This window comes from Ornithodoros turicata, chromosome 1 (genome assembly GCF_037126465.1).
Source record: "Ornithodoros turicata isolate Travis chromosome 1, ASM3712646v1, whole genome shotgun sequence".
NCBI classification, from domain to species: domain Eukaryota; kingdom Metazoa; phylum Arthropoda; class Arachnida; order Ixodida; family Argasidae; genus Ornithodoros; species Ornithodoros turicata.
Genome location: NC_088201.1, coordinates 157,749,124 through 157,819,637, shown reverse-complemented (window position 1 = coordinate 157,819,637; position 70,514 = coordinate 157,749,124). Strand labels below are relative to the sequence as shown.

Below are 70,514 nucleotides of genomic sequence, written 5' to 3'. Positions count from 1 at the left end.
ATATACAATTGAGACATGAGTATAACCTAGAAATACATCTACGCCCACAGGTTACTTAACCCTCCAGGAACAAACTAGTAATTATAATATGCTGTGACAGCAAAGAAAAAGGAATGAGAAAAACTTGCAGCAAGCACGAAATGAAAATATGCTGACATCAACATTTCTACAAGTCTGCTAACTGATGGGAAAGCATCCCTAATTGCATGCATGACGCAGATCGAGAACCAGTGGAGTACTTTCTATTGTATTTTCTCGGAGCACCCCATATCCTTCTTGTGAATGGAAGACCTCCTCCAACCAGGTGGTATAACGGAATTTCCTGTAGAAATAAGGGTTTTCCGTCCAGTTTGCTGTTCAAGCAGCGCGTAAAGACCACACGGCGCTGCCGTGTATATTGCCATGCTCTTCGGTTTCTCGGATGTATGTAAAAGACACTTGCAGTACTTCGGTGTCAAGGCACAGTATTTCGAAATATTCGTTAGTTCTGATACAATTATCTGTCTGCCTTCCATACGCATTCTCTACCTATCAGCAGCAAAAACCGTAGTATCCATTCGTAGTATCCGTCGGTTTGCATTTCACACATGAACACCTGCACGACGAAAAAACAGCGCTTGTTTCGGCTTACACAAGTGCTTCTCCCTGATACATGGAAATTTCACAAATCAGTCCACGTTCACGGCACGGTGAGCTACTGCTGAGGACGAGTGTGACTCCGACTAATCTCTGGACGAGGAATCTTCTGCTGCGAAGAACACACTTTCCACCACCCTAACGCATGAACAACAGTTCTGTGTGAGCGACAGTTCTCGAATGCGGAATTCCAGCGCACTCATGTTCAAGAGGCTCGACATTCTCGACGTAGAAAGTGGTCACAAATGCCCACTGCCATTTTCGTTTTCGCCGGATTAGCGCCCGGAAGTGCGCGTGTTACATGCGTCCTCGACAGATGGCGCGGGGTCATGCAATTGTTGACGGACTGCTCGGTTTCCTACTAGGTCCCTGGACATGCAATTATGGAAAATTCGATTACAGAAAAACTACAGCGATTTCAGCGGAGTTCTTTGATATCTGAACTTTTGAAAGTTCAAGCTTTTCGCTGAACATAAAGTTTCGATAGGTTTATATTCACTTTTCGGTCCCTTTAATACACTTGTCTGCGACATAGACACGATTAGGTCTGCCGTGTTTACGGCGTTCAACAATAAGTCGAAAAAGTGATACTTTATTGAATCTATTTATTGTAGCACCATAAGGACCCAGTGTTAATACATGGCGGAGTGAAGTTTTGCAAAACGTGAAGAACAACGAAATGCAAGGAACACTGAGGAAATGGAGACATATACGAATGATATGAACACATCAGGAAATACAAGAAACGCGTATTTCTTGAAAGGCTACGCCGTAATAGAAATGAGCCGTGCCGGCATTTTTGCTGATCATTGCTAACTAATGATAGTGAGGTCACTAGGTGTTCTGCAATATAACGATACGCAGGGAGAATGCATCGACATGTGAGCTGAATTATTTCAGCGTTTATTAACGAATTACGCGGCGTTTAAACAAAGTGTGGAATTGATGTTCCTACGGGCCATGACAGATGGCGACAGCGGCGCGAAATCCGCAAGTCTGTTCCAAATCTCCACCGATAAGGCGTCTATCTAGCTGTCCACTCAGACAGCTTCTCCTGCGCCGAGTATTGAAACACAGCCCATAACAACGCCGTGGAGAGCCGCCACCGAGAGCGTATGTCCTGTCGCTCGCAGCGCCACCACAGCCTCGCACAAGGGGGCGCTCTATTTCGCATCGCCATCCAATACCTCCCGCTATCTCTCACCATGCTCCCCGAAGGAGCAATGACGTCATCCGCGGAATGCGACAGCAGCGGCCCCTAGTGGTGAGGCGTCGCTCGTAGCGCCCTCTAGTGGTGTACCCTACACAATGGCTAATCCTTCTATTCATCGGAGATAATCCGTCTATTGGGGGCTGCATTGGAAACAACACCCGAACTGTGCACGTTTATGCTTTCGACACTGGCAACATTTTCAAATTATAGGTGATTCATTTTTCAGGTGTCTTTGTCACATGATGAAAGATGAAAGTCACTGAAAAGGTTAGCCAGCTGTAGGGATCGAACCCACATCTTCTGGATTGCCGGTCCAGGGCTCTACCATCGTTGATTTCTTAGGCAATTTGAGGCTTTGTTTGTACCTGTCCCTTCTATGTTGTTCCAGCCTCAGAACATCAGTTTATCTCTTATGTCTTTGTCACAGTTTATTAGCGTGTGCGTCGTTATTTTATATATTTTTTTCTCTTATAGCTATGCGAGCAAAAGTGCGTGTAATTTTTCGCTGCTCTTTCTCTACTTTTACGCAGAAGAAAGCCTCCTGGTAAAGGCTGATGAGTGTTCTATCAGTGGAAGTGGGGTTGTTTGTTTGATTTTGTTGGGTGCTCGATATCTTGATGAAGCAAGCAGTGCTTAATTTTGCAGGTTTTTGAGTAGAAATGCTGCTATCTGAGCACGGAGTAGAAATTTCTATATTTCTCTGCTCCGTAAGAAAATTTGTACGTCGTTTTCCAAGCAGACCGCGTTTAGTTTACGCGAAGTAGAAAAATTAAGTTGTGTATGCTCTATGATAATCCGCCACGGGCTTAGGCCTTTTCCCCGATGAGCAGTGTTTTGTATGTGATGTCGCATGTCTGGACTTGTTCATTAGTGTTGCAATCTTTACCCTTCGCTAATATCTTGTTGCTGCCGTCTTGTGTTAGACGTTGAGCTTCGTAGCGATGTGCCGTAACGCTACGATTATTCCTGAGCGCTCCGTGTGTTTAATGCGTTGTCCTCTGTGCGTGCATGCGTGTGCTTTTTTTCCTGATTTGTGACGTCATCGTGGTATGTCTGGACTTGTTTAGCAGTGTTGCAGTTCTTCCCGCTGCTAGTATGTTGTTGGTGTCATGTTGTGCTAGCCGCGTCTCGATGTGTGGTGACCTGAGGTCTTAAGCCTTTTCCCTGCGCACCTAAGGAAATCTGTGTATCCCTGTCCTGTGCTTTCTTTACGCAAGGGCAATGCGTCTGTGTATGTGGCACTATCAGATATCAGACATGAGTGTCTTTTTCTTGGTTTATTGGCATATGCTTCAGGTTTTTTAAGTCAAGCAAAAGTGCGTGTAATATTTCGCTGCTCTTTTCTTATTTTCTCTAATTTTCATGTAGAAGAAAGCCTCCTGCGTAAAAGCTAAATAGTGTTCTACCAGTGGGACTGGGGTTGTTTGTTTGATTTTGTTGGGTGTTCGATATCTTGACGAAGTAAGCAGTGCTTAATTTTGCAGGTTTTTGAGCAGAAATGCTGGTATCTGAGCACGGAGTAGAAATTTCTATATTTCTCTGCTCCTTAAGAAAATTTGTACGTCGTTTTCCAAGCAGACCGCGTTTAGTTTACGCGAAGTAGAAAAATGAAGTTGTGTATGCTCTATGATGATCCGCCGCGGGCTTAGGCCTTTTCCCAGATGAGCAGTGTTTTGTATGCGATGTCGCATGTCTGGACTTGTTCAGTAGTGTTGCAATTTTTACCCTTCGCTAATATCTTGTTGCGCCGTCTTGTGTTAGACGTTGAGCTTCGTAGCGATGTGCGGTAACGCTACGATTATTCCTGAGCGCTCCGTGTGTTTAATGCGTTGTCCTCTGTGCGTGCATGCGTGTGCATTTTTTCCTGATTTGTGACGTCATCGTGGCATGTCTGGACTTGTTTAGCAGTGTTGCAGTTCTTCCCGCTGCTAGTATGTTGTTGGTGTCATGTTGTGCTAGCCGCGTGGGGATGTGTGGTGACCTGAGGTCTTAAGCCTTTTCCCTGCTCACCTAAGGAAATTTGTGTATCCCTGTCCTGTGCTTTCTTTACGCAAGGGCAATGCGTCTGTGTACGTGGCACTATCAGATACCAGACATGAGTGTCTTTTTCTTGGTTTATTGGCATATGCTTCAGGTTTTTTAAGTCAAGCACAAGTGCGCGCAATTTTTCGCTGCTCTCTTCCTCAGATCACCGATTTTACGAAGAAGACAGTCGCATGGTACAGCTGAGAAGAGGGTTTCTCTGATTGTTTGTTAGATGTTGTTAGGAGCTCGGTATGTTGAGGAAGTCAGCTGTTAAAGGCATCCGTGAAGAAATGCTTGCATCTGAGCGCAGGATAGGAATTCCTGATGCACGGCACCCTCAGTGTAAATTAATTATTTTGGATGTGAGTCTGCTTCCCTGCATGACAAGGCTGAAATGGGAAGAGAGAAAAAATTGGAGCGCTTCATTAATAGCGATCCAAGTAATAGGGCAATTATAGTTTCCATAGAAAGTAGAATTTTAATGGGCTCCTAAAATTATAGTTTTGTAGTAGTTTTTCTAAACTGCAATGCAATAATCATTAATATAGTATACGAATGCCATCGTGTTCCCGTAAAGGCGTTCTGTCTTGTGCTTTGGCGTGCGCGAATGGAACTTTGCTCCCGGCTTTCGCGCCTTTTTGCTCGCAATGCGCGAATGGAACTTTGCCCCCCGGCTTCCGCGTCTTTTTGTTCGCAGGTGTAGCCTCAGTCAACGAATGTATGAGCATAGAAAGGGTCATGTATTATATAAGCCTCGAGGTGATGTTGAGTGGTCTCACTTATTATTTTAAAAGAGCAGTGGTAGTTTACTGTAATTCTAATGACCATGATGAGCCTTTGGGGTGAAAATCGTTAATATGCGGGGTGCTTTTTTGTTGAATTTTAATGAGAGAATCAATGTCATTAAGAGTAGGACAAAGGAAATAATCTTGCGATTCAATGAATGATAGGAGTCTTTGCCGCTGTCTTCTTCTTCAGACAGGATGTGATGACGTCACGCAGTCTGTAGCAATGCATTGACCGTCACTGGAAAAAAGTGTAGCAATAGAAAGATGGTGTGTATTGCCCTGGACGGATTTATGATGATCACTATTTTTGAATAAGAGGAGTGCGTGTGCTTAGAAATAGTTTGATGCTGGTTTCCCTCTTTGTTTCTTTTCGCTTTTTCCCCCTTGTTGTCTGACAAACATGCGCTGTCTTGCCTTGGCTTGTTCTGGCATGCTTTTCTTCTACATGTAGCTTTTTTCTTTTTGTACAAGAAATATTCTTGACGATAGTGCTGCCTTGAATGGGAGTAGAACTATTCTTAATAATTTTGCGATTCATTTAGTTCAGAGAGTAACCGCGAGGGGGACAGGTGTGTGACTTTATTCAGAAGGAACAAAGTGTCATTATTCACTTAGCTGCATGGCTCTCGGCTCGGATGGACATGTCTTTCTGAACCATTATTTTTTCCCTGTACAGTAAGACTTTGGGAATGAAATGCTACAATCTCCTCTTGTCTATGGTGCTCTTCTGCAATAGTTCCCTATGCAATCATTACAGTAGAATAAAGGAAATAATCTTGGGATAGTGATTCAATAAATAATAGGTCCCCTGTCTAGAGCGTACGCGTCCTTGAGCCACGCACCTGCATGATGACGTCATACCGCGAGACCATTGTTTCAGGTTGACCTTGTCTAGAGGAGCATTAGTGGAAAAAAACAGTGTAGCCCTGAAACAATAGGATGATGTCACAACCAATGACAACGACCTGCAGGGGGCGCAAGGATTCACATCTCTCTTGGACACGCAAGTTCTGCTCCTGGTAATTGCGTTGACCGTCAGTGGAAGAGCATAGCTTCGGTGGGGTTCTGTCTGCCTCTGATGGGGTGCGGATGTGTGGTTCGTCACTGGTGAATGGTGTTCGACGATGCAGGTGGATTTTGTGACGAGCGGATTTACAATGAGGGAATGCTGTGACCGGGAAAAATGATGGTGAGTGTCTTTTGCACTCTGTTCAAGTGTTTGTTTGTTTTCCTCTGTTACCCAGCAGTCGTACGATTTGTCCTGACATGTCCTGACGTGACCCGATATGCATGCTTTCCTTTGTTGACGCTTTGTATTTTTTCTCTTTTGACAAGGAACATTGTTGTCTTGACGATAGTGCTGCCCTGAGTTCTGCGCTCCTGGTTACCCGTACTCTGTGTTGATTTGTTGAGTGCCTAGTCCTCTTATTTGCCGTTGATGGAGTTACGTGTTAGGATATTTTTGTTCTTTTGCAAGTCTCATTTAGTAAGACTTTGGAATTCCTACGATCAGCTTCCATGCATGGTGCTCTTCTGCAATAGTTTCCTATTCAATCGTTATAGAAGAATAAAGGAAATAATCATGGGATAGTGATTCAATAAATAATAGGTCCCCTGTCTAGAGCGTACGCGTCCTTGACCCACGCAGCTGCATGATGACGTCATACCGTGGCTTCATTGCAGATTGACCTTGTCTAGAGGAGCATTAGTGGAAAAAAACAGGGTAGCCGTGAGACAATAGGATGACGTCACGACCAATGAGAACGGCCAGCAGGGGGCGCAGGAATGCTCTTCACTCTTAGCCTCTCGGAGGTGGTCGCCCCAGAGGGTGCTAGGAGCGCGTATGCGTAGCGGCCGCGGAGCGGCGTCCCAGTCAGTTTCTCGCTGTCTGTCTCGGAGAGCAGTCGCATCGGTCTGCGCTCCTGCTGTGGTGAGCTGATTTGTTGTGTAACTAATGCTTTCGCCAACTTTCTTCCCGCTTTGTTTGCGATTTTCATGCCAGTGCACGTCGGGTGCTGGTTGCTGTTGTCCGGGCATCCCTGCCTTGGGAACGGCAGTAGCGCTGGCGTGATTCTTAATAATTTTGTTGTGAGATTAGTTGAGAAACTAACCTCTAGGGGGTGCAGCTGTGGGGCTTTATACAGGAGAAAAAAAACATTACGAGTCAGTTCTCTGCCTGGCTGTCGAATAGAGCAGTCGCATCGTTCTGCACTCCTGTTGTGGTGGGATCATTTGTTGTGTAACTAATTCTATTTTCTTGTTAGCTATTGATGGTTTGCATATTTACTCTTGTTTTCCCAGCCTCTGTATTACGAGTGTTTTTCTCCTTGCATGTCCAGAGCTGTCCTAACTTGCCCAGACATGCCATGATGACGTCACAGCTGACGTCACAGGATGTCCGGAATTGGTGGTCATAGCTGTGATGCTTTGCAACCTGCCTCTGTGCTCCGTCGCCCAGCGACGGTCACCGGCCGTTCCGGACCGCCTTCTTCAAGATGGCGTCGTTGATCTTCAACTAAACTCCTTCTCTCCACTCTATTTCTATCTATTTTTTATTTTTTATGGACTCTCGTAGTGCGCAACGCTCAGGGTGGTCTGGACACGAGTTAGACGTTCCCCAATTAGTGGGGTGGCTCACTGGAGGGTGCTGATTAATGTGGGGTGTCCCAATTAGCTCTAATTGCTAATTAATGGCGTCCAGAAGCCTTGTAGCATTGTGCACTATGAGAGTCCAGTCATTACTACTAATAAGGTGGTCAAAAACGGGACACTACAGAGAAGCATGGCGCTCTTTGATCAGAGAAAAGCCTTTGACCAGGTTTCGCACCCGTTTCTATACAGTGCAATAAGTTAAGTGGGAATAGAAGATGGCATCTACAGAACGCTCACGACATTGTATGACCAGTTATCGTTAATGGAGCGCCGATGGGACGATTTCGTATTGGTGGGGCGCAAGACACGGCTGCCCACTGTCACCGCTTTACTGCCAGACAGAAACGTCCAACAACACATGTGGGCTCTCAGAGACGTATTAAGGTGGTCTGAAGACGGGACAGTAAAGATAATCATGGCGTCCTTTTATCAGTGAAAAGCCTTTGACCATGTTTCGCACCTGTTTCTATTCAGTGCAATAAGTGAAGCGGGAACAGAAGCTGGCATCTTGGGACCGCCGATGGGACCATTTCATATTGGTAGGGCGCAATACAAGGCTGCCCACTGTCACCCTACCTCTATGCCATAGCTTTCGCTCGACGCCTGCGTCACCAAATGTAGAGATTTTCCCCCTACCGCACACCGGAAATCGAAATTTTCGAATCGAAATAGAAAATTTTCGCATAGGCGGGTTACTTAACAGTAACAGCGCCAAGCGAGAAATCAGTGAAGGCAGTTCTGGAGGAAATGGTAAAATGTCGAAAGGAAACTGATGCATAACTTAATAAAACAAAAAGTGCAATGATGTTAAATCAGTACAAAATCTTGGAATTCCAGTCGTGAACAAAATGAAGGTTCTAGGAATAGCAAAAACAACAACAATCAATGATGACGACGAGATGGGGTGCAGGAATAGAATTCGGCTAACAGAGATAGGACGATTAGGATCATAAAATAAAATATCTGCACGAAAACTATATTCTGCATTCAGCAAAGGTACAGCAGCACAAACATTCCTGTAGAATCAGATATGGTGTTTTTGCACACGTACGCCCCCTCTTAAAAATGATTAAAACCTTAGAAAATATCATTTTGAGTTTCTGTAGGAAGGGAAGTATAATTGGGTGGCGAGAAAAAGAAATTAAACCCACACGGGAACAGGGAGGGTGGGGTATTCCGGATATAGCAGATAAATGCGCAACACTTTATGTAAACCATCTATTTAAAATCATAAACGGGGGAGGGGGTGCATAGCAGCAAATTTGGTTGTTTTCTGGTTGGGGCTTTCATCAAGTTTCGTAATAGAGAGAAATGAGTTCCTGAGCGGTCCCTTATCGGCGGTTTTGCCTGTACCTTACTGGGTAGCAAAAGAGACTATACTCACGCTCAGGAAAGAGGATGCCACAGTGGACATTAATGGATCGAGTGTTAGGGAGTTGTATGGGGCACTAAGAGAAATCGAATTTAAGAAAGAAAAACGGATGTAGCAGTACCAACCAGAGGTTGTATAGAATGTACTGTGGTATAGAATGGGCGGTTGGGGGAATGGGAGCTTATCGAGCATGCATTAATTGAATGCAAGGTTCCCCTGAAATAAATTTAAAGTAATTTTTAAAATAAAAAATATTAATGTGGAGCTAGCAATACGATTAAGGAAGCCTTCGGTACAAAAAAGAGCCTCGTTCTCTCTTGTGGCAGCGGAGGTATTACATCTAGCATGGCACAACAGCTGTGGAAGGTGTAAATAAACCCAGAGGTGTACGCAAGGAAGCTTGGTTTCTGTATCAGGCTCTCGCTGCAGCAATCCAGAGTAAGGCCCGGGAAGGAAAATTTCCGTGAAAAGTGGCCGTCAAATCTCATTTACACAGGTAATGAAAAAGTGTATTTCCATCTATAACATGTATAGAAATGTGGTTACTACAGAGCTTTGCATGCATGTTGCATGTGTTAAGTTGCATGCAAAGACAGCAGAGGGCGTTTGCGGCACATCATGAAAAAAGGTGTCTCGCGTGCCAAGTGCAAGCGAAACGTGATGCACAAACGAAAAGGAAGTGCAGTTGTTTTCCGTGAAACTGTAAAACTGCCTTGGGCATGTGTTCAAGTCTATGGGTCAGAGTGGACGTTTTAAGTACGCAGGCACATTCTCATAGAAAGCAATACCAAGAAGTGACCTGGAAGTGAGGATTATACGTCAGCTGCAAGTAGTATCTCGCAAGTGTGAGTCAATAAAAATCGGTTGTCGCAGTCGCAAGTGTGCTTTACAAATGTTGATTTGTTTGTTGCTATGTAGGGTATGTCTGGAATAAAGAATAAAGAAAAATTAGAGTTGGGCTACAGGACGACGATATCTGAACAACGGCGAGCTGCAGAGACGAAGTCGTGAGTTTGGAGTTTTCTGTTATTTGTGTTAACTACCATCGTATTAGTTTTAGTTTAAGCATATGTCGTTCTTATCTGCATAGTTCCGCTTTTGTTGATAGTAGCTCAATTGTAGCGTTTTCGTTTGGTAAATGTTTCTTTCGTGTAGTAGTAAACGACCCGCTCGTACAGTTTCGATTTCGCCATGAAAGGCCGCTATGGCCAAATAAGTGGACAGGCCGCTGTCCTTTCTCCTAGTAACGCCACCTGGACATATGCATGTAGCGAAGGCGGCTGAAGAGATCGTTGGCAAAGATATGCCGGCGGTTGAAGCTGCAAATCCTGGCGAGTACATAGTTACTGCCAGGACCTCTGAAGATGCGAACAGGTTTCAGGTTTTATTTATTCTTTCTGAGTTTCAATGAGTTACAAATGGGACTGTGAGGGCGTGCCCTGTATAACAGTCCCAGGAGTAGGTACACAGACGTACGTGAATATGCCAAGCCTTGTGGGAAAGAAAAAAAGACACTGACAAACAATTGACAAAAATGCATTGAAAAGGAAAGTGAAACATTATGGTGCAACCTGTAGTAAGCAAAGAGCATTACCGACATAGAACAAGTTAGAGGATGTCCGCCACATCTGTTTGCCATGGGAGGAGTGTTCTCTTATGAACCTGGGGCCAAAGTAGACACGGTGCATCGGTGCCCAGCGAAGTTTTCTTAGAGTCAACTAAGGGCCCAATAAGGGAAGGCACTCGACATGAAAAGGGAAGTAAGTAATCAGGGGGATGTCGGGAGCAAGAAAGGTTATTCTTGAGTCTCCTCTCCCTAACTGATATGGGTGGAAATTAACTACCCTGGAATCAGTCGTCAGTTTGTCATCATATAGTGAGGGATTGAAAGGCGCAGAGACTTGGTCGCAGGGCCGGTGTTGAGGCATGACCACGAATGGAAGCGGTTGGGAAAAAGAGTTGAGGTGGGGATGAGTGGCCCCCACTGCAAGGCACTAATGGAGATGTGGAGGGTGAGGGTAAGGAAGGAGAAAGTCGGGAGGAACAGCCGGCTGAGACCGTCGCGGAACGGGGAAAAATGATGTAGCGGAAGAGGTCTCACGTGAGACAGTAGAGAGCGTTTGCCGTGAGACAGAAGGGGTTTCTCAAGAGACCCTCGAAGGCACCATAGTTGCAAGCGATTGGGTCCCGGAGGAGAGAGTTGCAGTATGCAGAGAAGCAGCACAAGAAGCACACCAAGACGACGACGAAGAAGAACGAGAAGCACACTATACGACGGCGAAGACGAAGAAGAAGCAAAAGAAGAAGCAGACGAAGATGACGAAGAAGTAGAAGAAGAAGTAGAAGAAAGAGAAGAAGATGAATGCGATCCCACGCTTCTTCGACAATCCCGGTTTGCATTTTGTGTCATTCTACTCGTTTTTTGTGATTCAGTAGTTCACCATTTCGAAGTAGGGAAGCCTCGAAATAGGAAATACGAGCATGGAGGTATAATTGCGTCTGGTGAACTCCATTTCTCCATTCATGCATTTCTTAAGCATATTCTCCATTATTTCTGAGATACCAGGCCCAGGGAGAAATAAACGGTTTAATGGGGCATGTGAGAGAGACCGTGGACAGCGAAGCTTCCCCGTCGAGGCCAACGATCGAAGACGAAGCTGATCCTACTAGCTGGTGCTGAAGAGCGCGAGAACAGCTGACGACGTTTCGTCTTCCTCTCGATCAGCTGTTTTCTTGCTCTCAGGCCACTACATCCCTCCCACCTTAGCTGTAGCCATAACGTTGGGGGCCTCTCCGGAGACGCGAAGGATAGCGCCTGGTGGCAGCATCTCCTGAGCCCATGACCTGTCCAGGCTCGTGATGACCAGGAGCAATAGCGTCATTGTTACCATGGGGTTCGTGGAAGTCGTTCTGGTTCCCCTCTTCTGGACGAGGATCTCGGCGGCAAGGAGGGGGAAGAGGAACCTCGTCTTTTCGGAATACCTCTGGAACTGAAGCTTGGTCAGGCCAGGAATCAACGGAGTGCCGGCACTTGAGGTGGTCCTTGTGTACGCGGTGTCGCCTCTGCTGCTCATCTTCGACGACGTAAATTGCCGACCCTTGTTTGGAGAGAACGACACCAACTTTCCAGTGGGATTTCTTGCCAGGGTCCAACATCCAGACCTTTTGGTTTATCCCAAAGCTCCTGTCTCGGCTGCACTTGTCATAGTTGCGTTTCTGACGTTCGCGCGACATGCGCACTGTACCGGAGATATCGGGCTGACCAGGACGAATAAAATCTAGGAAGTGTCGAAACTGACGTCCATTTAACATTGCACAGGGAGAGCGCCCTGTTGTGGCATGCGGGGTTATCCTGTACTTGAACAGGAAACTACGAACACTGTCCTTCGTCCCTTCCAGCGCTGCGCGGCGAAGGGCTGTTTTGAAGGTACGCACAAAGTTCTCCGCGAGACCATTCGATTGCGGATGGTATGGCGGCGTCAGAACGTGACGTATCCCGTTTGCCTGAAGAAAGTTCTTAAACTCCTTGCTGGTGAACGGTGGACCATTGTCGGTGACCAGAACCTCTGGCAAGCCATTTCGTGTGAACATGTCGGAAAAAGCAATAGCAGTCTTCTCAGCAGCTGTGCTTGTCAGTTGTTCTATTTCCGGCCATTTGCTGTAGGCGTCTATTACTATGAGGTAGTGCTTCCCATTCAGCTCAGCGAAATCGGCATGCAGACGTACCCAAGGTTTATCTGCGGGTTCCCATTGGTGAAGTTGCACCGGTACCTCGTGGGCAGCAACAGAGGCGCATGGCTCACAACTTCTCACTTCCCTTTCGATATCTCTGTCGAGGCCCGGCCACCACAAATAGGACCGAGCTAACATCTTCATCTTTGTTTGTCCAATATGGCCCTCATGAAGGAGACTTAGCAGAGGACTTCGGAATTTGGGTGGTATCACCGTTCGTATCCCCCAGAGCAGACATCCTTTGTAGATCGTTAGCTCCGTGCGGCGTTGAAAGAACGCTTCCAAACAGGGATCGACGTGCGTCGGCCAACCACCGGAAACGAATGCAGCCACCCTGGCCAGGTCCGGGTCCTGTGACGTGGCCACAGCAATATCCTCGACGGAAATGGGTAAGGTAGAGACCTGATGGTCCAACACTACGTTTACCTCTGTCAGGAAGACGTCGAAGATGCCCCGTTCCATCTCTCGGTCAAAGTCTCCATCTGGACCCTCAGGCAGACGAGAGAGGCCGTCGGCGTTTCCAAATTTCGCAGTTGGCGTATATTGAATGTCAAAGATGTAGTTCATTAAGATCAAAGCCCATCGTTGCAAGCGACTGGCGGTTGTCGCAGGAATTCCTTTCTTGGGACCAAAGATCGTGGTCAGGGGCTTATGGTCCGTGTACAGAACAAACCTCCGGCCCCAGAGATACTGATGAAACTTCCTGACGCCAAAAATGATGGCTAAGGCCTCCCTCTCTATCTGTGAGTAGTTCTTCTCCGGGGCAGTCAATGTCTTCGAAGCGTGTGCCATTGCCATGTCTTTGCCATCGACCTTGTGATAGATAACAGCTCCAAGACCTCTAGAAGATGCATCTGCGGCTAAGAAAATGGGTTTTGCAGGATCGAAATGCGTACGCGCGTCCACAGATACCAGCATCATCTTGACCTTTTCAAAAGCCTCCACACAACCCGAAGACCATTCCCACGGTACGGCTTTCTTCAGGAGGTCATTGAGGGGCGCAACGACATCAGCAAGCGATTTTAGGTATTTTCCGTAATGTTGTACCATACCAAGGAATGACCGCAGCTCGGAGACGTTCGTGGGTGCTGGCATATTGAGCACTGCGGACACCTTCTTGGGCGATGGCCGGAAACCCTGTGCGTTGACTACATGCCCCAAGTACTCCACTTCGGCCCGAAAAAAAGCACATTTCTCGCGCTTCAGTGTAAACCCAAACTCGCGTAGTCGGCTAAAGACCTGCTGGAGATTGTCCAAATGCTCATCATCGGATTTGCCTGTGACGATGATGTCATCTAAATAGCAGGCAACCGACGGTATGCCTGCGGTGACCTGCTCCATGATTCGTTGAAAAACTGCCGGTGCTGAGGCGATTCCAAAGGGCATTCGCGTAAATCGGAAGAGTCCTTTGTGCGTATTGATGACAAGGACCTTCTGTGCTTCGTCGTCGAGCTCCATCTGGAGATAAGCTTCCGACAAGTCTAACTTGGAAAACCGCTGTCCGCCATTGAGTACGGCTAACAGCTCTTCAGGCCTAGGGAGTGGGTACTGCGATACAGCCAACTGCGGGTTCACCGTCACACTGAAATCCCCGCAAACCCGAACAGCCCCATTCGGCTTAGGAACGACGACGATGGGGGTAGCCCACTCCGAAACGTCGACCGGCGTTAGCACTCCGTTCTTAACTTGTCTCTCGATGTCTGCTTCGACTGCTTGCCTCGTAGCAAATGGAATCGGACGCGGTTTAAAAAACTTTGGTTGAGCAGCCTCCTTGAAATGTAGATGCACCTTCGCCTTTGTGCACCTCCCCATTAAAAACGAACTACCACTCAAAGTATTCCAAAAAGCGCCTGCCTCGCCCACTTGGATAAAGGCTGCCAAGTACCTACAACAACAGGACGCCATATTTTTCGAAATTGATTTAAGTAAGCCCTCCTCCCCAGCATATTCTCCGTTACGTCTTATTAAAAACGAACTACAACTCAAGGTACAACAACAACAAGAGGAAGAAGCTGCACAAAATAAACACGAAGAAGAAGAGGAAGGACAAGAAGCACATGAAGACGACAAAGGAGACGAAGAAAAAGAAGACGGTGAAGAAGGAGAAGAGGAAGAAGCAGAAGAAGAAGAAGGAGGACGAAGAAGATGGATTGTTGATTGTGATTTGTGAAGTATGCGCATGGAGATATAATTGCGCCTGGTAAAATGCATTTCTACATCTTCAGCATATTCTCAGTTATTTCTTACTAAAAACGAACTACAACGCAAAATATTCTAAAAAGCGTCCGCGCCGTCAATTTGCCATAACGGCTACCAAGTACCGACAACAACAGGACGCCATATTTTTCAAATACATTGAAGTAAGTCCTCCCTCTCAGCGTATCCTCCGTTATGTCTTATGAAAAACGAACTACAACTCAAAATATTCGAAAAAGCGCGTGCGTCGCCCACTTGCCATGAAGGCTACCAAGTACCGACAACCACAGGACGCCATATTTTTTAAATTAATTTAAGTAAGTCCTCCTCCTCAGCATATTCTCCTTATACTTTGCATATTATCTTGCTTCTTATTAAAAGCGAACTACAACTCAAAGTACAAGAATAAGAACAAGAAGTAATGGAGGAAGCACAAGAAGCCCACGAAGACGATGAAGAACAAGATGAGCGAGAAGACGACGACGAAGAAGAAGTAAAAAGAGAAGAAGAAGAATGTGAACCCACGCTTCTTCGACAATCCCGTTTTGCATTTTGTGTCATTCTCCTCCTTGTTTTTGACGATTCAGTAGTTCACCATTTCGACGCACGGAACCCTCAAAATAGGAAATATAGGTATAATTGCTCCAGGTAAAATGCGTTTCTACATCTTCAGCACATTATCCGTTATTTCTTATTAAAAACGAATAACTACTCAAAATATTCCAAAAAGCGCCTGGGTCGCCCACTTGTCATAAAGACTACGAAGTAGTGACAACAACAGGACGCCATAGTTTTTTAAAATCAATTTAAGTAAGTCCTCCTCCTGACCATATTCGTCGTGATGTCTTTTTAAAAAGAAACTACAACTCAAAGTATTCCAAAAAGCGCCTGCGTCGCCCACGTGCCATCAAGGCTACCAAGTAGCGAACATAACAGGACGCTATAATTCTAAAAAAAATAATTGAAACAAGTCCTCCTCCTCAGCATATTCTCCGTTATTTCTTATTAAAAACGAAGTGCAACTCAAAGTACAACAACAACAGCAACAAAAAGGGGAAGAAGAAGCAGCACAAGAAGCACAAAAAGAAGAAGAAGGAGAAGCAAATGCCGAAGAGCCCGAAGAAGAAGGAGTAGAAGAGGAAGGAGAAGAAAAAGAAGAAGAGGAAGAAGAAGAATGCCAACCCACGCTTCTTCGACTATCCCGTTTTGCATTTTGTGTCATTCTTCTCCTTGTTTTTGGCGATTCAGTAGTTCACCATTTCGACGCACGGAAGCCTCAAAACAGGAAATACGAGTATGGAGGTATAATTGCTTCTGGTAAAATGCGTTTCTACATCTTCAGCATATTATCCGTTATTTCTTATTAAAAACGAACAACTACTCAAGATATCAAGCCCTTGCATCGCCCACTTGCCATAAAGACTACGAAGTACTGACAACAACAGGACGCCATTTTTTTTAATCAATTGAAGTAAGTCCTCGTCCTGACCATATTCGTCGTTATGTCTTTTTAAAAAGAAACTACAACTCAAAGTATTTCAAAAAGCGCCTGCGTCGCCGACTTGCCATTAAGGTCACCAAGTACCGACAATTACAGGACGCGATATTTCTAAAAAAATAATTGAAGTAAGTCCTCGTCCTCAGCATATTCTCCGTTATTTATTATTAAAAACGAACTACAACTGAAAGTACTCCAAAAAGCGCCTGCGTCGCCTACTTGCCATTAAGGCTACCAAGTACCGACAACTACAGGACGCTATATTTTTTTTCAAGTTAATTTAAGCCCTCCTCCTCAGCATATTTTCCGTTATTTCTTATTAAAAATGAACTACAACTTAAAATATCCAAAAAAGCGCCTGCGTCGCGTAAGCAGCCACTGTTAGAAATAAATCTCCCACAATATACGATTAAAAATCAACGCACAAAAATAATCGCTGAAATATCCCCGTGTAAATAAAAACGCTAAGGAATCCATGGTTAAGAATATATCATAAAAAATAAATTGTTCCACAATCCCTCATTTCTTACCTACCCGCTGCTACAATCATGTCGTATAGCCGCTTGTAAAATGGACAACCAGCTTAGAGAAATAGTCTCGTTTAGGCTTTAGTCTTAAAGATTTATTAGCGTAACTCTGTTATGCCTGCACTGCCCAAAGGAGCGCAAACAAGCGACTGCAAACAAGCGACTTAACTAACCGTACAAGGCCAAACTACCCTGAGCTATCCCAAACTAACCCCAACTTGAACAAGACTAACCTAACATAACCTTATCTAACCCGACGCAAAATGTAATCAATCCGCCTCAGTGCTGGATGATGAGGTGATTTTGAAACAGTTTATTTTTAATGGTGCATTCTTAAGCGGTGTTTAAGCAGTGCTAAGCGCTGTTTATTTTTGGAGATTTATTTTCAACCCAGTATTTTTTTAGCGGTTTACCGTTTTGTTTTGTTTTGCGTGTTAGTGCCGCGAAGCAACTGTGGCTATCAGCGGCGTACAGAAGTGGGCAGACGGAGAGAGGACAGCAGGAAGGAGTCAGGGACAGGGGGATTAGTATGCGTCCTGGGCCGACTTCAAGGGGAACTGTGCCGACATTCGTCTGGAAAGTGTTCGGAAAACCCAAGGAAAACCTCAGACAGCACAGCCGGTGGTAGGATTCGTACCCACCACCTCCCAGTCTACAGCACGACCTTGGTTACCACCAACGAGCGGACGCCTTAGCCCACTCGGCCATGCAGCTGGTAGCGGTTTATCTTGAATATTTTATTATTAAGCAGCTTATTCTTAATGTGGGATTTTGGGTACTCCCCGGCGTGAGCATGAGAGTTTTCCTAACTATAACATAGACATGCGAATGATGAGACAGTTAGGCATCGGAGCGAGTTGAACCCTCGATCTCCTGTTTACTCGACAGGTGCTTTAACCACCTAGGCCACGGCATCATGAAAGGCGAAATTCAATGCGATGTCGCTAACCTAAGGAAAAGTAGCAGGCCGTGAACATGACAGTCTTCGTAACTATAATATACACATGCGAATGGTGGGAAGCTAAGCACCCGAGGGAGTTGAAACCTCGATCTCCTGTTTACTAGACAGGCGCTTTTCAAAGGCGCCTTTCATAGGCGCTTTTCAAATGACGGTGGAGATAACGAAACGCGGGAACTTAGGCCATCCTTTATCTCTCTCCCTCCTCTCTGGGAGTTGTTAGGCATTTAGGAGGTATTAGGCTATTGTTAGGTATTTAGGAGATATTAGGAGGTATTTAGGAGGCTATGTGTCTGAGAACTCTTGTGCTTGCCTTCGTGTCCCGTGTCTCTCGGTTATTTGTTCCTTCAGCATCATGCACCAAGTAGTCTGCGCCCTATCCGTTTTATCGATCATCTTACCAAATCCAGGATTCAAGTCTGTTCCCGTGTGTGATATCTCTCCTGATCATGAACTGTTCCTGCGTCATATTGCTCTCATCAGCCGCTGCAAAATCGGCGCGTCCATTGCTACCTTGGAAGCGGATGTCTGTGTCCTAAAGTACGTACTTCGTCACAGGATTCTACCGCCCGTGCCTCAAAGGGGGTCTTCTTCAAGTATGTTGCCGTGGCGTCTCTCTCAGCGAATTTTTCGTGCTCATAAGTCATCTGTTATTTCCTAGATCATTTATACTGCATTTCAACCATCATATGGACTGAGCTTCTTGGTGACCGGTATCGGTCCAATATCTTCTTCCAACAGTGGGTCTTCTTAAAAAAAATCGTGTTCTTTGCGAAGGTGTGGTTTTCAAGGAAAGTTCTGCTTCATCCTCACGCTCTGCCACCTTCTCGACTTAACTCTGGCCAACATGTCAGTGGCTCTGTGATCAATCCCTGCAATATTCCGCTACCGAAACCCGTGGTTGAGCTGCTATCATCAACACCGAAGTTTTGCCTTCCTGTTAAGCCGACAAAGCGTGATGTGGCTTCTATGATAGATTCTGTTGCCTACAAGATTGCTGACCTGTCCGCTAAGAACCTCTTCGCTGCTAGATGTGTTTCCCAAATTCCTGCAAGCGCCATATATAAAAAAAAGACCAAGCCGCTGTCATCTCAGCTTATTCTCGTGATCAAGAACCTTTAAACCTTGGATTTAAAGCTCCTTCAAAGTGAGAAATCTGGAAAATTCGCGGTCCTCCCGAACCAACTTTTCAGGTCCGAAGTGGATACTGCTCTTTCGTCATTATTTAAGCCGTTTAATGGTCCCCTGAAGAAATCCAAGTCAATTATCGTCACTTTACTTTCAAGATGTGAACACCTCCTTGCGACAGCTATCCAGAAATGTAATCATTCCACCCTTGATGTGAAATTCCTCATCAAAGATCAAAATCCGGAAATGCCCTTAGGTGTTGTGGTATGAGAACGTGCAGCGAACTGTTTCAGATTTTCTGCAGCGAGCTCTAAAGTCCATCACCCTTTCACTATCTATCTCGCTAAAGAACACCGGTGAGCTCATTGAGTACATCAAACCCTTGCATCCTCAACAGTTTCAACTATTTTCGCTTGATATTAAGGACTTATATTACTCCATGAACATTCAGCTGTTGCTTCAGCGTGTTTCAACTGTCATTGATGACAATTTAACGGCCTTTCAGAGCTCTGTTGGTATCCTTTCTGGGAGTTTTTTGACTGTTTTGCAAACTTACCTGGAGCCTACGGTTGTATCATAATAGATATTATGCAGCAAAAAGACAGGGACACATATAGAGGGAGGCACAACACGATGACTGCAAACTCACAACTGAAGGTTTATTCACAGAGCAGAACAGGCGTGAAAGGTTAGGGAGGGGGAGGAGAATAGGTCTGAGAGGACAACCGGGCCGCTCGGTTCCCTACTTGACTCCAAATTCCTACTTGACTCCATATGATATTATGACACCAGGTCCTACATGATGAAGGAACCTACATACAAATAGCATCCTGTTTAATTGTGGGTCTTACATGCAAATGCGATCCTACATATAAACAGGATCCTATTTGATTGTGGGACCTACGTTGGGTCCTACATGCAAATAGGTTCTACATATACGTAAAACGGCGGAATACCAAGTCTCTCGTGGTGATCCTCTATAATTTGTGCACCCTATTATGCTGTGTATAGTAGGAAATAACAAATCATGCAGCCTCTATTTTCTTATTGATATCGCACATCATCCGTCTGACATGTTTGTTGAACAATCACACCCTTGCCTGATGTACAGCGTCTTCAACACCTTTACCGATCATGCTAGATGATAGCTCCAAGCTATATTTCATGGAGGCATCTGAAACAATAACGCGAGTTAGGAAGCTAGATTTAACAATAAATAATACATTATGTGTCACATAAAATGTGCCAAAACTCGTGCTCAGGTTAACCAGACTTCCCACAAATGCTGTTACTTGAGGTCCAAAGACAATTGTTTTGTTTGTTAGCAGCAAGATCAATTAACTATGGCAACTGGGGCTACAGCAAGGGTGTCAGTAAGGCATTACCTGAAGAGGGTGAAAAGAATGCACGTTGAGTTATAATATCGCGATTATTTACATTCTGTACATATTTCTTCCACACTCGGGGAAAATATGCATGACCCAAGCTGAGTTATTATGAATTAACAACTGCTGCACAGCGTGATCTGTACATGGCACACCTGTACGCCACAGTCATGTGACGTGGTCTTCCCTCTCTCGGACTCTCTCCGACAGCAGCAGCGAACTGCGCGCCTCTGTGGTGACCGCGTTCCTTGAACCTTGTAGACGCGCTCTCAGTTATTAAACGTTTCTCACAGTTAGCCGTACACTGAGTGGTTGTGGAGTTGTGCAACAAGCCATCAACATGGTGTCAGAAGACTGGGTTTTCGCCAAGTGAACAAATGTAAAGAAGAGAAGGAACATGGAGACGCTACAGCCACAGCCGAAATTTGTACCGACTGGAGACGGCGCGGCGTATTGGCGTGCATTCCGACAAGCCTTTACCCTGTACATGCAAGCAACCGGAGCAGACACGAAGTCCAAACAGCAAAAGGTAGCTATCCTTCTGACAGTTGGCGGACAAGCTCTATTAGATGTGTACAATACTATCGGTTTTGGAGCACCCACCGAAGCACTTCCCAAACCACAAGAAGACTATGATACGGTGATAGGGAAACTAGAAAAGCACTTTGCACCTGCTGACAACGAAGTTTATGCCCGCTATGTATTCCGATGCAGAATGCAGAAGCAATGTGAACCATTTGAAAGCTTCATCACAGATCTGAAATTGAAGGCGCGAGATTGCAACTTCGGTGTCGAGCGAGATAAAATGATCAGAGATCAAATTGTGTTTAGCACATACGAAGAAACGATCCAGGCTGAGATTCTCCGCATGGAAGATCCCACGCTTCAGAAGGTGATGAGAACATGTCTTGCCCAAGAAGCTACTATGACACAGCTCAAAGCATTCCGGGAAGGCACTACAGAGACGCTTGAAGAAACGGTTCATGGCGTGCGCGGCAAAAAGCAGCTACATAAGCAAAATAAAAAGAAGGATGGTGACACAAATCAAAAGAAAGAAAGAAAGTGTCAACGATGCGGAACATCACACGAAAAGAAGGCCTGCCCAGCCTGGAAACAGACATGTAACAAGTGTCATCGCAAATATCATTTTGCATCACAGTGTCGAATCAAGAATATTGCAGGGGTTGAGATGGAATCCAGCTCCAGTGAAGAGATTCGCGCATTACAAACTGGGCGAAACAGAAGCTCAATAATTACGACGGTAACTGTCAATGGGCAACGCCTGAAGTTTCAAGTAGACAGCGGCGCAGCAGTAAATGTACTACCCAGAAAGTTTGTTCGTGATGCCAACTGGAGCCCACAACAACATCGCTCAAAATGTGGAACAGCTCAAGCCTGAAGCCAGTAGGAAAGTGCAAGGTCAAGGTGACAGCAGCATCGCAGCAGACATATGATGTGAAATTCATTGTGGTAGCAGAAGACTTAACACCACTACTCGGATGACAAACCGCTGAAGAAATGAACTTGATCACAATCAACTATGCGTTGGTGTCCAGTGTGGACAATTACTACGAGAAGACTGAACTGCGCGACATTACAACGAAGTATGCAGACGTGTTTCAATCATCACTTGGCACTCTGCCAGGAACTGTGCACCTCGTGACAACTCCGGATGCTGTGCCCAAAGCAGTATCAAGCTGTAGAGCACCAGTGAACATTAAGTCACAGGTACAGGACGCACCTAATCAAATGGAGGAAGGGAGCCCAGTAACAAAGTCGTTCCAATTCCCTCCTCTTTGGCGCAACCGTCATCACACTCCGGATGAATTCATCGATATCAATTCTCTTTTTCTTATGTTTATCGCAGTCAGCTTCGTTGGCCGGCAGTCACATGATATACACCCATGATATATAGCCATCTTTTACGAGAAAATGTTCTGCTTAAAATATTTATTTCAGATGTCTACGCAAGCTTGCCACCTCCTCCACGAGACATGACAGCCTCAGATCAGTCTGTCACAGACAAGGCATCCATGTCCACACCAGGTGAGAAGCAAGCAGCATATGCAGGTTTTTTCATTTGCATGTGTGTGTGTGACATTGCATTCAAACTGAGTAGCTTCAGAAGCTTTACAGAAAACTGCATTCTAACTAAATCTTTCTATGGCCTGAAACAGCCTCACTCCATGGAATCAGACCAGAAACTGTGCAGCGTCAGCCCCACATGGACACAGGTTTGTCTGAGCTACATTTTAGTGAACGTTGAATCGAACTTGGAGAACAATAAGTGGCGACGTATATCATCTCACAATTCACATCTTGCTGTCCTGCAATGAATGTTCCGATCATTGCTTCATTATAGCACAACATCATGTATACTGCATAATTCACTTCTTCTAAGTAAGGGGTTGATGCAGCCATATAAATTAGTTCTCTTGCCAAATCTGCAGCAGTTGCTGTATAGCAGTATGTAACATATTGGCACAATGTCGCCTATTTTCAGGAGATTGGTCAGGGACATGCTCATTTGTGTTGGAAGAGGAATGCCTGGGTGACCCAGAAAGCACAGGTTTGTCTCAGCTTGTGTTAACTCGTGCGAACAGACTTGGAACGTAATGGAAACTTTGGCCTTTCCAGAAACCGAGCCCACTGCAATTCAGGAGCCAGGAGATGATGCTACACATACAACAGGTGTGTAGGAAAAGTGCTTCAGCAACGTTTTCTTACAGCGTTGCCGTTACCTGCAGGCACTGCAAGCACTTCAAGTGTAGCTACTGTCTTGCCTGTACCATCAGAGATACTACAACCAATAGAGAACTCCAATGTCCCGTCAGCATCACAACCTTCCTCAAAAGAAAAGGTGCCTAGCATTTGTGGTTCCTGTGTCTTCTCTACATCAAACTATCAGCGATTCCGAGTACACTGCAAAACTTGTTCTTCTGGTAGTCGTACTTCCTATGTTTGCCCGCATTGCCACGCCAACATACGCTATGCAAAGCGGTACAGAGAGCACGTAGCTTGTTGCCGTGAAATGACAGGGAACCAATCAATGTCTTCATCAACTACGGTTCACGGTGATGACCCTGATGTTTTAGAAACCGCTGTCAGCCCGTGCGGGACTTCACATGAACTATTTGAAAGCTCTGCGTGCAATACTGTTGAAGCCCTTCTTTCAGACCTTTGTCGTTCTCTAGAAGGGCATCATCGCACATCAAAAAAGGCCATAGATACAGTTGTTGAGTCCATAGGAAACATAATGCAATGTCAGAATATTCCTTGTAATATAAAGCCCCTGTCCAACGACAGGCAACGAAAATCAGAATATGTCAGGCGTGGAATATATGTCCCCCCTGAGCAGGTAACTTTACCTGATGGAAAGAAAGCATATTATGTGCCTGTCACCCTATTGCAAAATCTTGTAACATTTCAAATTGGAAATGATATTGGTTGTATCGTATCCAATACATGAGAATTGGATTCCAATCTACTTAGTTTGGAAACCAATATAGGGAAGTCAATACCAATATGTCACAATTGGAGGCCAATTTGAGCAAACTAGTTTTCCAATACAGTATGATTGGGCTCCAATACAATTTGATTGGATTCCAGTATACCGCAATTGGAACTCTCCAAATAAAAACTTTTACAATTCACTCCAATTGGAAAGTTTTATTGGTGACATGTATTCCAATATGCTGCATTTGGAAACTATAATTGGACTGTGTCCACTCCAATAAGTGGGAGCATTTTTGGCATCTGTGCGCCAGTTTATGTTGGAACTGGAAATCACACTGGAAAATGCAGGCACATGCATGTTGATCGAAAGCCACTATAAGGTAATGAATATCATGGCACTAATTTGTAATTATTGGAAGTTAATGGAGGATGCCCGTCAGAACATTTAAGGGCTTATAACCAGTTAGGGGCTGAATTTTGACAGAAATGACTTTTTCTATCCGCATGGCAAGAATTTGATGCAAACTACTAACGGTCCTTGACAATATAAATGTTTCCGTTTGACAGAAGTATATCAGTCTATAGCTTCGTGGATAATGCAAATACCTAGTTGCATGATGAAGTATGAGCAAAACATCACAGGATCTATATATGGCTCTACCATATGCTCAAGCTTCTCTGACAACAAACATTTTCTGTGCCAAGCTGGAACCATAAAACAAATTTGCTTTGTTGGTTGCAGGTGTGAAGTTTAAATGTAAAAGCTCCTGTTCATATGTTGATGACAATTCTTAATATAAAGTCCACTAATTTCTCAGTTGTAGCAACATGCCCAAAGAACTAAATGCACATATCAAGCAGCAAGAGACATAGTTGAACACACTTGGTCACCATAACGATCAAGCATCATTTGTTTATTAAGCAGTACAAGACCAGGAAGAAAAAAACCAAATACACACAAAAGAAACAAATTGAGGTACACAAAAATAGAAGACACACTGTACAGTGATGCTATGTACATGCAGTGCGCACTAAATACAATAAGCTTTCTTTCTGAAGCACTCTGGTCCACTTATCTTGCTGTACATATTCTGCAATACACTGAAAAATACAGCTTGGCTTACACAGTCACCTAAAGCACTGAGAACGGCCACGTGGAATGGAACTCCACAGTAGTGCAGGCCTTTGCTCAACAGATGTGGTTAGTCCCTTTCAATAGTGTTTGCTAGGTCACACAGGTAAGACTTGTGTTCAGATAAAAATAAAATGTATAGACAAGTTTGGCGAACGTCAAACAACTCAACCACGAATATCTCCGTGTGTGATGGGAGGAAACACTCTTTGATGTGGGCTGGAAGCTGTATCTCACCATGTACGAGGACGAACCTCTTGCACAGTAATATGCACTTATCGCCCTCATTGTGTTTCACTTCAAGTATGCGTTGAATGGAAAAATACTCATCAGTCTTTGTTGAAATTACTGTGCTGTTGCTCTTCTTAGCTTTTGTGTACTTTACACTGTGGTGCACCTGTCCATTCGACACTACCCTGAGAAACTCCTTTGCTGAACTAGGGACTCTGCCATACCGCTTCCTGAAGGCTTCCTCTTCAGCAGGCATAAATTGACAAACATGCTGAGGGACACCGAGGAGCACTGCTCCATCCACTCTGCTGTAATTTTGAACATAGCGGTCTTGGAGCATGTCCACGCACACTTCCCTCACTCTTGCTGACAGCTGCTGGGTGTTAAGCAGAAGCTTTAACTGCTGATGGAGCACGACCCTTTCGACGATCTGAAGGGCCACTCCGTTCGCTGCGGTCACTGTCTTTGTGAGACGGCCGTTTCCATCTTCAAACACAAAAGCGGAATGAGCCCATAGGGGTCCCAGGTGCTGTACTGTTGCTGTCAGGTGTAGCAATTGGTGAACATTGAATGTCACGAAGCGTTCCTCGTAGAGTGAAGGGACCATAAAGACAAACTTCTGAAGCAATGTGCCTAATAGGAACAAAGAGAAAATTGTATCACACACATTTTTTCAATGAAATACAAAGTGACAAAATTGACGAGTAGTTTGATAAGCTTTGGAAGTAATGGTTTTTCTTGACACAGGGAATACTTGGTTCTTGCACACAATCCAATGCTGTTCTTACGAGCATTCCTTCTAATAAATGTATATTCCCCCTCCCTCATTCCTTCTATGCTAAGCAATGGGACAGTGATGTGCACTCTCTCCTGTGATCAGTGGTGTAGCCAGACTTCCAAGGTAGGGGGGGCTCGATACGAAAAGTCTCCCCCCCTCTCTGATCCTGGGTACGACAACACAATGCAACTTGTGCACACAGCAAAATGCCAATGATAAAAAAAAAAGAAAAAAGATTCGGACGTACACAGTACGATTACATGTAGGCTGTCATGATCAATGAGGCAGTGTCATGAGATTGGAAGTAGTTTCAAAAGTTCATATATGTACTTTGAAAATCATTTAGGGGTGCTTCCTAGATAGATGCCATGAACTGCAAGAACTTTCGCGATCGTCACACTGGTCCCCCCCTTATATTATTTTCTCCTTGGATTTGCACGATTTGCGTGGGTCGGTCCGTGGCAGGTAGGGGGGGCTCGAGCCCCCCTAGCCCCCCCGTTGCTACGCCGCAGCCTGTGATATCTTGTTCCAAATCTAAGTCTGAACTTATTTGTTCCCCTGAAATTATCTGAATCCCACGCAGGTTTCATACTTCGGAGATGAACAGTTAACAATGCTAAATCCATCTAAGCCTTAGCTTAGCACTGTCATGTTTTCAACCTAAATGCATCTTAAGGCGCAACAGACACGGACAAGAAGGGAGACACACACTCGCGCCACTCGCAACTCAGTTTAATAGCAAAAAGCACATAGACAGGAACAAAAAGAAAAAGAAAACCCAGAAAAACAACCTCCCGCCCTCTACCAGCACCAAGTTCACACTACACAGCGAGAAGCGGCTGCCACCCGCTATCATCGAGATACTTTATCTCCCGCACTGACAACGTCACGGAAGGCTGGCTCACACATCTTTCACCCGACTCGATGATAGCGGGTGGCAGCCGCTTATCGCTGTGTAGTGTGAACTTGTTCCTTGGTGCTGGTAGAGGGCGGGAGGTTGTTCTTCTGGGTTTTCTTTTTCTTTTTGTTCCTGTCTATGTGCTTTTTGCTATTAAACTGAGTTGCGAGTGGCGCGAGTGTGTGTCTCCCTTCTTGTCCGTGTCTGTTGCGCCTTAAGATGCATCAGTGTTACCAACTAGCCCAACTATTGTTGTTTTCAACCCAAGCCTGTTTACAAGTTTTCACTTCCATTACTTGCACTTGCTAGTGGTTTGCGCAAAACATCATGCATGGCAATGTAATGTTTTCACCACATAACAAAGCTTGGTAAATTTTTTAAATGCCGTTCATTGTGGTAGAGTTCATGCCTGAGACGCTTGGCACGAAATGACCTTGCTCCTGGTTATCTACAAGGCTGAGAGTGTACTAGGTTATAATAAATCAATACTTACTGGCCCGTGCAAGTAAAGTGGGATGTAACTCTTCCTGCAAGAGCAGGTGGATAGCCTCTACAAGAAGACACCAGTGTTTCCAATGGCGTTGAGGAAGGATGTTGAGCGTACATGGAAGGCTGTAGTAGAGCAGCCAATGGCGCCACTCGCTAGCCTTCCAGTAAGCACGCTCTTTGATTTGTCTTGGAAGGCGGGTGAAACAGTGTGGCGGGCAAATTGACAGTAATCTCTTGTTCACCTTGACAACATCTGTTGGGCTCCCTGCATTGCAATGATTATTTAATCACTTGTGGGCTATCTGAAGTGCCTCAACGAGCATTACATGAGAGGGGGGGTTACATAAAAGCTGTCACTTTACAAATGGTACAAGAGGCAATTAGCACCAAAGTTACGCATAAAATAACACATGAAAAAATTAGAAATACAACAGAAAACCTGATAAGAAATGATTATGCTGTATTAATATATGCTCGATTGATATATGTTCGATTAATATATGCTCCAAAAGATGACAAGCTCTTGCAAAAAAGCAATGAAATCTGTGATATTCACTTGCAAATGTGGTAAGGCATCCTATTCCTTAACGATGCAAGGAAAATATCAGAAAAATAAATGGGCAGGATTGGACAAAAAATTGCTTGAATTTTCTAAGAGTAATTGTGCCTGTGGATGATGTACTGAGCTGGCGCAGCCCCTCATCTCATTACCTACCTATATAGAATGCTTGGCCATGGTTGACAGAGTTAAACATAAGGTCAGTGAACTGTCGTGCCACACCAAGAAGGACAGCATGCATGTACTCTACGGTGAATCCCCACACCAAGTTGAAGTGAGGCAGGTTCATCACTGGTGATGGTCCCTTTATGCCATTGACTGGGCCATCAAACTGCAGGGCCAGCTCCATGTCCCGTACCACACCAGCCTCAGAACGCTCAACGTATGGAGATGTGCCAAGATACCTCATGCTTCCTGGTAATGAAGATACATCATAAGTACATGAAAAGCTACACAAACAACAAGCACTGTATCGTTAACTATGTAAAGTTAACTAAGTTAAATAAGTAAAGAACAACAACAAATCTAGTGCCACCAATACAATTAGAGCAGATGTGGGGCAGCGGAAATCATTCTTCGCTATAACAAAAATTGTAGGAATTAACTGCAGTGGCACTTACCTGACACATACTCTGGCTTCATCAGGCACCACGGGCACCCAAAGTTTCCATTGAAAAGGACATGGTTACGCACTGCAGCGCGCGCAGGAGCGTCGACACAGCAGCATAACGCGTACAGTCGGGAAGAGATTGTCATGGAGTTAACTTCCCAAGTCACTTCGCCCACATTCTTCACATCATCCACAAACTTCTTCAAAAACAAAGCCATGTTTGGATGACTAGGTCCAAACCATAGCCCAGCTAGTGTGTTGTGTGCAAAGCGACAGCTTGCTGGGAGCTCATTAATGATAAATTGTATGGGCCACACAGATGAATGAGATGAGCTGAACACGGGGCTTCCATCAGTGTTGAAAGTAAATGTCAAATCACTCCAACGGAGTACCCCTGCATGTTTTAATCTCTTGTGCAACGTGCCATCTGTGATATCAGTGATGGTCTCAGAATCGGCTTCAGTATCTTGAAGTTTCTGGAGATTCTTGAAAAGGACGTCTTTGGTCTGTTCGATGATGTTCTTCACTTGATGTCTAAACGACAAAATAGTGAAGAAACAGTTTTTGCTTCTGACATCGGATAGACGGTATACTTTTGAACATGATGTGCATTTCAATTTATCTGGATGGTCGCCTTCCACTGCCAGGGTAGATACGCACCCTTCACAGTAATAATGATGAGTTGACAGCTCTTCAACCTTTGATGTCCACATTTTTCTAAAGAGATACTTGCTGCGTGGCAGTACATCGACTGTGGAGCCAAATAATGAATTTATCAACTCCAAAAGATCAGCTAGGCCAGTCCAGGGCAAGTTGTGAGACACAACGAACGCCATGATCATTGCGATGGCTTCTACTTTCGTCGTCGTAGAGTTTGGAAGAGTTGAAGCTCCGAATTCCGCAAAGCTGTCCGACAACAACTGTGCTTCATCGTAAGATGTCCCAGAGAACTGTTCCGCGTTCCCGTCTTCACCGGCCGGCTGATTTCGGTCGTCTTCTGGTTGATTTCGAATGTTGTCTGCGTCAGCGTCGTCTTCGAGGGACGTTTGCCCGCCAGCTGAACACTGCGAACTTTCCGGTGGTGCTTCTTGAACAGAAATGACAGATATAGTTGAGGGTCCAGCACCGTTGTTAACGTCCTCTGTATTTCGCTGTTGTTGAGAACGACGATACTTCGTTGTAGCTGGTACCACAAAAGGCTGGCTGTTATGTAGGTAAAGTTTTCGCCGTTTTGTTGGAGCTGACATGTTTCCGAGCGGGTGATTCACTTCTGTGTCATCTGTCACTTTTAGATCAGCCTTTCGTTACAGCCGGTATATAACTTAAGTGAACCAGTAACAACACAAAAAATGTAACGTTCAAAACACGAAAAAAGAGCATGGAGAAATCGTAACTAGTGACAGCAACAACAAAGAGTTGATACCGGTAGCGATTCCCATTCCTTAACTTGTTGCACGTAAGTTGTATGTAACATATTTGTTTTCATACCGTTAAAGTAGCGTCTGTATTTTCACCAGAAGTTTGTCAGACGTTATAACATTATCAGACGTTATATAACGTCAGACGTCAGACGGGAGGTAACCCCCTAGCCATATACCTACGGATGCAACAGCAGACGACACGCACGATTTTCGAGCCGCAGCTTCTCATCTTTAAGCCAAAGCCAAAGACGCTACCGTACCGTAAACGGGGGCTTTTTGTTTGTACGACCACGGCTACGGCAGCACGGTCACGGTCATTCCTGTACTTTCCTGTTGGTTGTTCGTCAGCTCACACTTGCATTCAGTTTTTAATTTTCGTACGAAAATGTTCGCGCACGTTCGGTACACGGACAAGGTTGAAGCTGTACTGCCAGTTAGCCTCATTCAAAACTTCAAACCGAAGCACGTCGAGGACTTTGACGCATCGTTAAAGCGGACGTTTTGGCAGGGACATGACGAGCCTGTAGGAGGGTACTACACGGCACAGGTGCTGAGACTAGGAGGTAAGGAAAGAACCTTTCAAGCACCATATGATCTAAAAATTTGTTTTTGCATGGATTACCTCGTTGTGAACTCCATGGAACTCCACGTGCAACTTACGAATAGTTAACGTACGAATAATAGTTTTATGTTACTGGAAGTTACTGTATATGGGTGTAATTCGAAATATAGACCGGTGACGTTCCCGTAAATGTACCGCTCAAACAGACATGTGCTTGTCCTGTTTTTCAGAAACAAAAGAGGACATCATTGCATATCTTATACAGAGTGGTCAGTGTGTCCCTGCTATCATTGAAGGACCGTACGTGCCCTCTTCGGAGACCGTAAGTATATGCGTGTAGTCTTCACAACAATTTGTTTGATGTGCGGAAATAACACGTTGAAATGTCAGACATCGGCATGTGTGACTTCTGCTTCCTGTGTTTTCCGACCACTTCCGTCAATTCGTTAATCGTTCGGAAGCATAGCCAATAGCTGACACCAACGGCTCCCCTTTTTTTTATCCCAGATAGATAGAGCCTGAGCTTTTGCAAACGACGAAAGACTTGACGAACGACGAAGCTCCAACCAGCAGAATGTTTATTACACACGCAAACACACTTAAGTAGACAGACAGCCAGACCAGCAAAACTGATTCCGAAACCAATAAGGTCTAATTGCAAGCTTAAACGTAAAGATGTTGGCACCGATGTGTCTGGATGGGTCATAGTAATACAGATTAGAAATAGCACCAGCCAAGTCCACCAAAAGGAGGGTCCCGACGTTTCGAGACCCATTCGGATTCTTCAGGGGTGACTAAAATGGTCAAGGGAGATTGTTTTTATACTAGCAGACTGTCATTTTGAGGTCAGATGATGCAGGCCGTGGACGTATCCGCTAGGCAACAACCCGATGGACATTTCCTGGGGTTGATTGGTTGTGCCAGGATTCCAAAAAACTGTCTTTTCATGTGGTTTGATTCAAATTCCAGGATCTCTGTGGTCCCGAAGTCGATGACATGGTCACGGCATTAACAGTGTTCCGCCAGCACACTTCTTTCCAAGTCTGCTTTTCGGACGTCATTTCTATGTTGTCTTAATCTCTCCAAGAGGTTATTTGTTTCCCTCCGCATATGACGCATCATAGGTAGCACACGGAATCTTGTACACCACACCTTGTGCTCTCTCCTTGGGCGGTCGATATTTTGGCCGAGGAATGCTATGACCGAGAGTGGTCACAGGCTTGTGGGAAACATTGATTCCTTCTGTTCCCAAAATTCGGGCTTCACTAATGCTTCTCACACATGGGATGGTGACTTCGCTTAGCTTTATTGGAGGCTGGTCGTCTAAAGGGAGGACTGAGGAACCGGTGTTGCAACCTAGAGGAGGGCTGTTTTGGCCTGTTGCGAAGTCACCATCCCATATGTGCGAAGCATCAGTGAAGCCCGAAATTTGGGAACAGAAGGAATCAATGTTTCCCACAAGCGTGTGACCACTATCGGTAATTGCATTCCTCGGCCAAAAGATCTACCACTCACGGAGAGAGCACAAGGTGGTGTACAAGATTCTGTGTGCCACCTGTGATGCATCATATGTAGGGGGAGACATTGAACCTGCTGGAGAGATTAAGTCAACATAAAAACGACGTCTGAAAAGCAGACTTAGAAAGAAGTGCGCTGGCGGAACACTGTCAATGCCGTGACCACGTCGTTGTCTTCGGGAACGCTGAAAATCTTGAAATGCAATCAACCCCAGGAAATGTCCATCTGGTTGCTGCCCAGTGCGTACACCCACGGCCTGTGTCATCTGACCTCATCACGACCATCTGCTAGTATAAAAGCTCCCTTGGCCATTTTAGTCATCCCTGAACAAGTCGAATGGGCTCCAAAACGTTGGGGCTCTCTTTTGGTGGATGTTGGATGGTGCTATTTCCAGTCTGAATTTCATAAAACCTGTGTGAAAAACGGGCTACTGCAAGGCCACTAGTCTCTTCAACGACGGGTGTATAGCAACTGCAGCCTGCCTTACACAATTCCTGGATGTTCGCCTTTCTTCGTTTGCCCAAGCTCAGGCTTTACATATCATGGATATGATCCACCAGCTTGCCTGCATCTATGCCATCTTGTCTTTTGCTTAATTTATTGCCACCTTCAAACAGTGTATGAAATGCTCTTGTTTTCCTAGGTCTCGAAAAAGCAAACAGGAAACGTATCTTCGAAGAATAAAAAGAAGGCCAACGCGGAGGCACGTCGACATGAACTCAAGGAGATCCTCAGAGAAAGGAGCACTAACGCCTCTGACCTAGAAGATAAAGTGCGTAAACTAAAGGAGAAGGTGCATCTTCTTGAGGCAGAGCTTCTAGAAGAAAGACAGCTGTGCCGTAGTGTACAGAAGGAGCTGATAAGGGCATATTGTAGGTTGCTCCCTTGCTACTTGATCTAGCGATCTGAAACAGCCTGTCAATATGTAAGAAAAATATATTTTTCACACAGCCAGCTGCAGCTGCCATAAAATGACCTGCAGTCAGCAACAGCCACAGTCACAACAGCAGCGAACACCTTCCTCCAGCTACCTGCAGGGACAACGGAAGCTACACTTGTGGTAATATATTTTCCTCACATTTTAATGTGACCGTGTTGCATGCTGCCACCCCAACAAAAAGCAACATCAGTCGATAGCCCATCACACAAACCACACTGTTGCAAACTCACTTAGGTAAGGGAAGGAGGGTTATTGAAGAAATCGTGTAGGGAGCACTGTAACACTACTGACATCCTCTTTTCTGTAGTCGGCATGCCTTTGTCCATTCTAGTTCATTCCCAGTGACCTCCTAAAGAAAGGGGGATAGTCAAAGTGTGTGACACTCAGCATCCATGTTTCTTCAGGTTTCTCTCTCTCTCTATTGTGTTCTTCAGAAAGACTTCTACAGCTGTGTATTTCTTGCTTGTGAACGTTTCGAAATCACCCCATAGGCATTACACTGCTTTTTTAAGTTGTTATTCACATTTTCATTTAACTCTGTCTGTGTATGTTTTCTCAGGACGACCATCCCGTGTTCACGTTGGATGACGTTGTGGTTTGTCCTCCGCTGCAATACAGTGACGATGTGGGTCACTCATCGACCACCGCTGAGGTCACTCAGGCCTCTTCGTCGGATCTTGAGCCAAGCAGTGTTTGGTGCTCCCTGAACCAAATGGTTCTTCCTGCATCAACGAGTGAAGAGGAGCACAGTAACAATGGTGGCCAGCTCAGTGGCACATGCAGCACTCCCACTGGCATCGCTCCTCTGCCACAAATGCCAATGCGAACCGAGGATTCCGATGTTGAGTATAACTCAGATGTCGAATTTGATGTAATTGATAATGAGGTAGGTCGGGCAAGCATTGTCTACGCATGCATTATCACGGAAATAGTCCATGACGACAGCAGTTGTGTAATACTGCGACAGTGAATTCCATAGGTGCACTAGCTTCTACCTCTTTTCTTTTGCTTGATCTGTGTGAACATAGTGGAACGATACAGTCATCCTCATAGCTTCACTGCTAAGTCTTTAAAGCTGTTTGACAGCACGTGTGACCATTGTGTTCTTTGGTGTTCCTATGTCTACCGTCTAGCACACATATTGAACACGTTGAACAATACTGTTGTATTATAGATGCAAGGCTACATGTCAAAACTTTGTTAATTTTTACAGTTAAAAGAAAATCTAAATGGTTTGCCTGAGCTGATATTCATTTTAGGGACTCACCCCCTTTCAATGGATTGAATTGGCCAATGCACACTTTTCTTTTTAGCTCAATAGCTTGAGGTTGTCAGATGGCGTGGCTCCATGTTGAATCGTGATGCAAGTTGCCTCTTTATGTTAACATCGTCTGGACTCAGCCTGTAAAGTGATGCTTGCCAGTAGTGATTGCAGGGTGAACAAGAAGTAGCCAAATGAAATGATGATGGATGATCTGTTTGGACACCTGAAATTCCAGTTAAAGTATAGGGTGTTCTCTTTTACAGGTCGTACTTGGCAGCGGAATCAAAATCAAGAACGAGCGGTACCAGTGGTTAATGAGGGTTAAATGCGACTCAAAATTCTGCAAGGATATGGCAAGGACAGTATGGTCTCTGGAAGAGCTGATGTGCCGAAGTGTGACTGGGGCTGCCTGCCGAAGGAAGAAAGACGCGGAGGCAAACCGTGCCTTGACCCCAAAGAAGTTGGCGGCAGTGAAGAGTATGCCTTCATGTTTCATTCATTTTATAGCTTTGCAGTTATATATTATCATACACTGCAGCCTCTTTAGTCCACAGATATCCATGCTTAATTCAAACACACTGCAGTGTGCAGTGGCAGTACACTGGGAAGTGTTCAGCTCTTGCAGCAATGCTGGCTGCCTGACTGATTGCCTATTCACCTCCTCGCCTTCACTTCATCTACTACACTGCCTTGGCAGATGTGAGCACAAATGTGTATGTGAGAAAATACTGAATGCTGCATGTGATGTAGAATACTCTCAAACTCTTTCCTCTATGCGTGACTGTAGTACTTGTCATGCAACTTGCTGTCCACCCAACTTGGACGATTTGCGCATGTAGCTTTAAAACTCCCGAAACACACATTTTAAAAAGGACTAAAAAAAATAAATTCAGCTCTGATATATGGCACTTGTGTAAATGCAATATTTCGACATGTGCACTATCGTGCCATGTGCTGTTCAACTATACAGAGCTGTGCTTCCAATTGTGGTGTCCCCACAGACATCCTTACTACATTGAATATCCTTGTCATCAATAACCTTCGTAGTCAGGAGGCAGTCTGCACAAATGATGTGGCATTGTTACTTGCACTGTTTAGGATATTTGTTTGTTTATATGATAGTTAATGATGTGATCTTTTTTTTCTTTCTCTTCATTAGGGGCCTACCGCAGGTACATCAAGCTGCACCCGAGCGAACAGGCAGCAAAGGAGAGGAGCCAACTGGCCAACAAATACATTGGACAGATGCTGGGAGACATGATGAGGAAAAAAAAGTAGAAATATATATCATATGCATCTGTTCCACACTTTGGCTTGTGTCACTTAGTCACTGTTCCAGTGCATACATTGTTAGGAGTACACAAACACGTACTGATGGAGCTAGCAGTAGCTTTGCATTTCCAATACTACATTGGTTCGGACAGCATTGCTTTCCAGTTCCAGAAATCAATTTACGATATGTGACATATTGGAGTGTCGTATTGGATATCGAACGATATGCAATTGGCATATTGGAAGGCCTTATTGGAAGCAAACGATATGTGGTATATTGGTTCCAATTACAGTTAATCGTATTGGAATCCAATTTTCATAATACGATATGCCAGTACAAATTGGAGACCAATAAAGTTATTTCCGATAGGGCAGGCATCTGCTTGCTAATTTATTGAAGCATCCTGATGTCCATAGCTGGCTCTCTGGAGGTGTAAGAAGAAACTCCTCAGTGGGGTTGCTTCAGGATTTTCATGATGGCATACGGGTTACATCTCACCCAGCTCTACAAGGCACGCAACAGAATGTCCTAACTATGGTACTCTATTGTGATGACATCGAAGTAGCAAACCCGTTGGGAATTAAAGGGGAAATAGGGGGAAGCTGACTGTATTTTACATTATGTTTGCGAACATGCCTCCTTTTGTCCGCTCCCAGATTTGCAACATCTTTCTGCTCGGAGTCGGTTATTCTAAAAGCTTGAAGTCAACACAGGCCAAAGAAGTGCTTCTTAAGGAGTGTATAGAGACAGTAAATGCATTGTCATCAGAGGGGATTAGCTTTATGACAGCTAAAGGTGAAGAACTATTTCACGGGGCCGTCATTGCACTGATGGGTGACAGTCTTGCGTGCCATAATGTCGCAGGATTTAAGGAGTCATTTGGTCCAAATGTGCAGCTGAGCTGCCGCAGATGTAAGGCGCCTTCATCAGAAATAACAAATTACAGCTATCACACGCAGTGCCCTCTCAGGGTGGACAGTGAACTGAAAAGGCAAGTTGAGGAACTGGAACGTGCAGATACAGAAATGGAGCGAAAAAGACTCTCAGCGAGTTTCGGCTTAAATGGGGATTCAGTGTTGACTAAATTTAATCACTTTTCACTGACTACTGATATTTTGTTCGATCCCATGCATATTTTGCTAGAGGGAGTCGTAGTTAAAGAAATATCTCTGTGCTTCAGGTTTTGCGTGCGAAATGTGGGCTTTCTCACACGTAGGGCATTAAATCGCTGCCTTCAGAGCTTCCAGTTCCACCCTAGTGTCAGCTCAAGTGATCGTCCACGAGTCCTTGAAGCTGACCTTTCGTTAGTGACATCCGCCAGCGCAGCATTTGTGTTAATACTTCACCTCCCTTTGATGCTACAAAATGTTGTGCCAGAATGTGAGCACATGTCATGCCTTCTGCTGCTCAGTCAGATTGTTCAGGTGTGCTGGTCACCAGTTATGACCATTGAGTGCCTGAGCGACCTTGAAACTACAATAGCTGAGCATAACAGCATGTACGTAAACTGTTACGGTGTGTCCAGTTTCATTCCAAAGATGCACATGCTAGTGCATATGGTAGAGCAGGTAAGGCAATTTGGTCCACTGAAGCATCATTCTACAATGAGCTGTGAGACAAGTAACTCTCTCCCAAAATCCAAAAAATTCTACAACTTCAAGAACCTTCCCAACTCTGTGAGTGAGCTCTACCAGGTACATTCGTCTGTGAACCTTTGGAATGGCTCTGGCGCCCCAAAACTGAACTACTGTGTTAAGGACGACTTTGAACAGTACGCTGTTACGGTTACTGTTGACAACAGGCTGGTTTCAGCTGGGCTGCCGTCTGAGCTGCATGGCACACAGGTTGCATTTATGACTGCTGCGTGCATCAACAACGTTGATGTCAAATCAGGAGATGTCCTGATATCGAGCACCCCTACATCAGACGTCATGTTCATAAAAGTGAAGCAGATAATATGTGCTGACAGAGAAAGGTACCTCTTCACCACCCTAATGGTCCAGAAGGAGTTTCAACGGAAGATCAACGCATGTGTTCTTCAGGTGACTGAGCATGAAGTGGTGCTACCAATTGACCGACTTTTGTACCCATGGCCATGTTTCATTTACCACAAGGATAGCGACATCATTTGCATACCTCGATGCTTGCATTTTGTTCCCTAGTTTCTCATAGTCAGGCATCTGTCACTCCGTTTCTGCCATAAATTGTGAAATATATGTGTATTGATCCATGACCATGTCTGACTTGCTTGATAAAATATTCATGCCTGAGTGCCTTCAAGCCCATGTTTTTCATGAAGAGTTAGTAATTTTTATCGTCACCCGCACCAGTTCCAGCTACCCCAGTTTTCGCCAATGGTGAAGCCGCTCCTAGACGGACAATGTCTCCCGGAAAAAAATTGAAAAATTTCTTCAACAACAACTACAAGATGAGCTGATTGAGTACCTAGAGTAAGTACACAAGTCTCTACCAAGATTGGAGACATTTTTGTGCAGCTAAGGGACTGTAATCCTCTGCTCATAAAGTCTGTCCAGTTTATATTTTTACCTTCTGCTCACATGTTCTTTCCATGCCTATAGTGCTTTGCTACAAGTAAAATTCTCAACTGTCATTCATTTTGTTGAACTATATTTAAAAAGCCAGGATTCCTCACACAAAATACCAAAGCATCGACTTGGACAAGTTTGTTGTGTCTCTTGCAACACAATTGTTGATCCCGATTACATCCAACCTGCACAGCTTGTTGATGCTCAAAAATCACTGGCGCAGCTTCTTGACCGAACTGGTTTAGCATAAGGTTCTCTGACGGAACCAAAAGGAAGAAAACCAACCAAGTTGATCGTGTTCCAAGAGCAAAAATAACACAAAACCATTAATCAGCTTGAGCCTTCAGGCTTCTACCTTATCTTCTTTCCCTGTTCAGGGTTCATTTGCTTTTCGTGTACTGGATTGGAAAGGAAACGTCTCAGTCATCCTGTTATGTTAAGTCTGTGCTTTATTTCATGTTTGCGTAGTCAGTTCATCGTCTTTTTAACCACATTGGAAGGAATGAAAGTGTCATTTGGGCCATTTCAGCTCTAACATCCACACTCGGTGGCTTCACCCTCAAGAATTTTGGCGCTGATATTTTGTGACATTCACTGTTCAGATAAAGAGCATAGGTGCCCCCATAAAACAGAAAAAAATCTTGGCCCAAGAAGTTTTGGGAAATAAAATTTTTATTTTCGGCAATATGTGCATGTTAAGTTCACAAACCACAGAAACTGCTGGACGTCCTGCATTCCTCAGCTTGGTATGGTGTTTATTCACCGCACTAGCTGTCATGGTGCCTCCTAGGAGGTCACTGAAGCCTTCGTGCCGAAAGATTTGTGAATGGAAGCGGCAAAGTCGTTCCCGTTCCAAAGCACCTTCAACCCTCTTACATCGAGGGCGGATGCAAGGTAGTCAGGAAAAATATTTAAAAAAATAAATAGAGGCAGGGGAAGCAGTTCGCACTTCAGTCTTTTTTTTTCTTCATTTTTGCACTTCAGTTATTCGTGGAACACTGACAATGCAAAGCAGTGTTCAGGGCCACAGATTTACGTCAAATTGTGCTCAACAAGTCAAGGAATATGCCGCTGAATGAACTAATGACAACTTTGTCCTATGTCGACATAAAGATTTGAGCAGCAGGAGTTAAATTTCATCCACCTTAAACGCGATTTTTTTGCACAACTGTCCTGAAGGCATCTTGAACATATGCATGAGATTTTTTTTCAGTCGCTCTGGTTTATACTTGCCGCTGAAGTGACCTTTAAAAACAAAAACCCTGGTAGAAGCTCTAGGTGGGACCAATTAAGTTATGTGTGGTGTTCACGTGTATGCAGTGATAACGGGCTAATTGTGAACAGGAGCCTTGAATACTTCAGCAACAGTACAATGCACTTGGACGATGCTTGTTGAAATGCCATCCACACACAACCTGGCCCAAAGCCAAGCCGGGAACAAAGGCAGAGAATGGGAGACACTGCTGGGTGAGCTATTTAGGAGAGTGCAGTCTTCTTTGGCAGCTCAGATATAGGAGTGCCAACGTGGAAAAAGAACGAAGCATCAAAAAGATTTAATTCCAACAAGCTTGCACCCCGAGCTGGTGCTTCATTACGTTGCACAAAAAAAAAACCTTACTTACGTCATACAGGGTGTCTTTGTTACCACAGAGTTAATCCCCCTGTCCCCCACTCCTTCCTGCTGTCCTCTCTCCATCTGTACGCCGCTCATAGCCACAGTTGCTTCGCGGCGCTAACACCCAATAAAAAAAAACGTTACCACAGAGCGCCTCATAAAGAGAGTGACGACCCTATGCTACTTCAGTAAGAAGCAGGTGCTACATAATTAGTGGCACCTGTTTGTTACTCAAGCAGTAGAATAGCACTGTGAAGTTCACCGCTGCGGCTAAACAAAGACACCCTGTATATGAATGTAGAGAGCAGAAGGAACGTGAGAGCCACAGTTCACACAAGAAAAAAAGAAAAGAGGGAGCAGAAAGCGATACAGCACATTGCTAAAGAAACGCGAAGAAGTGGCTCTTGGGCTGGAGAGAGTCCTTCCAAAGGAACGGTTACAAGTCCTGCATTTGGTAGTACTGTCGAAAGAAGGGAGATGATGCAGACAAGCTGATGCATGATGAAAAACGAAAAAAAAAAGAAACTGAGACAAGGACGAATGAGACGGAACACACACACAGAGTTCTCAGACGCAGCAAAATTTTTCTGCAAACTTCTCTTAAATCACTCCCACTCCTCTGATCTATTGCCCTAAGAAATTCTGATGAGCTGCTAGAGTGTATTGCCCCCTTTCACGGTGTGGCTGTTTCCTGTTGTCTCTAGACATCAAGGACCTTTAATATTCCATGAAGGTAATGCTGTTACTTAAACGAACTGCTGACCTAATTCAAAACAATGTATCATCTTTCCAAAGCCGCCGCATGTCTGCTGCCAATTTCCTTTCCATTCTTCAGTGCTACCTTGAATCCACCGTTGTAGACTGGGAGGGCAAATCCTTCATCCTAGCTGAAGGAGTATGCATTGGCTCTTCCGTGGCTCCCGTACTAGCAGAGATACACCTTAATTCGTTTGATCGTGTTGTTCAATCTTTAATTTCCAAAACTGGAGGCGGTATGCTTTTGATTCGTCGGTATGTCGATGACATCATTTTGCTAACAAATGTTCCCTCACTGGTTCCCAAAACCCTAACGAGCACTGTCACTTCGTATGCCCCTGAACTAAACTTTTCTGTCGAGCTCGCCATGGCCCACGAGCTAAGATTCTTGGATCTCAGCTTGGTTTGTAAAAGTGGTCTTTGTTGGTTTTATGGTAAGTACAATGCAAAGCTGCTCCCTCCTCAGCGCAGCTCCTACTCTAAGATTGTAAAATTTGGCATTGTTTCATCGCTCCAAAAAGTGGCCACTTCCAAAAGCTGTGCTCATTACATTGCTTCCAGTCTGCAACGTCAATATCGAGATTGTTGCATGCTGGCTATGATCCTCATCTCATTGCTACACGCGCCTTACGGTAGATGCGTAAGATGTTCCCTCAAAACCCTTCGGAACAACAGTCAAGCGTTTCCCCCTCTGGCCGCACTGTTGCTATCCCATACTATCATTCTGTATCTAACAACATACTAGCTGTCACTAAGAATTTTGGCATAAACATTGTTTTCACCAATGTATTCAAACTAAACAGACTCACACCTTTCACTTCCTCCTTTTCTGACAATTGTATTGTGAATCACAGAGACCCTTCCGTCATATGCTGTAAATGGGTTGTGTACTGTGTGCCTTTCCTATGCGGATTATGCTATGTAGGCCACACAGGCCGCTGCTTGAATGATCAGCCCCGGGAACACAACGCCAATGCCGAGAAAGACTGGTTGTCTCGTAATCTTGTCAGGCACCTACGCGAATGTCACGGGTCTAAGCCTATTTTTGAGGAAACGGACGTTTTGTGGAAAGAAAGGAACCTGTCGCGACGGCTCCTCAGAGAATCTCTGGAGATAGCCGCTCGCGGTCACACTCTAAACAAGCCTACTTTGGTCCCTCTCTATCTCTCATTCGGAGGTTGTTACGTATAGAAGGAACGTTCTGTCTATTAAACTTCGCTGCGTCTGAGAACTCGTGTGTATGTGCGTTCCGTCTCTTCGTCCTTGTCTCTTTCTTTTTCTTTTTTTTCTTTTTTAAACCTGGAAAAGGAGGGAATTGTCAAAGAAAGCTACCAATGGCAGCTTGCAGTATCATTCCATTGTTCAAATTCAAATTGGCTCCTATTGTGCAAGTGTTTTCGTTCAGAATGGCTTCTAATTATCTCCATCGCTTTCAGCCACGGTGTAAGATAAAGATAAGAGGTGATGACACCCACGCCAGCCCCAGGCCCCCTCCAGGCCCCCTCGCCTGATCGCCATCTCTCGGCGCGCAGTATGACTGACAGGACCGCCAAATGTTACCGATGCCTTTCCCGGCGTTGCAAGCGAATGTCTTGTGCTCTTGGCCTCGGCAGCTATGCGCACCGTCAGATGGCGATCAGGCGAGGGGGCCTGGAAAGCGAACATTATCTGGACGCCGCCTTCGCATGGCGAGACAAGAGAGTGTCATCACCTCTTATCTTTATCTTACACCGTGCTTTCAGCACTCCTGGTTAAGCTTTTGGGACACTAATATTAATGATTGGGGGCTTACGTTGCGAGACAACTATGATTGCGGGACACTGAGCTGTGTAGTAGTTGTGACTTAATTAACCACATGATGTAAGTAATTAGCTTGTAATTGTCCTCTTCCAGAGCGTGTTTATGAACCGACTGGCACTGAAACGCAAAATCCGAAGGCTCAGGGTGAGGCGTGGAAAAAACAACTGTCGTGCAACTGAATCCCAGTATGTGGCACTGCATGACACTGACGATGTTCTTGGTACTATTGAAAGAGGTCTGAGCTGTGATGAAGCCCTAAATGAATTGAACGTAAGTGCAGGAACTGCAGCTGACCTTGGATGAATTGCTTGTGCCATAAAAATGAGACTGAAGAATTTCCTTTCCCTGCTGAAATTCAACACAACAACTTAACGACTACAACTTAATTTCCATGTCAGTCAATGAGTCTTTGTTAAATACCCATCATCAATTGGTATTTTGCGCACCATGTGCGTCCGCTCACAGAGTTATTGGTATTAACATGGTTCCACAGTGCATGTCTCATAAATGCTACTGTAGTGGCACTTGCACATGGTAGTAATAGGACAGAGGGTCTGGGAAGCTACCGGACATGTATGCTTGAGATATGGATGACTCAAACCTCGTGTCCCATTACCTTCTACAAGTACTGCTAGAGTGGTATTTCCACATTGTGTAGTATGAAGCAGTGTTGTTATCAACTCTAGAGGGGGTTGTACATATTTATGCAAGCGACCGGCGCCCTCCGAGACATGGCTGTCATTGTAATTTTTCGTGCTTCGCATGCAGAGAGTCTATCATTGGTATGTACAAGCAGTTTCCACCACACTGTACACTATGTTCCTGCAAGAAAGCTTAAGCTAATGCAATCTAAGATTCTGAGTAGTTCCCGATAACGTGCGTATTTGCACTGAAGATCTCTTCGCTCCTTATTACTTCTAAATTTCACTCTCGTCATTCGAGCCTCGCCGCGAAGAAGCCATCTGTTTCTTGTCATCGGCGTACCATTTCTGGGAGAGAAAGAAAGCACATATTGTCAGCCCATCTTGTGGTAACTCACTTGCACAACGCGCGACGGTGACCATGCTTAGAGCTGTTACAGGCTGTCATATGCTGCCATGATTCAGTGCCTTTTTTTTTTTTTCGTTGTACTGATGTGCTGAGCAAAATTAGTTTTGCTGCAGCAAGGATTTCGTTGAATCGCGTTTTGCTGTATTGAGGTTTGAGTGCATTACCACACCCTGTGTGGCCAAGATCACAATCACGAACACAAATCACACACGAATTACAATCTGTGACTGCTTCCCAGTGCTTTGTTGTCTCACTTTGGTTGTCATTTTGTGCTGCAAGTTATTTGTACCCTGTTCCATGGTTATGCTAAACTTTTTTATCTTTACAGACATTAGAGAGCCTCGAAGGGCAAGTGCTGAGCATCAGCGTGCCACGTGTGCAGCGGCTGCTTCAGGCATCCTACGATGTTAGGCGGCTTGAGTATTGTGAGAAACTACCATCATACCTCTTGAATGAGGACACGGTATGTTTGGCTTCCAGAACCACCGGTGACATGCTGGTGAATTGACATGTAACCCCCTATAAGCGTGTAGTAGTGACTTGCAATTTCTTAATTTTTCTCTTGACCTGACCCTTGACCCTGAACCTGGGGAGACACAAAAAATGTAACAGGACACGAAAGATTCAAAACTAGCAAGTGAAAGTTTATTTAGGTCTGTACAGCATGACCAGTCCCATACACAAAGTCTCCTAGTGTTCTTGAAAGCGAGACCGAAGGTCGGCCCACACAATGGGCACTAGGGAGAATAGCCGTAGCCTCCCAAAACACATGCTGCTTGTTGTTGGTCTCGCAGCATAAGACGACCATGTTCTTCCAGATCGGCCTGCTCTTTATGCAAGTCGATTTGGAAGAACACGGCCGTCTTACGCCGCAAGACCAACAACAAGAAGCGTGTGTTTCGGGAGGTGCTAGAGCTATTCTACGTATAGCCCATTGTGTGAGCCAACTTTCGGTCTCTCTTTCGAGGACACTGGGAGAGTTTGTATATGGGACTGGCTGTGGTGTAGAGACCTAAATAAAGCCTATCGTGTGCTTTTTTCGTCGTGGGAAAAAAATTAGGACCTCCTGCAACTGCGCGTAAAGTTGCAGAGCGCACAAGATAGGCCAGTCGTTCATGTCCAATGTGGACAGTTTTTGGGGAAGCCCTAGTTTTGACGTAATTAAAGGGTTAAGACATGGCAATGTATTCTGCCATGAAGCCAACATGGCGAAAATAAGTCTCTCAGGAAAAAAAGTGTGACGGTCTCAAGCTACCAATACACTTGTGGACAATCGAGGAACCTTCTGCTGTCACGCCTAGATGTGGACACTTTTTTCAAACCCTCAGTACTAATGGACATTTTACGGAAAGCAGACGAAATGTATAGCTTCAATGGAGGGCATCGAGTTCGCAGGTTAAGCCAACTTTAAGAGTAGGTGTCCCGCAATTCTGGGAATGCAACAAAGTCAGGCCTTCTGCATTAACAGCAGAGCTTGCCGGTTGCTGTTTCAGCTGTCATTTGAAGCAGAGCTCAAGTTCCAGCAGCAGATGAAGGAGATGGAAAATAAGCTGGACCGTGCAAGGAATGTATTCACCCGGCTACATGGTGGACACAGCTATGCGGACATTGACTCTTACCTTCGATCCAAGAAGAGCAAAACGTCACTCATCGTACTTGTAAGTTTATTTATTCTTATCATTGGATATTGCACACCAGGAAACCCAAGTTTACGGGCGTATGCACAGAGCTGTACACTAGTTGTTACTTCAAAAATAAGCAACTCACGACGGATCAAGGTGAAAGCCCGGGTTTCGCTGTATTCACCGTGGCAAAAATTTTCTGGTGCCAACCTATTCACCCTCCCTCAAGCTTTAATGAGCAGCGCAATCCTCTGCTTAATATTTGCCCGAGAGAAATGTAATTTGTGTCAGACGGGCAGGGGGCATTGCTGTTAGCGGAGTCCTGTGCCAGTCAGGATGGGTACAACTCTCTTTGCCGGAGTACTTGGGAACAAACAATAGCTATCCTTTGCTGCTATTTTTTGTTGTTTGCACACATTCTCTGTTTTATGTATTACAATTTATAAGTGCTTGTCAACAGGGTAGCTGTTCAGAAACTCAGCGTGTCCCTGGCCCTAGGCTGTCCTTCTCTTCAAAGAAGCAGATTGTCACAAGGTATGAGGTAATCAACCTGCAAGATACCTGCACCATGGAGAAAGCCCTTGTGCTCCTTCTCTGCATCTACTACGTGAAGAACCTGAGTTACCCACAAGCTTTTGGTCAAACACTGGGCCTTGTTCAGACAGTCATCGTAAAGGACTGTTATTTTGACCCTTCTTTGCAGACACGCAAACTTGCTGCCTTTCTTGAAGAATTAACTTTGTGCACTGAGCACTCTGAAAACACACCCAGTTTCCTTTGATGTGTTAAGATAAGAAGCAAGGGGACAACTAACATGTTCGTGTGCACAAAGAAGTGCAGGAGGCTTTATCACTTTACACAGAAATGTGCTACACAGGCATTGTAACACAGTGTGAGACAGCGGGTGGCCTACAGAGACTATGAAATGCTCGCTATTATGCAAGTGTGACATGTGTTACTATTGATCTTGGCTGAAAAACAGAAGCGTATACGAAGGGGGAGTCAAGTCCTGTAGATCACATAAACAAAATACAGAAGCCAGCACTGAAGATTTTAGTTTAAGTTTAATTTGTACAAGCTTTTGCGTGGAGGTCCACGCTTCCTCAGGTACAAAGTGAAGTGGTGACACACAAAAGTATATATAGTATAGACATATGCACGACTAAACACACTGCTGTACAAAGAAAGGGAAGGAGAAAGGAGATATGGTGCCACATGTCTGTGTACAATGAATAGCTGGGCAGACGGATAAGTGACCTCTAACCGTTTAAGAACAGTAAAAGGTGTTATTGAGAATAAAAAGGCTCGCCAACCCAGTTAAAGGTGTTATTGTGAACAAAAACGCTCGCCAACCCAGTTATCGTCTGGCACTCCGTTAGATAATCCGTAACCTTCCCTTTGTTCATTCTGGGCCACTCGTTTCCCATGCTCCTGACCCCCCTTCCGCGAAACTGGGTTGGCGAGCCTTTTTATTCACAATAACACCTTTACTGTTCTTAAACGGTTAGAGGTCACTTATCCGTCTGCCCAGCTATTCACTGTACACAGACATGTGGCACCATATCTCCTTTCCCCTTCCCTTTCTTTGTACAGCAGTGTGTTTAGTCGAGTATATGTCTATACTATCTGTACTTTTGTGTGTCACCACTTCACTTTGTACCTGAGGAGGCGTGGACCTCCACGCGAAGCTTGTACAAATTAAACTTAAACAAAAATCTTCAGTGTAGGCTTCTGTATTTTGTTTATCTGAAAAACAGAACAAAAACAAGAAAAACAAGGCTCTGGAACTTCCGAGTGAGCGCTAGTCGGTGTTGCTTCTCTTTTTCTACACATTACTTGACATCTTGCATGGCGTTGCATTGTCTATGTAGTAGGCAGCTCTGCACATTTTTCTTTCCTCCCAGTGCTGTTAAAGGCAATTTGTTCACACATTTTAGTTTGAAGCTTTTTCTGCCCATCACCCTTGCTTATTTGTTGTCCTAACTATGACCTAGTAACAGTTTTAATGCAAAGTGTTTCTTACGATGTTAATGCAGGAGATTTCATCGCTTTACATTGAGATATGTTACATAGGCGATGTGACACAGGGCAAGACAGCAGGTAATGCACATAGACCACGAAAGGCTTACTCTTGTTTGGCATCCGCTTTGCTTCAAGTTTTACATCCGTCAATATTGACCTTAGCTGAAAAATCGGAGCACGGGAATTTGTTCGTCAGTAACTGATGGTAATTACAACTCGTCATTTTTCGTGGCTTGCCACCTTGCTTTGTGTTGCGTTGCCTATGTAGTAGGCGGCCCGCACATTTTTCTTATGTTACTTACTTTGTTCACATGGTTACTTTGAAGATTTTTTCTGCTCGACATTCATTCTTATTTGTTAAGGCAATTACGAGCTAGTCATAGTTTGAATTTTTAATACCAAGTGTGTTGCAATGCTCATAAGGTTGATTTTTATGGGTTTATTTTACCCTCACGCTGTGATATTTTAAGATAAAACGTTTTTATTACTAATCTATCTCCATGCACACTTGACCACCTTGTTTCTTGTTGACAAAAACAAACAAAAACATGAATGGTGATCAACAAGTGTCTAGTCAGTGCATGGTGCTCTGTATTGATAACTCATTCATTCCTTGAGCACATATAGTAGCCCATGTTTGTCGACTGTGCATATTTAGGATTACTCTCATATCACTTTCATTGAGTCCTTGTTGTTGGCCACTGAAGAAATAAAATGTGTCTTGGCTAATAGCCTCCTTTGGTCACTTCATGACAAACAAACAAAAAGCCTCAATTGATGTATGTTGTGGTATTGTGGCAAACACGTATGTCAGAGAGGGTATAAATTTTAGTGAACATACATCTGGAACCTTTAATGCTCATTACGGGCACTGCAAACAAGTGCGCTAGACCCAGTGAGAAATAGTGACAGAATTCTTTGTCGTGCAAAATCTGTCTTCTAGTTTGTTTTCTTTCTTTTTTTCGCGCACGGTTGGAACCAGTGACAAAAATGCCGTAAAGGGCAAGTCTCGGAACCGACCACATTGTTGACGGTAAACGCAGCAGGAAACTAATCGAAGTGCGGAAAGAGCACTGTGTAGGGAAGGGTGTTATGGCATCCAACAGTGTAAGGTTCAATAGTCCTCCCGCAACAGTAAGGAATAAATGCAAAACTGTGTGGCGCCAAGAGCCTGCTCTCATGCCGTGTGAGCAGCCCTAATCTGCTAGTAACTTCTGCATTCCGCACTTTCGCTTGCACCATCGTTGACGCGCATCCTTATCAGCGTCCTACGTAGGTTTATCAGTGCTTAAAAAAAAGCACAACTGAGGACAGAGCGGTGCGAAAAAGCAAAGACCAAACTGAAAATCTTTCGAGCCCCAAAAACTCAGGTACAAGGAGTCCCAGCGCCCAGCTGTCGCGTCTCGTCGCTCCTCATTCGCCGTTGGTGTCGCTATTGGCACGTCACATCAGCCAATCACCAGCTCAACGGGAGAACAAAGAAACATGGCGGTGTCCTGCTTGAAGAGTTGGGGGAAGTTCTAATTTCTAGCTATTACAGAAAGACAGGCGAAGGTAAGTGATAACTGCTGTGTAGATTAGCATCCGCATTAGCTATCGTCTCGGAACTCCCTGGTTACAGCCAGAGGGCCACGTATAGCAGAGAAAGACACGGCACTTGCGTGAAGGTAGGTATACCCGGTGAGTATTATGTATTATCAGCCATGGATAATAGTCATCTGAACAACTGTCTCTGAACCTTGTACAACGGTCCGTGGTTATACTCAGTCTGACCTGACAGAGAGCTAGGTGTCATAAGTTGTTTCACCTTTTTTGCAGGTGAGTTGGAATCTGTAAACGAGGTGAGCAAAGCACATGGTTACTGTGTTTATTTCAGCATTACTGATATTGATCTCTAATAAGCATTTGCATGAGCCGGATCGGCGGGTGGGTGAGTCAGTTTGGGCTTATCTTTTGTTGCTGACGTGATTAAAAACTGTTCAACGCTTCGGAACAAGGCGTGTGAACGGACGTTTCATTTTCAGACATCTCGTTCAGATTTGCAGGTAGGTAGTTGGTGAGTATTATCAGCCGTTAATAGCAACCTTTACATTCAACCGAGGGAGCTGAGCCTTACAAGTTTCATTTTTAAATGCAGGCTAGCTGGGATCGGTCACTGAGGTGAGCATGTTTACTATAATTATTTCAGTATTACTAGCATTGACTCTTGAGCACTTGCAGAGCCGGGTCGGTGAGTTGGTTTTGGCATATTTTTTGTTGCCGACATAACTGTAGGCTGTTAAGTGCTTCGGAACGAGCCATGTGGATGAGTGTTTTATTTCCAGGCACATCGCCAAGCCTGCGCCACAGTTGGCTGGACCAGTCTCATCACGTAACAACCAAGCGAACTCAATTGTTGACGGCCAAGAATGAAGACAAAGTGAGACTTCTACAATCTAGAAATTGCCAGCGAACCGAATTATGCCGGACGATTTTGTGCGGACAGCCACCAGTTATGGTGTGATCGTTGTGTTTTCGTGTGTGAACCATTCGTGGACCGATTGCGAAGTGCGTGCTGGTGATACCCATTATCTGTATTGGATAACACGTTTAAGGTATGTATTTTCTCAATAAATTGTTCACGTTGCATCATGTATATGTGTGGATCGTTACGGGCTCGGCAGCAACAAAGAGATCATCAGGGATGTAACAGGTTTTATGGCCGCGATGAAATTTCCTCACGTGAAGAGAGAAGCCTTTAGTTGCAGGGGCGAGTGCGATGCGGCAACCGTTTGCCGTGTCTTACTCGTCCTTGCAATTTCAAGGCTTCGAGCAATGTGTGAGAAATCGTATCGTACCTAATCTGTTCCCAGTGAGTAAGGGGGTGTAGTGTACCCGGTTGTTTAAGGAGGATCATTGTACCGGGTAAAATAATGCGGTACATTTTTTAAAAAATGTACCGCATTTCGAACCTGTACTTAGGCGTTACCGGGCGTAGAGTGTAGAGCAGCACCATGAAATCCGATACTGTCATCAGAAATATTCCTGTCCTGTCTCGACGTTCTCCTTCTTACAACCAGGCTCCTTGTACCCTGTACTTGTCATCAAGGAACAGTCAAAGACACAAAAATACGCTACACACATAGCCCATAAGTTAAGCGAGTTGCTACAGATGCGACGCCACTCCATTTCCTGGAAGCCCTTATCGCCATCTCCCGCTTGCGCTATGCGTCACCACAGATTAGAGCACGACCCAGAACCGCCGTCGCAGACGCTTCATACGAAACCCGATCTTCAGTACGGGTAGTACAGTTCCGCATCAAGCTATTCTTGCGTCTCGAGCATTTCTTCTCAGAAGGACGTCTCGTTTTCCCAACATGCTTGCCAGTAGTTTTTCTCAACAGCAGCCGTCGCTGGACTCGCTGTCTATGTGCGAGTATTGCGGTGCCGCCTCCATCGACCTCTGGAAAGCAACCACCTGTGAGCATTACGTATGCAAGGAGTGTTTACTGAACAACGAACCTTCGCAAGCCCCTCGATGTACTCGCTGCAACGGAAACAGTACCTTGCTCTGTCCTGGTACAATATTTGGCTGCAAGTATCAGACGACCATCCCTCATAACTGTCTGGACCACTTCCGAACCTGCCCTCGACGTCCGACGCCGTGCCCCAACGAGTGTTCTTCCATCGTCCCCAACACCGACCTACCAAAGCACTTGACCGATGAGTGTTCCATGCGTACGCAGGAGTGCCGTTTCTGCTACGGGAACTATTTCGTCTCCGAGATTGGGAATCACTTGAAGGACTGTCAGGATTACCCACTCTCGTGTCAGTACTGCAACCAAGAGAACATTCGACGTGGCAGCTTTGAAGAGCATGGCTTCGGTTGCCGCAAGACACCGAAGCTCTGCAAGATGGCCGCTTTCGGATGTACATTCAAGGCAGGCGATGACGAAATGGAACGTCATATGACGCTCGAGAAACACGCGTTTTGCATGCATGAGATGAAGGTTCAACTGAATAGCATGGAACGGGAACTCCGCCGGGTGCGTGAACAGGGCAATCGTGAAAAACAGGAACGACAAAAAGGAGAGGAGAAACAGAGGAAGGAAGCCAGAATTGCAGACGAAGAGACGAGGAAGCTCCGGAAGGACATGGATAATTTTTTGCAACATTTTAACTCAAGCTGGGAAAATCAGTAAGATTAAACATTTCTTGATGACATATTGATCAATGACGCGCTCCTCACGCTACGGTCACTTTTTACCATTTCTCCCCTTTACGCACCCGAAGAAATACGCAAACGCTGGACAGGTATAGAAATCTATCTAGGTTGAATATTGGCGTAGTATAGCCAAGCCGTAAAAACGGAATACTTATCTACACATTACTTTCGAAAATGATGTTCGCATACGTTTGGTACATCGTGGCCAATCGCCTGTGTAGAATAGGGGCGGGTGGGTATATGTTTAAAGGATAGAAAAGAGGAAATGTCAGCCAGGTTGATGCTGGCTTGCTATTCCGCAAACACAAAATTAAAAATAATAGAAACTCAAAAGAAACATAAAAAGGAAAGATGAAAAGAAAGAACGAAAAACAGTCAGTGCAGCACAGGCACGCCATGGCGCGAGAAAACGGCGGACGCGAGGCCCGAATCTTGCAGGAAGTGGAGCAGGGCTGTGGCAGACTGGGTAGGACGAGAGATGGGACCAAGGAGGGTGACCATGGGTGGAATGGCTTCAAGTGTTTTCTGCTGGGCACCTGCACGTTATGGGACTCGTCGTTTGCGTCTGTAGCAATATTTTCTTTAGTGGCTCGCGACTGCTGCTATACTGTCGACGCCACTTCACATTTTTACTTTGTATTACTACGTTGCTGCCTGGTATTGCAATATGATATGATGTGCAATATACTAATATAACATAATACTCCACGTATGAACATAGTTTACTTTGTGATACGAAAAGTCGTGGGCACCGCGACCAAGGTATCGCATAATAAAATATTACTGAAACATGGTAAGCTATGGCTCAACTCCCGGCCAATGAAATGGTTATTGAGCTGCTTTTACGGTAGATGCAGTCGGCCCATATCGAGCACTCAGATTCCACGAAAGCGCATGTAAAATCTCTTGTATCACAGGGCTTGGTTTTAGGCCCACTTCTCTTTCTTGTGCTTATAAATGACATTACTAAAAGTATTGCTGTTAACTGTCACCTTTTTTGCTGATGGTTGCATTATTTATTCACAAATTAGGTCAGTTTATGACCAAAATTTGTTGAATGAGTGTCCAAACAAGATCGTTTCATGGTGTGATTCGTGGCATACGGCGGTTAATCATAAAAAGTCCTAAAAAGTATGTATGTACATTTCCAGAGAAAACAAAACAAATTCTTCATTGTGTCTATCATGCCGGCACTCAAGTTCTAGAGAAGGTAGATAGTTTTAAGTAGCTTGGCGTTACTATTGCAAAGTTGGAATCCGCATTTTCATAACATTGCCAGTGACGCTCGAATCAAGCTATGGTTTTTACAGCGAAATTTGAAGCATGCTACTTGGCAGACTAAACTCGCCGATTTTAAGACTTACATGAGAACTTACCAGCGGCATGGCCGAGTGGGCTAAGGCGTCCGCTCGTTGGTGGTAACCAAGGTCGTGCTGAAGACTGGGAGGTGGTGGGTTCGAATCCTACCGCCGGCTGTGCTGTCTGAGGTTTTCCCTGGGTTTTCCGAAGACTTTCCAGACGAATGTCGGCACAGTTCCCCGTGAAGTCGGCCCAGGACGCGTACTAACCCCCCTGTCCCCCACTCCTTCCGCTATCCTCTCTCCGTCTGTCCACATCTGTACGTCGCTCATAGCCACAGTTGCTTCGCGGCGCTAACACCCAATCAAAAAAAAACAAAAAAAAAACATGAGAACAGTATTAGAATATGCTAATGTCGTTTGGGATGTATCTTCCCGTAGGAACATAGGTAAACTTTTAAAAAAATCGTTTTGCTTATAATAGATATACGCGTCTTATTTCAGTCTCTGATAATTATAAGAAAGCAAGTGTTGACCCATTGGTGAAAACGCGCCGAGTAACTAGATTAAAAAAGTTGTTCAAGATGTTAAATGGCGAATTCAACACAGACGCAAACCGTCACATCCCTATGTGTGACAGGCGTCCCACACGTAATATTACTAAGTTCTATATTGTGCCTTACAGGTGCTGGGAAGAATCGTTTAGTTGTTCTTTTTCTTCAAGTACATTCATGGACTTGGATAGCCTAACGGACAAAATTGTATCGTCTGAAGGCTTTGATGTATTTGCTTCAAAGGTTCGGGACCGCGTAGGATCAATGTAAGTCGTTATGTCATTGTATATATCATTATTATCTTGCTTGCTACACGCGTGCATTGCGTCCTTTGTGGTTGCTGCATTCTCATCATTTGCAATTTGTAGCTACCGCGTCGTCTGCTATGTGCCAGTAATTATCTGCATTGTTTCATGTTTGTATCTGTTTTTATTTTCTTGTATCGATGTACCGCCACTCCTACTTGGGTCCCAAGAAGGAGATCAATGGTATGAACAAATAATCATTATAATCTAGCAGCCCTAATTGCACGTGAAAGACCTCCCTAAATTCCAGAAATATCGATATCATGTCGTCGATGAGCGTAATTATGGTCAGTCATGGCACGTGTTAAATAACTCTGATCACAGCACATTCCAGCGTAAGTAACTGGGGAGTACCAAAGCGCTGTTTGGTGCGGCCGTTACATAAATTATTATTGTTATTAGATTGATGAATGCATATGAATTATGAATTGATTCAATAAAGTAAATTATTGCGAGTGAATTGATTAATTTAGGTAAAACAGCAGGAGTGTAACTGTTATTGACCAACACAGGGTGGCCCAGGGAGGCCAGACGGATGCCTCCACCGTGTGCATGCGGGATGCAGCACTCAAGTTCCTTCAAGACCGGCACGACGATACTTTGTCGCAGTGAGAAGAAGAAGTGCAACTGTTATTGACCAACTTCTATGTCTTCTGCAGGTATCGCTTTTCGTATCCTAGCCATTTGTTTGCCAATGCTGGTGACTGCACAATCATTGTGGACTGTATATAGCATGCAAGAAAGATCTTTCTTCTGGTGGGCAGTTTTTAATGGGGTACTAAACAGCTCGAGGAACATTCCCCAATGCTCCGTGGAAGGACGCGGCTCACGATATCCAAATATAGAATTCATTTACTTCTAGCGAGCGTCTTTACCACGAAATAATGCCATTCAAAAAGCATAATCCGCGTGAGACTGAGCGCGAAAGAGTGCAGTGAATATTTGGTCGGTTTGGAGCCATTACTTACTTTTTGCGACAACAGTTTTTGCAAATAGTTCACCGTTGGCAACGAATCGCACACTGGATTAAAAAAAGTACACACTGTATACCTGTTTATTGCCCTTTTAACATGTTACAACTGTGAGCATGGGTATCATTTGAGCCAGCAGTGTTCTGGAACAGTAGAAAAAAATGTTCAGGAGTCTGAGTGATATTCCGCACTTGTCATACAGGCGAATCTAGTTCAGGGAAGGCGGAGGGCTCTAGCAGTTTCGATACAAACGGATTGTGGAAAATCATGGCAGAGCTGACTACCTCGAAATATATCTTTGGCAGGCTACCAGCCAAAGTGGATGAATGACTGAAATGAAATGAAAGTCGATGAAATGACAACCGGTCCCTGAAGGTACCGGTTCAATAATTCCTGCCTACGAAAAACGTAATAGAGGAGATTAAGAACCCAGTATCATTTTTCTAGTGTAAATATGACAAGTTGGTCACTAATTGCTCCCAGTGTGAGGCCGAAATTACGGAGATAAAGGCAGAGATGTCTTCATTAAAACCAACTGTATCTGCTGAATCTAAGGACTTAATGCAATTGCGATCTTCATTAAAAGAGATACTTAACAATATAGCAGGCACTTGAACTCAGGAGTCGTCGGAATCCCCATGACGCCCGAAGAGAACGACGTTACCTTCGCCGAATTAGCCAGGAAGCTCAAAGGAGCTTTAGAGTGCTGAAATACCTCTTGACGATATGAAAGATTCCGACATCATTCGAATAATGCAAAACGAACGAAAATCTTCCGTTCTGCAGTTTGTAATTAAAACATGAACATAAGTGCCTGTTTCGACGTTCCCCTTTCCTTCCTCCGAATCGTCGTAAAACGTCAAAGCTACGTCACTTGCCGTGCATCCAATTATCAAAGCAAACATATTGCGAGAGGGGGAGAGGGTATGTCGAAGTATGTTTCCGGTGTTGGCCACAAGAGAGTCGATGAGTTCAAAGAGAGGCATAGGCAGGATGAATGATGATGCGACGGCGGTGCAGTAGAGTGGTCTTTCGGCGAGGTCCGTTTCTTGAAGAAAACGCACGAGGTTGCGAGTTTTTGTAATTCGTTCTGCGTAAGAACCTTCGGGAAAGAGGACGTCCGTCACTATGCCAGGCCTGGAGTGTGGTATATGCGCGGCATTCTTTCAGGATGTTGCGGGAGCTGCCCCTTCCCGCATTTCTTTGTCCAATCAACGCGATGCGAGGGAAGCTCCGACTTTGCTGTGACGCATAGGGATACAGACCCCGCATTCATCCTCCCCGCCAGTTGAGATACATAGCCGATATGCGTGGAATAACAACGGTTTAATAAGAGGAAATAGAGACGAGACAGTTCATGCTGTAAGCTGTGCTTCCTGGCGAATCAGCCGGAATAATCACACTGAGGTCGTGCTCTTCCGCATCGTCTTTGGTGCCCGCCAACCATCCCACTAGCGCTACTACAGTGTAGTACACTCTACACTCGTTATTATGACACTCGTTAATATGACATCCTCACTTTGTGATCGTTTTTCTAGGGAACCGTTTCTTCCCCATAGGGGCACCATGTCTATCTCCCTCCTTATTATGACATCTCGTTAATCAGACTATGACCGAACTTCTGGGGACGGGTCGGGTAGGACACGTGTATTCTATCCCCCGTAATTATGACTACCTCACCGTGTATGAACACACCTTTGGAGACGTAAGGAGGAGAATACTGGCGTTCTGCCCCTATTGTGAACGCCAACCTTGCACCCCTTCTGTTCCAGAAAGTACGGCGGCCCCAGGTGGCGCATGTGTGGACGATATGGCGTCCAAAGCACAACCCCGCTTTCTGGTGAATTCATTGTGAGTTCTTGCACAGAAAACAATACTTAAAAAGATAGGACCGATTTCTCTCGGAAATAAAATGTAAATAATCCACTAAATCATCTGCTTGTTAGAATATGTAGTAGGTTCACAGGCGGTGTGTGTGTGTGGGGGGGGGGGAACGATGTTTTCTGGGTGTTTCTCGCTATTATGACAATTCGCTTTATGACCAAAATCGACATAATCTCACCGCTCTATCGCTCTGGTGCACCTATCATCCACAGTGCACCTCCGGCCCATCAGTATCGTTCATCCTGCCTCTGCCTCACTGTGAACTCATCAACTCTCTTGTCCTTTTTTTTTTTTCGTGGTGGTGGTGGGGAGGGGGGGGTGAGGGGCTATAGTCGTGACGATGCCCACTAGTGTGCGGCCAACATCGGCTAACTACTCCGCAACCTTCCCTCCCCCTTTCTGTTTTTAGAGTGTAGAATTATTCCTCTAGTGTGGTTCTTTTTGTATGCAGGTATCATTACTATGTGATCCTTTCGTGAATGCCTTGTATTTAACGATTTGTACCTTGTGCAATCCGTCGACACGCGGTTGTAACGTTTTTGGGGGTTGTGCGTTTGTCAAGCGGCTTTATCGACGCTTTTGGGCCACCTTGCCCCTAAAAATTTCATTTTCACAGTTTACAATAAAGTGATTTGATCTGATCTGATTTTTCGTACCAATGTTCGCAGTCATAGGAAACACTGAGCGCAGATAGTCCTGCTCAAGGGAAGCTCTTGACCACTTTGATGTTTTGGTTTCTAGAGAAATAAACGTTTCTGATGGTAAAACAGACCTTTTCCACTTGGTGCGTTATAGTAGCTTGTTTTGTGCACCCGAGTGTCATGTAGAGGTGGAGTAATTGAAGTTTTCGGTAAAAACTGTTGGAACTTACATCCCTTGGTAGTCACAGTAAACGCCATTGGGTGTGCCCTTCCTAGGGCCGTATTCCCAAACCACCCGCAAGTTCGCCTTCAAAGGACCCTGGGCTACAGGCGCCCTGAGGGCCTTCAAGGGAGGTGCATTTCTCGAACGTAAGCGCGGCGCCTCAGCCAACACCACCAAGATACAGAAAGCCTGCGCATTGCCTCCTCTCCCTCCTTCGCTACATGTACATATATAGTAAGAATTCGTCTGCTGCTGCGATTCACCATTCTGCGAATTCAAGAACTCGCAAATGATTGCAGCTCACCTCGAATATTTAGACAAAAAGCCGTTCAATCACCACTCGCACACGACAGTGTCCCCGTGGCTACGACCTCTGAAAGCACGTTCGTGATTGGCTACGGCCGTTGAAAACACGATCCTGATTGACTGACTCTTAATTGTTAGTGTGCTGGACCAAGCAATTTTGTGAGAGAGAGAGGGCGGGAGTAGGGAATAGCCAGCTTCTGGACACCACAGGACTTCGATCCTTATTGTGAAAGGGCTCATTATTTCATTTCCCGCGTCACCTTCAGCAATGGGGTAGAGTATCGCCCCATGCGATGAAACTCCCCACCCATCATCCCGAAATGAAGTTGTTCTTGTCTCTTGATTGTTACATAAAGTCGACGAACGCGCAAGCTTTCTGTATCTAGGTGATGTTGCCCCAGCCAGGTAGAGGTAAGACGCCATCTTGCCATGCATTCCCACCTCTTCAGCTGTCAAACATAGTCGGCAGCCATCAGACGTCCCACAGTTTCTATAGCTCCGAAATTTCTGTCCCATATACTTGACGCTTGAATATACTTGAAGTATAACGTGTCTGGACACACGGTGCTCGAAGTTGGATCATTGGTTGGATCGCAGTGGACTACAGATTCAATATAAGCCATACAACCTGTCCATGTCAAGCCTAATGCACCTACCGCCGAATTCATGAACAAGTCTCGGTTTCAACGAGTGGAGGAAAGTACCGCTCCTCCATTCCAAGAGTCCATGCGTTTCATGAAACCGTTTCGGGGATTCCTCTGCCAAGGCGCTCCTCGAGGAACCGTCCTCGAATAAAGCTGTACTCTCGTCCCCAGCCGTCTTTCGAGATCCCTCGGTAATGTTGATTTTCGTGGTAAAACAGTATTATGCCAAGAAAATTAAATACATTTATTTACTTTATTTCGACCAACGTGCATACAGACACAACAAAGGATTGCAAGTGTTTGAAGAAGAGTGCAGGTGTTTCGAACAGCGAAGCGGGCAGGTAGGTTTTCTAGCTTTCTGGTCTGGCAACTACAACTACAACGGTAGCAGTGGGCAGCAGCTAGCTTAATGGCATGGTTACCTAGTACTAAATATGAAAGATGATGCCAGTGCTTGTCACGATTCTATGTTACAATACGTAGCCGATTTTTGTTTTGTTACAATGTTTGCTAGCCGACTGCTCCGTTTATCCAACGCCTAGAAGGTAGCTATAACCAAGAAAACAAACAAAGACAAATTATGTTTTACCAACCACGTCCCGAGAGTTCTAAGCTGCTCGAAAACATCGGGGAGGCCATTCTTGGAGAGCCACCGCGAGCATGTCGTACAAACATTTATGGCGCTCATTCGGGCTAATATAGTACTATGTCATGCCGAGGCAAAAGTGTGATTAGTATCCGGCTCGTTTTATTGACCCCTGGGCCGACTTCACTCGCGCATTTTTTTCCGCACGCGGCGGGCGGCGCGTGTGCGGAGGGTTGTCCGCGCGCTTATAACATGCATATGCATGAAAAGAGGTGTCATACACATAAAGTACAAGTTGAAATATATTTATTAAAGCCAATTATAATGCCAATAGTGCTGGGAATTGTGCCAATTCTGATGTCAATCTGGTGAATGAGAAAAACCCAGCCGAAAAACCTTCACGACCTGAAACAGAAGAAACAAAACGCAAGGCAGCACATGTAAACAATATACATGTTTATTGAATATTTAATATTTCATTTAGGGTATTTATTATAGCACTGGGGGTGGCCCATTTGCCTACATCCGCCACCAGGGCAGCGCCACCGTCTCGTCTACGGCGACTTTTTTCGCGGCGCGTCGACGGAGCGTTGTCCGTGCTCTTACTGGTGGGCGGCGCGTGGCTGGAGGACTGCGCGTGCGCTTCCCCTCGCACATTTTTCAGCCTGGGTCGACTTCTTTCGCCATTTTTCGCCTGGGCCGAGTTCACCCGCAATTTTCTTCACGCTACCATAGGTGTGCAGTAGGCGGTTTACATGCAAGCATAGACAAGCAAAGGATAGCCACACACAAAAGTACAAGTGAAAATATATTTATTAAAGTCAATGCTGTAATGCCAATCGGTGAATAGGGAAAATCTAGCCGCAAAACCTGAAGCAGAAGAAATACAATACAATACACGTAATAAAGAATATACTTATCACAGGTATGATGCAATAGCTTTGAAGAGGTATCACACATCAAACACAATATTTTTTATCAATCGTAATCATAATGCACACAAGTTTTCAATGAATCAGAATTAAAATGGAGTAACACATCTAATCAAAGAAGATATTCTTAATCAATACGATTACAATCAAAAGTATAAGTGTTATACTTCTACTTTTTTTAAAGTTTACTTTTACAAGTTATCTGTGATACATACCGCCGAATGATGAATACACGCCCGGAACAGGCGGAAAGTAGTCAAGAAAGACCCATGTACGTTACCATCCCCTACCTGAAGGGTGTGTCAGAACTAAGTAGACGGGTGCTCTTCCAGGTGAACATTAAAACTGCATTAAAGCCCACGACAACACTGAGGAACGTACTAAGCCACCCCAGGGACAGAACGCCACTGGAAGAAGAACGAGGCGCTGTATACAAGGTATCTTGTCAAGATTGCCCTGCCGTGTACATCGGAGAAACAGGAAGGAAGACACGAACAAGAATGAAGGAACACAAGAAATATATAGAGAAATCAGCAACAAACCCAACAGAACTGTGTGAACACGAGCGCAAAACAGGGCACGTGTTAGACCTGGACAACCCGTGCATTTTGGCGAAAGAGAACAAATGGGGGGTGATTAGACAGCTGGAGCCATGGCACATTAAGAAAACAAAAGAAGCTATCATTCGACAACCAGCTTGAAGATTAAGCAGTTGCCGTTCCTTCAAGGGGGAAATACCGTGCAACACAGGCAACCAGTAGCGTAAAGTGCCCATAATAAGAGAGTTGTGTACTTTGAGGAAGTGAGTGCAAGGACCCCAAGAGGACCCACAGAGGCGGCGCATCACGTTAATATAAGAGCCTTAACAATAGATTAGTTAGATAGCTAGATCAGATAGTTAATGTAAGAGCACAGAGGGCAGTAATCTGTCGAGACCATGTTAGACCCCGATCAATGATAACGCCAAGGTACTTGCACCAGGGAACAAACGGCAGTCTTGATCTTGTCAAGAAGACTGGGTAGCTGCAGAATGAGCGCCGCGTGAATGCCACAGCCACGGTTTTGATTGGCGATACCGATAGCCCTCCATCGCTCAAGTTAAAGTATCTGGGCTATCGTTTTCAACCAATCAATCAATCAATTTATTGAACTCCAAAAGTCCCATACGGGCGTTACATGGGAGGAGTGGGTTACATGAAGTGAGGAAAAAGATAATACATAGAAAAAAGCAGATTTTTTTTTCTTGTGTTATACAAGTGTATAGTGTGCCATCACGACTATTTTAAACTTCGAACTAAGATGTTGTAATTAAAGATAAACTGCTTAACATTAAGAAGGGAGGAATGATGTGTATACGCAGCTAATATTATCGCGTGATTATGTGTCTGACCTTGATAAGCAGCGCAGCTTAACCGTGTATAAGATCGCGCTGTAGGTGGTTGTGACTCCCTTTTGTACTTGTTACGTGGCTACGGGCTGTCGGGCCATGATGTGCCGAAATTAAAGAACCTCTAGTTGGATGTTCCAAGTGTTCCGTGCGGCTATGGACATACACAACAGTAGCTATTCCCAGTATGATCGAGTTTTTGAGCTTTGAGTTACTTCTAGAATCTTATCAGAGTGAAAAGACACCATCAAGAGACTAATGCCACCCACTGGAGTGAGTCCTGTGGTATGTACGGTGTTTGCTATGTGAGATATATTCATATTCTCTGCATTTTGTGCTTTCACAGAGATTGTAGTGGTACTAGTAGTCAAAGGTGTTGCTTCTGCCTCAGGGTGACTCCGGATGCTGATTCTGAGCTAGCTGGAAGTCCATTCTGGCTGTAACCCCCCCCCCCCCCCCTTGCAGGTGGATCCACTTGAAGGCGGAAATTCATTCCTAGCTGGAAACCAAGTACTCGTTTCATAATCCACTTGCAAGTGGATCCACTTCAACGATTTTTCCACGTCGACTGCACTCTATTTCTATCTATTTTTTATTTATTTTTTTATTTTTGCTTTTTATGACCTCAAGTAGTGGGCAACATGCAAAGTGGTCTGGACACGTGTTAGATACTCCCCAATTTATCTAATGACTAACTGCATTATCCTAATTACTGCAGGGGTCTTAATTGCGCTTAATTGCTAATTAATGGTGTCCAGAGACTTCCGCGTGTTGTGAACTACTTGAGATTAGTGATTACTACTTAGACGTTCAACTCAAATTGCAAATCGCGGGCAATGGAGGTTGAGAGAATTTTGGAGATTGTCTTCCCTTATGCTACGTAAAGAGAATTCCTAGAAATGACCAGTTTCACGTAACACTGCAGGGTACGAGAGACACTGCACCTTATCTGCGCTTACAGATAATACATTCTTGAGACTGAGAGGATAATGATGCTGAAACGATTTCGTGGTCGTGGCGTTGTTGTCGGTCTCACAAATCTGGGCAGTGTCACGAATGTAACCTAGTGATATGATGATCTGATGCGACACTGATGGCAGAAGATAAGGATAGGAAGGGATCATATTCGACTGACATTTGGCTAAAACCATTTTGTTAGCACTAATACAAGCGGCACCCTGCCTATTGCCGAAAACGCACCGTTTCGAAGGCGCATCGTACTCTCCTAAAACAAAACTTCCCCGCATAGCACGCAGGGAACCGACTATAATGCCGAAGGGCATCGTTCCCTCCCTGGCTTGTTGAAAATGGGAGGCGTACGCCTATCTTTGTGACACTTATGTAGTTACGTTAATTTTCACAAAAAGCGATAAACAAAATAGAGAAACCGACACAGAAGATTTTTGTTGAAGTTTAATTTCTACAAGCTTTCGCGTGGAGGTCCACGCTTCCTCAGGTACAAAGTGAAGTGGTGACACACATAAGTATATATAGTATAGACATATACACGACTAAACACACTGCTGTACAAAGAAACGGAAGGGGAAACGAGATATGGTGCCACATGTCTGTGTACAATGAATTGCTTGGCAGACGGATAAGTGACCTCTAACAGTTTAAGAACAGTAAAAGGTGTTATTGTGAACAAAAACGCTCGTCAACCCAGTTTCGCGGAAGGGGGGATCAGGAGCATGGGAAACGAGTGGCCCAGAATGGACAAAAGGGACGGTTACGGATTATCTGACTGAGAGCCAGACGATGACTGAAGCGAAGATTCAAGACTTGTGCACAAATAAATATAGATATATAACTATTAAATTTACATAAGCGGATATAACGAGCCAGGACTAAGATTCAGACCATTTGGTGTGAGACACTTGAATTGCGAAATTAAGTAGAACTCTCTATTCTTACGTTTAATGTCGGTGCGGAACCCAGATTCTAGCAATCTGAAATGAATGGTGACACGAGTTTGGCGTGCATTTAGGATATCAAATTTGTGACCCTAAAACCTTTTTCTCATTTTGGAGGTTTCGCCGATGTATTGTGAATTGCACTTACAGCAGAATATCAGGTAACAAATATTGGGTGAATTACAGTGGAATGAATGACGAATTTTCAAAAAGAAGTCACCCAAAGTACTACGGGCAATTGTGGACGGCGCGATAAATTTACAGGTCTGGCACCGTGTACTACCACAGGGATAACAACCCGGCGAGCGCTTCATCTTGCATGATGACGTGAGGATGTCGCGTAAATTTTTGGATCTACGGAATGCTACTAGTGGAGGAGTCGGAAAAATTTCCTTTAATTGCTCGTCAGCATGTAATCTATTGAGGTGGCGTCTAAGAATGGAATTGGTATTGACGAGTGATTTATGATATGTGGTGCATAAAACTACATTACTTAAGTCTGCTTTGCGTTTCGAGGTGGATGAGGACTCCCTGGGCAGGCGAGATGATTTGGCAAACGAGTCATGGATGAGTTCAACTGGGTAATTTCTTTTTTTTAAATCAGATACCATTTGCTGATCATGTTTTACAAAATCAGTCTGATCTGAGCAGATTCTTTTTAGGCGCAAGAACTGACCATATTGAATACTTCTTTTCTGGTGATTAGGACGATAGCTTCCACAGTGGAGATATTGACCTTGTCCGTTGGTTTCTTGTATAGTTCAGTCGTCAGCCTACCAGATTTACATGACACTGTCACATCAAGGAAGTTGATGGATGACCTTGAATAGTTACAGGTGTATTTAATTTTGCTATGCAGAGAATTGAAGTGATCAAAAAATGACTGCAGAGATGCCTCATCACCAGACCAGAGGACAAAAATGTCGTCGATGAACCTGATATATATAAGTGGCTTGAGGGAGAAAGGATTAAGAGCTGAGTTTTCAAAGCGACCCATGAATAAATTGGCATAATTAGGTGAGACCCGGGAGCCCATGGCAGCGCCATGAATTTGGACGAAGTGTTGATCGTTGCATACGAAGCTATTACAGCTAAGAACTAGTTCTAAAAGGGGAATGATAGCGGGCATGGGAAGAATATCGGAAGGGTGAGAATTAAGGAAGTGTTCAACAGCAGAGAGACCTTCGTCATTGGGAATGTTAGTGTATAGCGAAACGACATCCATTGTTACCAACAAAATGTCAGCATGGTTACTGAAATGGCCATGGACAGCGTCAACCTTGGAAAGAAAATCGTTTGTGTCTTTGACAAAGGATGGGAGAAGCGGTGGGTTGTGTTTGATGCAGTTTTCAACAACTAAGGGTAATTTCTCTGTCGGTGTGTTTAAATGATAACGAATAAATGATAAACGATAAATGAAGATATGGTTCTGTGCAATGGTTGTATTGATGCTGTGTGTGGTGAAGTTATGTTTTAAGAGTGTCGCACAAAAATTTATGTATGTGTGTGAGTTGATGTTTTCTTTTCATGCACATTATAAGCCAATGCTGTGCTCGATATATGTGCTGATATGTCATTAAAAAACGAGAAAGGAAGTCACTACGTAATAACTCGTTAAATAAGATGCTGAGCAACTGTTCCGCCTCAGCGCTTCAACGGTGAGTAATTTTCCGGAATCCACAAAAACTACTGTGCACTGTAGCGCAGCACCATGAAATCCTATTCTGTCATCAGAAATATTCCTGTCCTGTCTCGACGTTCTCCTTCTTACAACCAGGCTTCTTTTACTTTTTACTTGCCATCAAGCAACAGTCAAAGACACAAGAATACGCTACACACATATCCCATAAGTTAAGCGAGTTGCTACGGATGCGACGCCACTCCATTTCCTGGAAGCCCTTATCGCCACCACCGAGCTTGCGCTATGTGTCACCACAGATTAGAGCACGGCCCGGAACCCCCGTTGCAAACGCTTCGTAGAAAACCCGATATCTTCAGTACGTGCTGTACAGTTCCTTGTTCGAGCTCTGCTCGCCTCTCCTCGAGCGGTTGCATCCTATCGCACGTATTCTTTCCCTCGGACGAACGTCTCGTTGTCCCAACATGCCTGCCGCCCGTTTTTCTCCCCCTCTTTCGCTGGACTCGTTGGGAATGTGCGAATATTGTGGGGCATCATCCATCGATCTCTGGAAAGCAACCACCTGTGACCATTACGTATGCAAGAAGTGTTTACTGAACAAGGAACCGTCGCAAGCGCCCCGATGTCCCCGCTGCGACGGAAGCAGCCTCTTGCTCTGTCCTGGTTCAATATTTGGATGCATGTATCAAACGGCCATCCCTCATAACTGTGTGGACCACCTCCGCACCTGTCCTAGACGCCCTACGCCGTGCCCCAACGAGTGTTCTTCCATTGTCTCCAACACCGACCTGCCAAGGCACTTGACCGATGATTGTCCCAGGCGTACGCAGGAGTGCCGTTTCTGCCATGGGAACTATTTCGTCTCTGAGATTAGGAATCACTTTAAGGACTGTCAGGATTACCTAGTCACGTGTCAGTACTGTAATCAAGAGAATATTCGACGCGGCAGCTTAGACGAACATGGCGCCGGCTGTCGCAAAACACCGAAGCTTTGCAAGATGGCCGCTTTGGGATGTACATTCAAGGCAGCCGATGACGAAATGGAACGTCACCTGACGATAGAGAAACATGCGATGTGCATGCATGAGATGAAGATGCAAGTGAACGGCCTGGAAGCGGAACTCCGCCAGGTGCGTGAAGAGTGCAGTCGTGAGAAACAGGAGCGCCAAAGAGAAGAAGAAAAACACAAGAATGAGCTCAAAATTCGAGACGAAGAGCTCCGGAAGCTTCGAGAGGAATTTGAAACATTGCTGCGACATTTCAGCCCAAGCTGAGACAATGCGCGAGAGGATCTTTTCTTGATGGCATTCAGATAAGTTACGCTGTTCAAGTCCCGCACCTGTTTTTCGCATTTCTTCCCGATTTCTGGACCAAACGAATACGATACAGCGGGACAGGTAGAATGGTACTTAGGTTGAGTACTAGCGTAGTATAACCAAGTGGTTAAAAGTCGAAGATATTTGTATGTTTTCCAAAACGTTCCTAGCATGCTTTCGAATACCATGGTCAATCACCTATGTAGAATTGCTTGCAGTGTTTTCTGCTAGAGACACGCATATTATAGGGCCTGTCAGTTGCTTTTGGGGCAATATTTCCTTTTATTGTCTTTCGTCGCTCTCCTCTGCTATACTGGAAACATTTTCTGAATAATACGTTGCACGTTCCGTACAGGAAGAGGCAGTAAACGTTTTTACTTTGTAGTGCTACGTTTGTGTATGTGCGCTTTGTATTGTAAAACGATATAATGCACGACATGCGATCATAATCGGAACATAATAGTCCACCTCTGGACGTATTTTACAAGGTCGTGTATGATAAGTATTGCAACAAAGTGGTGTTTTTTAGCCAAGCTTATATCTCTGAATAAAATATTTCTACCAAAGTACGTGCAAGATACCAGGCTTTATGTGTGGTTTTAGTTTTTTTTTTTTTAGTATGAATACCGTCCTGCTTTCGGATGGGGGCGATCGATCCACATTTTCACGTTTTCCATTAACTTCCAATAACATCGAAGTATTCATTAATAGATTTAGCGTGAACATGACTATTGTGGTCACTAGTGAAAATTGACTTCACCTCACATCAATTGTTATTTTTCTGGTGTCCATGAACGACCGTAGTCTGAACAGCAACCAAGCGTAACTATGGTAATCTTACAGTCGTAATGGCAGACGTCGTCAATCGCTGTAAATTATTGATAATGAAAAAAAAATATTGATATTACATTCTCGATGAGCGAATTAAAGACAGTCATCAGACGTGTTAATTAACACTGACTGCGACACTTTGCAACATAAATAACGGGAGAGTATGTCAGTGGGGACGTTAAAAGAAATAGGTGAGAGAAAATCGGAGTAATCAACCACAGTGAACTATGTTTTCGAAAATGATCTCAAGTTTTGCTTCTTTTCATTTTCTTTTTCTTTTTTTTTTGATGTAGTCGCAAGATGTGGCGATGTCAGTGCCCGTCGTTAGATATCGCAATGAAACTGTATAAGAAAGCTTCTGCTAGCGCATTTCATTAATATTTCGCTGAAATTATGTTGAATTTCTTTGTCCTACAGACCTTCCTTCTCCAGCACCTGACTCCTAATGAAATACATTCTTTCAGCTCCAATAGACTACGATAAAGTTGATAAGTCGATAAGTAACTTTAAAAAAAATTATAAATTTAATTCGGCACCCGGCCGATTCTCCTACTCCAAAAAGAAATACAAATACAATTTTAAGAAGAGGAAGGAGAGAGACCCGTGTCGTAACACGCGCACCCACCAAAACGTCATCACGGTGCCACAGTTAGATACAAAGTGATACCACGTGCGCAACATCAACGACAGCGCAATAGCAACACCAAGGCACATGGTACAGCGGGAACAATCACATCACACACAGACAGTGCACATAACCTTATAAAGGGATTCCAATGAACACTTTGCAATAAAGGAGTAATAGGTGCGGTCCAGTACAACAAACAACAATTTTATTTCAGGATAATGGGTGGGGAGTTTCATCGCCGGGGCGATACTCTACCCCATTGCTGGAGGTGAAGCAGGGAATGAATGAATGGGTCCCGTTACAATGGGGATCGAAGTCCTGTGGCGTCCAAAAAGGCGAAGAGAGCCTTGAGGACAGAGCGTTGGTGAGCTGGATGCAGCCAGGGCCCAAGCAATATGGTGACGGAGAGGGGACGGCAGTCGAGCTCTTTGAGGGAGGCGGAGAGTACGGAGCGGGAAGGGCGGTAGTGTGGGCAATGGAGAAAAATGTGCTCGAGATCTTCAACAGCACCGCAGTGACTGCAGTGGGGAGAGTTAACCTGTCGCAAGCGGTAGCGCCACTGTGCTGTGAAGGCCACGTCGAGGCGCATTCGATGAACTAAAGTGGCGCCTTGACGAGAGATATGTGCTGGCATGCGGAATGCGAGCGCTGGGTCAACTCTGCTCAGCATGGCGGGGGGTAGTATGTTGGCGGTTCGTTGGCGGGTAGCCAGAGAAGTCACAAGGCTTCGAAGCATGGACCGCCGATCGCCTCTCAGCAGGGCAATACGCGTCCGTGTCCGAGACGAGAGAGCTGCTTCGGCGGCGCTGTCCGCCAGTTCATTTCCTTCGACACCGCAACGGGCGCGAACCCATTGGAGAGCGAGCCTATGTCCTGCTTCGTAGACAAGTTTGTAAGCGGGTAACACATCCATAACCAACGGGGCGGAGGAGCCTCGGATGCCAGAATTTTCAATTGCTTGCAGCGCAGATGCTGAGTCAGTAAAGACCACCCAATGTGCTTCAGACTATTGTTCAATCAAGAAATCAAGAGACGCAACTAATAATCAAAAAATCGCTAGGAAGCAAGCGAGCTGGTGAAGATGATGCATGATGTAAAACGCCGAGACTAGGGAACAGTAGTATTCAGTCTGGCCGTACTGTCGGGGGGTCCAAACTACGACCCCCCCTGCCCTGAGCCCTGCGCGTATTTTTCCCTGCGCGGCGCGTGTGCGGAGGGTTGTCTACGTGATTATCGGCGGGGGAGGGCTGCGCGTGCGCTCATCGTAGCGTATTTTTCAGCCTGGGCAGACTTCTTTGGCCGACTTCACATATTTTTCCGATACAGCAGGTGAGCGGTTTACATGCAGAGACATGCAAAGAAGGGTCATACACAAAAAGTACAAGTGAAAATATAATTATTAATGCCATTCAAGTTGAGATATATTTATTAAAGCCAATAGTGCTGGGAATTGTGATGCCAATCAGGTGAAGGAGAAAAACCAAGCCGGAAAAACCTTCACCACCTGTATCAGCCTCAGTCGACTTGAATCGTAATTTTTCCAGCTACAACAGATGTGCAGTTCACATGCAAAGGATAGCCATACACAAAAGTACAAGTCAAAATATATTTATTAAAGTCATTAGGAATTATGTTATGACTCTGCGTGAATGGGAAAAACTTAGCCAAAAATCTGAAATAGAAGGAACACAATACACGTAACAAAGAATATTACAGGTATGATACATTAGCATTGAATAGGTATCACAAATCAAACACAATATTTTTATTAGTGGAAGTTGTCAATGAATCGGAATTGATAGCGCATTTAAAATATTCTTAATCAATACGATTACAATGAAAATTACAAATTGTATTATAAAAGTCTGAGACGTGAGAACCATCAGTGCAATATCGGGAAGTTCTGATACTTGTATGCAATTAAATGTGAACAGCAGAGACTCTGGAGGACTATGGGACACGAACCCAAGAGGAAATAAAATCTATACCACTACATTGGTTAATCAAACAACATAGTAATCCATCATTCAGAAAATGAAAAAAATCAAACTCATTAGGAAATAGACATGTTAAAAATGAACTTCACCACATAGCACGCTCCTAGCCAACAAACAAAACAAAGAACGACACGAACACAAGAGGAAATAAAATCTATACCAATACAAAGAAGATATTCCACTTCACCACATAGCACACTCCTAGCCAACAAACAGAATAAAGAACGACACGAACACAAGATGAAATAAAATCTATACCAATACAAAGAAGATATTCCACTTCACCACATAGCACACTCCTAGCCAACAAACAGAATAAAGAACGACACGAACACAAGAGGAAATAAAATCTATACCAATACAAAGAAGATATTCCACTTCACCACATAGCACACTCCTAGCCGACAAACAAAACAAAGAACGACACGAACACAAGAGGAAATAAAATCTATATACCAATACAAAGAAGATATTCCACTTCACCACATAGCACGCTCCTAGTCAACAAACAGAACAAAGAACGACACGAACACAAGAGGAAATAAAATCTATACCACTACAAATAAGATATTCCACTTCACCACATAGCACACTCCTAGCCAACAAACAGAACAAAGAACGACACGAACACAAAAGGAAATAAAATCTATACCAATACAAAGAAGATATTCCACTTCACCACATAGCACACTCCTAGCCAACAAACAGAATAAAGAACGACACGAACACAAGAGGAAATAAAATCTATACCAATACAAAGAAGATATTCCTAATCAAAACAACATAGTAATCTATCATTCAGTAAATCAGAAGAAAAAATCAAACTCATCAGAAAATAGACATATTAAAAATGAACTTCACCATATAGCGCGCTCCTAGCCAACAACGAGATCTAATGATATCTGACCTGCATGATTTGTTGAAGACGGATGCCGATAGATGTATGGAAGACCACGGAACACGAGCGACTAGAGGAAATAAAATCTATACCACTACAAAGAAGATATTCTTAATCAATACGATTACAATCAAATTACAAATTGTATTATAAAAGTCTGAGACGTGAGAACCATCTTTGCAATAGCGTGAATATTTGTCATAACATTTCGAGCGCAATAGGGAATCTCAGTTTCATATTCCAACATTACTCAACTCAACTCTTAAATAGATGTCGATATCACTCGCTGGGGTCACTATCTTTTCGCATCCTTTCCCTGAAACGGAAATCTTTCGTCAAAGTGGTTGACAAGTCGGCTAGGTTTATAGAGATGCGATATTGTTATTGAAGATGTAGAGAAAGTCCAAATTATTAATTGGTAGCAATGATACTCAATCAAAAAGAGAAACAAAACTAATTACATCAATTTTTGTAATACCTTGCAACAGAAATTTCTAATGGACCACACAGAAATATCAAATGTGAAATGCAACTCAGAGTTATGAGGCATTCCAATCTTAGAGGTACTTACTTATGTCATGCGAGTGAACAATTGAAGCAAATGCAAGACAATAATTATTTCAGGCAGTAAGTTCACAACTCATAGAGTATCAGACGAGTGTATACTTGAAACAAAATCAAAACAATAATTCTCACGACAGGTGG

At 44.6% G+C, this 70,514-nt stretch overlaps 6 protein-coding genes and 1 long non-coding RNA gene across 7 annotated transcripts; 5 read left to right on the top strand and 2 right to left on the bottom strand.

The window, feature by feature from the left end:
* Positions 1–11,449: 11,449 nt before the first annotated feature.
* Positions 11,450–14,230, bottom strand: LOC135388240 (uncharacterized protein K02A2.6-like). The gene has a single exon (XM_064617657.1). It carries the CDS (start codon positions 14,228–14,230, stop codon positions 11,450–11,452), a length of 2,781 nt encoding a protein of 926 aa, XP_064473727.1.
* A 7,692-nt stretch (positions 14,231–21,922) lies between these two features.
* On the top strand, positions 21,923–24,314 carry LOC135388233 (uncharacterized). The gene is made up of 6 exons (XM_064617646.1): positions 21,923–22,156; positions 22,288–22,344; positions 22,614–22,679; positions 22,748–22,801; positions 22,858–22,970; positions 24,309–24,314. The coding sequence occupies exons 1-6, from the start codon at positions 22,015–22,017 to the stop codon at positions 24,312–24,314; spliced, it is 438 nt and encodes a 145-aa protein (XP_064473716.1). The 5' UTR covers positions 21,923–22,014.
* Positions 24,315–24,768: 454 nt separating this feature from the next.
* On the bottom strand, positions 24,769–29,649 carry LOC135388223 (uncharacterized). The gene is made up of 4 exons (XM_064617635.1): positions 28,274–29,649; positions 27,810–28,067; positions 27,099–27,359; positions 24,769–25,562 (listed from the first exon to the last, which is right to left on the bottom strand). The coding sequence occupies exons 1-4, from the start codon at positions 29,508–29,510 to the stop codon at positions 24,769–24,771; spliced, it is 2,550 nt and encodes an 849-aa protein (XP_064473705.1). The 5' UTR covers positions 29,511–29,649.
* A 319-nt stretch (positions 29,650–29,968) lies between these two features.
* LOC135371634 (uncharacterized) lies at positions 29,969–34,420 on the top strand. The gene is made up of 6 exons (XM_064605624.1): positions 29,969–30,247; positions 30,477–30,568; positions 32,408–32,636; positions 32,716–32,824; positions 33,264–33,545; positions 34,232–34,420. Exons 1-5 carry the CDS (start codon positions 30,070–30,072, stop codon positions 33,409–33,411), a joined length of 756 nt encoding a protein of 251 aa, XP_064461694.1. The 5' UTR covers positions 29,969–30,069; the 3' UTR covers positions 33,412–33,545; positions 34,232–34,420.
* Positions 34,421–34,442: 22 nt separating this feature from the next.
* LOC135371628 (uncharacterized) lies at positions 34,443–35,273 on the top strand. The gene is made up of 2 exons (XR_010415672.1): positions 34,443–34,681; positions 35,128–35,273. It is a non-coding gene; the product is annotated as an uncharacterized LOC135371628 (long non-coding RNA).
* Positions 35,274–49,923: 14,650 nt separating this feature from the next.
* Positions 49,924–56,509, top strand: LOC135378691 (TNF receptor-associated factor 3-like). The gene is made up of 3 exons (XM_064611783.1): positions 49,924–50,829; positions 52,840–52,974; positions 53,526–56,509. Exons 1-3 carry the CDS (start codon positions 50,009–50,011, stop codon positions 53,623–53,625), a joined length of 1,056 nt encoding a protein of 351 aa, XP_064467853.1. The 5' UTR covers positions 49,924–50,008; the 3' UTR covers positions 53,626–56,509.
* Positions 56,510–64,603: 8,094 nt separating this feature from the next.
* LOC135388218 (TNF receptor-associated factor 4-like) lies at positions 64,604–65,413 on the top strand. Its single transcript, XM_064617623.1, has one exon. It carries the CDS (start codon positions 64,604–64,606, stop codon positions 65,411–65,413), a length of 810 nt encoding a protein of 269 aa, XP_064473693.1.
* The last annotated feature ends 5,101 nt before the right edge of the window (positions 65,414–70,514 follow it).

What these genes read in the sequence shown, in the direction of transcription:
- LOC135388240 (XM_064617657.1), bottom strand. Translation starts at nt 14,230, where the DNA reads ATGGGGAGGTGCACAAAGGCGAAGGTGCATCTACATTTCAAGGAGGCT.
- LOC135388233 (XM_064617646.1), top strand. Translation starts at nt 22,015, where the DNA reads ATGATATATAGCCATCTTTTACGAGAAAATGTTCTGCTTAAAATATTT. An exon ending in GGGTGACCCAGAAAGCACAG is followed by an intron (nt 22,680 to 22,747) that starts GTTTGTCTCAGC and finishes TGGCCTTTCCAG; the next exon opens with AAACCGAGCCCACTGCAATT. An exon ending in TGATGCTACACATACAACAG is followed by an intron (nt 22,802 to 22,857) that starts GTGTGTAGGAAA and finishes CGTTACCTGCAG; the next exon opens with GCACTGCAAGCACTTCAAGT.
- LOC135388223 (XM_064617635.1), bottom strand. Translation starts at nt 29,510, where the DNA reads ATGTCAGCTCCAACAAAACGGCGAAAACTTTACCTACATAACAGCCAG. An exon ending in GAAGCCAGAGTATGTGTCAG is followed by an intron (nt 28,068 to 28,273) that starts GTAAGTGCCACT and finishes CTTCATTACCAG; the next exon opens with GAAGCATGAGGTATCTTGGC. An exon ending in TGGCCAAGCATTCTATATAG is followed by an intron (nt 27,360 to 27,809) that starts GTAGGTAATGAG and finishes ATTGCAATGCAG; the next exon opens with GGAGCCCAACAGATGTTGTC.
- LOC135371634 (XM_064605624.1), top strand. Translation starts at nt 30,070, where the DNA reads ATGTTCGCGCACGTTCGGTACACGGACAAGGTTGAAGCTGTACTGCCA. An exon ending in ACAGGTGCTGAGACTAGGAG is followed by an intron (nt 30,248 to 30,476) that starts GTAAGGAAAGAA and finishes CCTGTTTTTCAG; the next exon opens with AAACAAAAGAGGACATCATT. An exon ending in ACGTGCCCTCTTCGGAGACC is followed by an intron (nt 30,569 to 32,407) that starts GTAAGTATATGC and finishes TTGTTTTCCTAG; the next exon opens with GTCTCGAAAAAGCAAACAGG.
- LOC135378691 (XM_064611783.1), top strand. Translation starts at nt 50,009, where the DNA reads ATGCTTGCCAGTAGTTTTTCTCAACAGCAGCCGTCGCTGGACTCGCTG. An exon ending in AACTCAAGCTGGGAAAATCA is followed by an intron (nt 50,830 to 52,839) that starts GTAAGATTAAAC and finishes TGTGCCTTACAG; the next exon opens with GTGCTGGGAAGAATCGTTTA. An exon ending in CGGGACCGCGTAGGATCAAT is followed by an intron (nt 52,975 to 53,525) that starts GTAAGTCGTTAT and finishes TGACCAACACAG; the next exon opens with GGTGGCCCAGGGAGGCCAGA.
- LOC135388218 (XM_064617623.1), top strand. Translation starts at nt 64,604, where the DNA reads ATGCCTGCCGCCCGTTTTTCTCCCCCTCTTTCGCTGGACTCGTTGGGA.